This window comes from Loxodonta africana, chromosome 7 (assembly GCF_030014295.1).
Source record: "Loxodonta africana isolate mLoxAfr1 chromosome 7, mLoxAfr1.hap2, whole genome shotgun sequence".
NCBI classification, from domain to species: domain Eukaryota; kingdom Metazoa; phylum Chordata; class Mammalia; order Proboscidea; family Elephantidae; genus Loxodonta; species Loxodonta africana.
The window spans coordinates 17,708,907-17,780,995 of record NC_087348.1 but is presented as its reverse complement, the minus strand read 5'-3'; the positions used below and the strand labels follow the sequence as shown (position 1 = coordinate 17,780,995).

Here is a 72,089-nt window from a genome sequence, read left to right as displayed (position 1 = left end):
ACGGAGATATCCTATGCCTTTTAGTGTTTCTCAGTGTACTCCATCCCATATGAGGGCTCTACCAGTATTTGTGTGAACCATTCTTTTACTTAATTTCTATCTTTAAATATATATTTTAGCTTGGGTTGAAAAAGTCTCATTTTCTTAAACACATTCTTTCTCTCAATTATGGTCATCTCATAGCTGAATCACAGAGATCAAAGGCTGAAAGCCCAGAGATTGTGGGTGCATTTTGCGTGCATATCTGTTCTGTCGGTGAGCTCCAGGTTTTCAATTTTTTTATTTGAATCTCTTCTGTGAAGGCACAATATCTTATATCTTTCTTTTCAATTTGAAGTCTCAAGTAGGACATCTATCCTCTGCTAACCACTCTGTACCATCTCTCTCCTAATCCTTTCACAGCTTCACTTCAGAAGCCGGGCTTATTAAGGTCTTATGTTGCCAACTTTAACATGTAACCACTTTAAGCATACATTATGTTCAATAACGAATGACAGTATATGTGCATGGACACATATCTTTTCAATTAACTGCCACAATAATATTAATATTTCTTTAGTGTTATATTCCCATTTTACCATCAATGATTCAAGAAGTTATGTTATAATCTACAATTATATAGTGATTACGAGACAGATTCAAGATTTAAAACCAGTTCTGAACAAATAAAAATTTAAAAAACCCATTGCTGTCGAGTCAATCCCAACTCATAGTGACTGTGTAGGACAGTGTAGAACTGCCCCATAGGGTTTCCAAGAAGCACCTGGTGGACTCAAACTGCTGACCTTATGGTTAGTAGCCATAGCATTTAACCGCTATGCCACCAAGGTTTCAGAACAAGTAAAGGCCTATACTATTAGCCACCTCACTGTCCGCATTTGTAGGTTTGCTAGTAATAATAAGGGTAAGATTATAGAATAAAGGTTAAAACGAGTATGGGTCATGTTAATTCAGTTAGGACCCTTCTATTGCTTAAAAAAGCATCATTTCATTCTCTTCTGTTTTTTTTTTCTTTCTTTTTTTAAGCCTTCAATTAGTTGCCTTTACCTTCACTTAGAGGCCAACAATAGTGAATAAGATGAAATCACTCAGTCAGAGTATCATCTATTCTATTTTTGTTTTTTGCTCGTCTCTTTTGGAAAGCAACATGTTTCAAAAGTATCACTAAACTCCCTACTGATAGACGTTTTAACATTTAGAAGCCAGCCTTACCTCATTGTTTTAGAAAAGTGTTTAAACTATCTTATTCTGCAGTCAAATAATTCATTTTATATCTGACTTAACCACTCCTTTTGCATGAATTACAGTACTCACTAAAATTGTGCATGCAATAAAAAGCTTACCTTGATTCTTGCAAAAAGACAAAGGCAATTCTGAATTGGGAGTTTGAAATCAGAAATTCAGCCATGGATTAATGCATAAATACTATTACAGAATTTCTCTCTTAGGAACTGGTCAAAAGATTCCAAGGTCTCTAAGGTAAGGAGAGATGGAGAAAAGAACATTAACATGCAGCTGCAAGCCTGGGTTGAAGTCCTTCATTAACCATGAATTCTTTTTCTGCCCTTAGAGTGGTTACTTATCTTCTATTTATTTATTTAAAAAAAAAAAAAATCAAACCCGTTGCTGTGGAGTCGATTCCATCTCATAGCCACCCTGCAGGACAGAGTAGAACTGCCCCACAGGTTTTCCAAGGAGCACCTGGTAGATTTGAACTGGCGACTTTATTGTTAGCGGCCGTAGCTCTTAACCGCTACACCGCCAGTGTTTGCTTCCCGTGTAAATCACAGAATTGTGGCTGTGAAGAACAAATGAAGAAAAATCTATAAAACAATTCATGAAGGAGTTACTATTTTCAAGTCATCCAGTGTAATTTTTCTTTGAGGATATTTCCCTGGACGTGGTTAAAGACTTTATGCAAATGATAAGTTTGGGAGAAACTTGGCATGTGTGCTAATAATCTTTAGCATTAATTTGAAGAAATGATTGCCAAAGGGAATCTGCACAGTCTGGTCTCTCCAGTTGATGTCACAAGGGGTGATGTTGTGGCTTCAGAAGCTAATGCATGGAAACCAGGAGGGAGTTATAAAGGCCTAGAGCTCTCAGGGACTGCCCCCTATGAGGGCATCTATGGCTACTCATCTCATTTTCCCAGGGAAAAGGCAATTATACTGCCTGTGGTGGCCTAGCTGGGTATGTTTAGTGTGCACATAATTTTATGCATTACTTGTTGTCATTTCTTATTTTTTATTTTCTAATGAAAGTATAATTTACATACAGTAATAGTCACAATTTATAGTGTATAATTGTAAGACTTTGATCAAAAGTTTATGATCATGTAACCACTACGACAATCACAATATAGAACAGTTTCATCACCTACAAATTTCCTGAGCTTCTTTGTGGTCAACCTCTTTTCCTGACCACTTCCCCTGACAGCCACTAAACTACTAAATACTGTATGTATTGTCTCCATATAGTTTTGCCTTTGCAAGATTTTCACATAAATAGAATCCCAGTGTACGTAGATTTGACTCTTGTTTCTTTCACTTAGCATAATGCATTTGAGATCCATCCATATTGTTACCTGTACTAGTAGTGGAATCCATTTTATTTCATTACTGGACACCACAGACTGTTTATCGATTCCCCAGTTGAGTGACGTTTGTGTTGGTTCCAGTACAAATAAAATCCCATTAAACACTTGCCTAAAGTTTTTTGTGTGAAAATGGTTTTTCATTTCATTTGAACGTCAAGATAATATGAGGTTACATGTATATATGCTCTGCTATAGAAACACCAAAAAAAAAAAAAAATCAAAAAGTGTTACAATCAACTTTGTTAGAACTCTGGAAAATGGGCTTAAGGGAATCTCTGTCAAGCCTGTAGCTGAGCACAAGCTAAAGGAACAGATATCAGAGACAACATATGACAAAGAATGCAATTTTTAAAATCAGGTTAAAAAAATCACTAGACAAATAACTATTACTCACAAAATACAACAACAAACCCAAACCCTGTGTACAGGGAAGAGTTTGATTTCCAGAGTTACCATATTATAGCATTCAAAATGTTCAGTCTCAACAACAAAATAAAAGGCATGCAAAGAAAGAAGAAAATGTTGGCCATTCTCGGGAAAAAAATAAATGAACAGAAACAGAAGCTGAGGAAGCACAAATACTGGAATTACTGGACAACAGTATTAATTATGATTAGAAAGGAAGGTAAGAAAACTGTGAACAAAAAACTAAAGGACACCAGGGAAATGGTGTCTCAACAAATAAAGAATGTCTACAAAGAGACAATAATTACAAAATAAACCAGTAGAAATGCTCACCCAGAATATACAAAAACTAAAATAAAAATTCTCTAGAGGGATTCAACAGCAGATTTGAGCAGCCAGATGAAAGAATATTTGAAGTAATAATGGCTAAAAACTCCCAAATTTGATAAAAGACAAGAATCCACACATCCGTGAAGTTAAACTCCACTTAAATAACCAACAGAAAATCCACACCAAGACACAGTACATGCAAACTGTCAAAGGCCAAAAACAAAATATTTATTTATTTATTTATATTGTGCTTTAGGGGAAACTTTACAGAGCAAATTAGTTTCTCATTCAACAATACATGCACAAATTGTTTAGTGACATTGGTTGCAATCACCATGACGTATCAAACACTCTCCTCTTCCACACTCCAGTTCCTTGTTTCCATTTGTCCATTTTTCCTGTCACTTACTACCTTCTGATTGCTTTCAAGCAGGTATTGCCCTTTTGGCCTCATACACATGATTGAACTAAGAAGCACATTCCTCACATGTGTTATTGTTTGTTTATATATATGGCTGAACGATGAAGTTTGGGAGTGGCTTCAGTTCTGAGTTAAAAGGGTGTCTAGGGGCCATAGTCCCCGGAGTTCTTCCAGTCTTTGTCAGACCAGTAAGCCTGGTCTTTTGCGTGTGTGTGTGTGTGTGTGTGTGTGTGAATTTGAATTTTGTTCAACATTTTTCTCCAGCTCTGTCTGGGACCCTCTATTGTGATCCCTGTCAGAGCGGTTGGTGGTGGTAGCCAGGCACTATCTAGTTCCGGCCTCAGGCTGGTGGAGGCTGTGGTACTTGTGGCCCATTACTCCTTTGGACTAATATTTCCCTTGTGTCTTTTCTTTTCTTCATTCTCCTTTGCTCCAGATGGGATGGGACCAGTAGTTGTATCTTAGACGGCCACTTGCAAGCTTTTAAGACACCAGATGCTACTCACCAAAATTGAATATAGATTTTCTTTATGAACTTTGTTATGCCAATTGACCTAGATGATCTGTACGAGCATGGTCCCCAGCCCTCAACCCCAGTAACTCAGTCCCTCAGGGTGTTGGCTATATCTATGAAGCTTCTGTGACTTAGCCTTGGTCAGGTTATGCTGACTTCCTCTATATTGTGCACTGTCTTTCCCTTCACCAAAGTTAACAGTTATCTACTATCTAGTTAATGATTTCCTCTCCCCAACTCTCTCCCCCTGCCATCATAACCATCAAAGATGTTTCTATGTGTAAGCTTTTTCTTGAAATTTTATAATAGTGGTCTCAAAGAGAGAATCTTGAAAGCAGCAAGTCAGAAGTAATTGATTCTAAAATTCATACATAAATGCAATGAATCCAGAATAACTAAAACAATCTTGAAAAAGAGGAAGAAGATTGCTACAAAGTTACAATAATCAAGAGAGTGTAGTACTGCTATAAGAATAGACATATAGATCAATGGAATAGAATTAAGAGTTCAGAAATAACCCCTTACATTGATGGTCTACTGATTTTTCATGAATATGACAAGATATATAAATAGGAGAAAAATAGACTCTTCAACAAATAGTGTTCAGATAAGTGAATATCCTTACCAAAATGAACAATTTGAGACCCCTACTTCACATCATACTAAAAAATTTACTCAAAATTATAATACATGTAAATTTAAGGATTATCTTCCACAAAATTTTGCTTGTATGTGATATTAATTTCCACATTCCATTGGATCACCTTTCTTTGGAAAGGGCATGGATATGAATCTCTTCCAGTCAGGTGGCCAGGTAACTGTCTTCCAAATTTCTTGGTATAGACAAGTGAGTGCTTCCAGTGTTGCATCTGTGTGTTGAAATATTTCAGTTGGTATTCCATCAATTACTGGATCCTTGTTTTTCGCCAGTGCTATGAGTGAAGCTTGAACTCCTTCCTTCAGAACCATCAGTTTTTGATGGTATCCTACCTCCTGAAATGATTGAACGTCAACGAATCCTTTCAGGTACAGTGACTGTGTGTATTCTTTCCATCTTCTTTTGATGCTTCCTGTGTCGTTCAATATTTTCTTCATAGAATTCTTCAATATTGCAACTCAAGGCTTGGATTTTTCTTCAGTTCTTTCAGAGTGAGAAATGCTAAGCATGTTCTTCCCTTTTGATTTTCTATCTCCAGGTCTTTGCACATTTCATTATAATACTTTACTTTGTCTTCTCAAGCCACCCTTCGAAATCTGTTTAGCTCTTTTACTTCATCATTTCCTCATTTTGCTTTAGCTACTCTACATTCGAGAGCAAGTTTTGGAGTCTCTTCTAACATCATTTTTGTCTTTTCTTTCTTTCCTGTCTATTTATGACCTTTTTCTTTCTTCATGTATAATGTCCTTGATATCATCCCAGAACTCGTCTGGTTTTCTGTCTTTAGTGTTCTCTGCATCAAATCTACTCTTGAGATGATCTCTAAATTCAGGTGGGATATATTCAAGGCTATATTTTGGCCCTCCTGGACTAGTTCTAATTTTCTTCAGCTTCAACTTGAACTTGCATATAAGCAATTGATGGTCTGTTGCACAGTTGGTTCCTGGCCTTTTTCTGACTGAAGATATTGAGCTTTTCCATCGTCTCTTTCCACAGATGTAGTTGGCTTGATTCCGTAAGTCTTTTAAAAGGAAACAAAGGAGCGAACCTTGAAGACTTTGGGTTAGGCATTTTTTTTTTCTTTAATACAGCACCAAAAGCCCAGGCAATAAGAAAAAATAATAAGTTGGACCTCACCAAAAATAAAAACATTTACCCTTCAAACATGCAACTGAGGTGAATATGCAACTCAAGTATGGGAAAATGAATTTGCATATTAATAAGAACTCCTACAAATAAATAGTATGAAGAAAAATTATCTAATTAAAAATGGGGAAAGGTTTTTAATATAGATTTTTTTTCCAAAAAAGATAAATTAGTAGCCAATAAACACATGAAGACAGTAGTAGAAAATGAAATACAAAACCGCCGTGAATTATCGTTTAACACTAACTAGGATAGCTAAAAAGGAGCCTTAGTGCCACAGTGGTCCAGTGCTTAACCAAAGTTTGGTAGTTCAAGCCCACCAGCCTCTCTGCAGGAGAAAGATGTGGCAGTCTTCTTCTGTAAAGATTTCAGGCTTGGAAACCCTATGGAGCAGTTCTACTTTGTCCTATACAGTCACTATAAGTCAGTGTTGACTCGATGGCAATGGTTATTTATTTATTTAGGTTTGGGATGGCTGGAGTGAAAAACAGGCAATAACAAATACTGGAAAGAGTGTGGAAGGTTACTGCGGTAGGATTACCGCAGTAGACATAAACTGCTGGTAGGAATATAAAATGGTACAGTCACTTTGGTAAACAGTTTGGCAGGCTTTCAATGTATTAGATATAGGGTTACCATATGACCCAGGTATATAGGCACCTAACTGGGAAAAATAAAAATACATGTAAACACAAACATTTGTACATGCATGTTCATAGCCACATTGGCCAAAAGTCCATTAAGTCAGAAATGAATAAACATAATGAGGTATACCCACATTATCAGGCAACAAAAAGGAATATAGTACTGATACACACTACAACATGAACAAACCTCAAGGTCATTATGCTAAGTGGAAGAAATATGTCACATATATTCACATTATTACACAAGGCATGATTCTATTTATATGAAATGTCAAGATTAGGAAAATCTATAGAGATAAAATGTAGACCTGTGGTTGTCTAGGGCTGGGGGAGGGATAATTTGAATGGGCATTGACTAATTGGATATGTAGTATCTTTTTGATGTGATGTAAATGTTAAAAATAAAATAAAATAAACATAGGGTGATTATTACACAGATTTATAAATATACCAAAAACCAGTGCATCATATACGTTAAACTGGCAAATTTTATAACATATAAATTTCATCTCAATAAATCAGTTTTTTTTTTAAAGGGAACAAGCAAGAAAGTCTATGAATTTCAATTTCATTATGCTAAGTGAAAGAAGCTGAACTCAAAGGGTTAAATACTGCTGTATCATACCATTTATATGATATTCTAGAAAAGCAAAAGTATACAGAGAGTCAGCAGATCGGTGGTTGCCAGGAGCTATGGGGATGGGAGTGGTTGGCCATGAAGGAACATGGGAGGATTTGGGGGGATGGAACTGTTTTACTTTGATTTTTTAGGAAACCCTGGTGGCGAAGTGGTTAAGTGTGACAGATGCTAACCAGAAGGTCAGCAGTTCAAATCTACCAGACACTCCTTGGAAACTCTATGGGGCAGTTCTACTCTGTCCTGTAGGATCACTATGAGTCGGAATCAACTCAGCAACAGTGGGTTTGGTTTTGGTTTGACATGACTTTCTACTTTTATCCAAACTCCTAGAACTAAACACTATGAGGTATATTCGCTTTAAGTAAATCATACCTGAAAAAAATAAGAAGAAATGACAATAAGAAATGCAAATGTATCCACGTGCTCACTTATATTTTTGTGCTTTCTGTCCCCACAGGCAGTACAATTGTTTCTTTGCAAGGTAATTGGGATGAGGAGCTATGGATGTCCTCCTTGGGGCCTGGTCCCCTGAGAGCGCTGTGTCTCTAAAACTTCCTTCTCATTCATACTCGTGAGCTTCTGAAATCCCAACATGACTCATCCTGACATGGTAGAGAGATCAAACTGTATCCAGAGCCCCTTTGGTCATTAATTTTCTCATATGAATGTGAAGAGCTCCTAAAATACTTGCAGGCCTTCCTCCAAACTGAGGATTTGCTGTGAGCCTGTATCACAGAGAATGTTGCCAAGGCCTGCATTTAAAAAACCTTATAATGGCATTTGATTTATTCACTTGTTCTCCATGCATTTTCTCTACCACTTGCCAACGTAAACACACATGTGAAACAGGGGCACACACATACCCACAAATGGAATAGCATGCATGCACTCCATATGTGCACATACATAGTGGATTGGAAAGTTTTTCAAAGAACTTAAAGGAGTTATAGCCAATTTTATTTTTTTTTTGTGTGGTTTTGGTGAAAGTTTACAGCTCAAGTTAATTTCCCCAATCAAAAATTTAGGCACATATTATTTTGTGACGTTAGTTGCAACCCCCACAATGTGACAGCACACTTCCTTTCTACCCTGGGTTCCCTGTGTCCATTTGTTCAGTTCCTGTCCCTTCCTGCCTTTTCATCCTGCTTTTGGACAGAAGCTGCCCATTTGGTCCCATATACTTGATTGAACTAAGAAGCACATTCCTCACATGTATTATTTTTTGTTTTATAGTCCTTTCTTGATTTTAAACCATGAAGTATCACCTTGTTCTGTTCAAACAACTGTCTCTTGGTCTACATACAGGTTCCACATAAGTACAATTAAGTGTTCTGAAATTCCCATTCCTCACAATATTACCTATAATTTGTTATCATCCACACAGTCAATTGTCTTTGTGTAGTCAATAAAACAGGTAAAAATTTTTGTGGTATTCTCTGCTTTCAGTCAAGATTCATCTGACATCAGCTATGACATCCCTTGTTCTTGTGCCCTATTTTGAATCCATCTTGAATTTCTGACAGTTTCCTGCTGATATACTTCTGTAACTGTTTCTGAATTATCATCAGCAAAATTTTACTTGTGTGTGTTATTAATGATATTGTTCAAAAATTCCTGTATCCCATTTAATCACCTTTCTTAAGAATATGCACGTATGTGGATCTCTTCCAGTCAGTTGGCCAGAAAGCTGTGCTCCAAATTTCTTGGAATAGATAAGCGAGTGCTTCCAGTGTTGCATTTGTTTGCTGGAACATCTCAATCGGTATTCCATCAATTTTTGGAGCCTGGTTTTCATCAATGCCTTCAGTGCAGCTTGGATTTCTTCCTTCAGTACTCTTGGTTCTTGATCATATCCTACCCTCAAATGGTTGAACATTGATCATTTTTTTTTTGGTACAGTTACTCTATGTGTTCCTTCCATCTTCTTTTGATGTTTCCTCCGTCTTTCAGTCTTTTTGCTCGTAGAATCTGCGATGGTTAAAATTGTGTGTCAACTTGGCTTGTCCATGATTCTCAGTGGTTTGGTAGTCATACGATGTTGTGATCACCCTCATGATAGCATCTACTGTGAGTAGCCAATCAGTTGAAAGGGAGTTTCCTTGAGAGTGTGGCCTGCATCAAATATAAGTGGACATTCTGGCAAGTTCATGGCTTTTGCTCACTCTGGATCCTGCATCTGGCTCCTGTTTGTCTGAGCTCTCGTTCTTGGGTCTTGAGCCAGCAGCTTACCTGTGGTCTTGCTTGCCAATCTTGGAAGTCATCGATCTTTGCAGCCTGTGAGCAACAGCCCTGCTCTTTGATCCCTTGATCTTGGGTTCACCAGCCCCTGCATCACCACTGCATCACCAGGGCTCTCTAATCTGCTTTTAGTCTCTGTGCATTTGCTATTCCAGATATTTCATGTAAGTGAAATGATACAATATTGGTTTTTTTGAAGTCTGAGAAGAAGGTACCATGAGCAGATCTAAGTTCCCAACTCTTCCCACAAGAACACCAAGAAGTAGAACAAGAAATTTGTGCCTGGCCAGAAATACTGAATTGGTGGACAGAGGACAACAGCAGGAACCTGCAGATGGATCCAAGTCAACGAGTCCCAGAAGGTAGGAGAAGCACTCTTTCCACTGGTCCAGCACCTCCTCCTCCTGACTCTATAAACTTGCTCCTCAAGTGAACACATAGCTCATCTGCTCACAGAGAAAGGTCCTGAACTCCTGCAGAAAGTAACATATCTCCCCGGTAATTCATTCCATTATAGCCACTAAAAACCCGGTCAAACAGAAATATTAAGGAAATCCTTTGTAAATGACAGTCAACAGTAACTGAATCCTGCACACAGAAAAACAGATCTCCATTAAAGGTAATTGCATGGACATGTATATGGGCAATTTTTAAGTTAACCCTAGTTGTTACATAAAGAAAACAAAAATCTTCACAACTGGACTAATAAGCAACATCATGATAAACAGAGAAAAGATTGAAGTAGTCAAGAATTTCATTTTACTTGGATCCACAATCAACATCCATGGAAGCAGCAGTCAAGAAATCAAAAGACACATTGCATTGGGCAAATCTACTGTAAAAGACCTCTTTAAAGTGCTAAAAAACAAAGATGTCGCCATAGTGTTTTCAATCACCTCCTATGTATGTGAAAGATGGACAATGAACAAAGAAGACCAAAGAAGAAATGACGCCTTTGAATTATGGTGTTGGCAAAGAATATTGAATATACCGTGAACTGCCAAAAGAATGAACAAATCTGTCTTGGAAGAAGTACAACACAAATACTCCTAAGAAGCAAGGATGATGAGACTATATCTCACATACTTTAGACAATTTATCAAGAGGGACCGATCCCTGGAGAAGGACATCATGCTTGGTAAAGTAGAGGGCCAGCAGAAAAGAGGAAGGCTCTCAACGAGATGGATTTACACAGTGGCTGCAACAGTGGGTTCAAGCATAACAATGATTGCGAGGATGGCGCAGGACCAGACAATGTTTCATTCTGTTGTACATGGGGTCACTATGAGTTGGGACCAACTCAACAGAACCTAACAACAACAAGAGATGTTATATTCTTCATGCTTTATAATTATAAATGCATAAAAATAAGTATAGATTTATGTTATAGGGTACATGGTGCTCAAAAAATAAAAGAAAAAATGAGCACAATACAAATCCTTCTGCATATTCGTTTAATATACCAAGCTGGGTCCCAACAGGCAGCTTAATTGCTTTTTCCCTTGGTAAGTGGGATGAGAAGCAGTGATAGCCCTCATAAGTGGCCTGTTTCACGAAGAGTTATATATATGACTGTTTATTTTATATATGGATCCATCTGACACCAACAATGATATCCCTGGTTCCACATCCTCTTCTGACACTGGCAGTTCCTTGTCCATATAATGCTGCAGCCGTTTTTGAATGATCTTCACCAAAATTTTGCTTGCGTGTGGTATTAATGATATTGTTTATAATTTCCACATTCGGTTGGATCACCTTTCCTGGGAATAGGCATAAATATGGATCTCTTCCAGTCAGTTGGCCAGGAAGCTGTTTTCCATATTTTTTGGCATAGACGAGTGAGCACCTCCAGCGCTGCATCTGTTTGCTGAAACATCTCAATTGATATTCTGTCAATTCCTGGAGCCTTGTTTTTTGCCAATGCCTTCAGAGCAGCTCGGACTTCCTTCTTCGGTACCATCACTTCCTGATCATATGCCACCTCTTGAAATGGTTGAATACCGACTAATTCTTTTTGGTATAATGACTGTGTATTCCTTCCATCTTCTTTCAATGCCTCCAGCGTCATTTTATATTTTCCCCATGGAATCCTTCACTATTGGAACTTGAGGCTTGAATTTTTTCTTCAGTTCTTTCAGCTGGAGAAACGCCAAGCGTGTTCTTCCCTTTTGGTTTACCATCTCCAGCTCTTTGCACATGTCATTATAATACTTTACTTTGTCTTCTCGAGATGCCCTTTGAAATCTTCCGTTCAGTTCTTTTACTTCATCAATTCTTCCTTTTGCTTTAGCTGCTCGATGTTTTAGAGTAAAGTTTCAGAGCCTCCTCAGACATCCATCTTGGTCTTTGCTTTCTTTCTTGTCTTTTCAAAGACCTCTTGCTTTCTTCTTTTATGATGTCCTTGATGTCATTCCACAACTCATCTGGACTTTGGTCACTAGTGTTCAATGCATCAAATCTATTCTTCAGATGGTCTCCAAATTCAGGTGGGATGTACTCAAGGTCATATTTTGGCTGTGGTGGACTTGCTCTGATTTTCTTCAGTTTCAGCTTGAACTTGCATGTGAGCAAATGGTGGTCTGTTCCACCATCATCCCCTGGCCTTGTTCTGACTGATGATATTGAGCTTTTCCATCATCTATTTCCACAGATGTAGGGATATCATTGCTGATGTCAGATGGATCCTGGCTGAAAGCAGAGGATACCAGAAGGGTGTTTACCTGTGTTTTATTGACTATGCAAAGGCATTCAACTGTGTGGATCATAATAAATTATGGATAACATTACAAAGAATGGGAAGTCCAGAGCACTTAATTGTGCTCATGAGGAACCTTTACATAGATCAAGAGGCAGTTGTTCAGACAGAACAAGGGAATACTGATTAAAGTCAGAAAAGGTGTGTGTCAGGATGGTATTCTTTCACCATACCTATTCAATCTGTATGCTGAGCAAATAATACAAGAACCTGGGCTATATGAAGAACAACAGGGCATCAGGATTGGAAGAAGATTCTTTAGCAACCTGCATTATACAGATGACACAACCTTGCTTGCTGAAAGTGAAGAGGACTTGAAGCACTTACTAATGAAGATCAAAGACCACAGCCTTCAGTAAGGACTGCACCTCAACATAAAGAAGACAAAATCCTCACAACTGGACCAATGAGCAACATCATGATAAATGGAGAAAAGTTTGAAGTTGTCAAGGATTTCATTTTACTTGGATCCACAATCAACAGCCATGGAAGCAGCAGTCAAGAAATCAACAGAGGCATTGCATTGGACAAATCTGCTGCAAAGGACCTCTTCAAAGTGTTGAAGAGCAAAGATGTCACCCTGAAGACTAAGGTGTGCCTGACCCAAGCCATGGTATTTTCAATCACATCATATGCATGTGAAAATTGGACAATGAATAAGGAAGACCAAAGAAGAATTGACACCTTCGAATTGTGGTGTTGTCGAAGAATATTGAATATACCATGGACTGCCAAAAGAATGAACAAATCTGTCTTAGAAGAAGTATAACCAGAATTCTCCTTAGAAGCAAGAATGGCGAGACTGTGTCTTACACACTTTGGACATGTTGTCAGGAGGGATCAGTCCCTGGAGAAAGACTCATGCTTGGCAGAGTACAGGGTCAGTGGAAAAGAGGCAGACCCTGAATGAGGTGGATTGACACAGTGGCTGCAACAACAAGCTCAGGCATAACAACTATTGTAATGATGGCTCAGGACCAGGCAGTGTTTTGTTCTGTTGTGCATCGGGTCCCTATGAGTCAGAACCAACTTGTCGGCACCTAGAAACAACAATAACAACATTTTATATAACATATAAAAATGATTATACATCATGTACAACTGTGATTTATCCCAGGAATGCAATGTTGGTTTAACATCTGAAAATCAATTCCTGTAGTACATCATATCAATATTATAAAAGGAAAAAAACCACATGAAAATCTCAATAGACGCAGAAAAAGTATTTGACAAAGTTCAATACCACTTCATAATAAAAACACTCAGCAAAATAGAAATAGGAGAGAAACTCCTCATAGTGATAAACGACATCTATGAGAAACCCACAGCTATCAGCACACTTAATAGTAAAAGACTGAATGATCTTTTTCACTAGATAAGATGCAAGACAAGGACGTTGACTCTTGCAACTATGACTCAGCACTGTACAGGAGGCTCTATCCAGAGAAATTAGGCAAGAAAATGTAATAAAATACATCTAGATGGGAAAGGGAAAAGTAAAGATATCTCTGTTTACAGGTTATATTCACTTGCACATAGCAAAATCTATGAAATCCACTAAAAAACTATTAGAACTAGCACACAAATTCAGCAAGGTTACAGGATACAAGATAATATGCAAAAGTCAGTTGTATTGCTATGTACTTGTAATGAACAATATGAAAACAAATATAAGAGAACCATTTGATTTATAATTGGGAGCCATGAGAGATGCTAATGTCATGCCCCTTCCCAAGGAAATCATAGCCCTAGACTGAGACTTGAGTGAAAGGAAATCCTATCTTATTAGCTTCACAGGCCCAGAGTAGTGCTTCTATCACGCACAGACTTTTACTGTTTTGGCTGAGATAAAATATATTTTTGAGAATAAATATTTATTTATTGAATGTTTGCCCTTAGAGCAATTTCAAGAGACTTTTTTTTTTTTTTCCACTTTTCACCAGTTATGACTGTATGATTGGGGTGTGGGTCCATGGAACTTATGCCACCACTCAAGATGTTTCTCTATCTTGGCTACATTGGACTCTTTCTATTCTCTTATAATGTTAAAAATAACATGTAAATCATGCACAAAATTGTCTCCTGTAATGTAGATAGTACTACTGTTTCAACTTTATCAAAGTGTTTGCCAAAGTTTTCAGAGAACATTGAGAAATTGATATTTAAGTTCAAATGTTTCTCTCTGCACAGTCTATGCTCACAACCACCTCAGTGTATAGTCAAAAAGAAACCAAACCCAATGCCCTCGACTCAATTCCTACTCATAGTGACCCTATAGGACAGAGTAGAACCACCCCCATAGAGTTTCCAAGGAGCACCTGGCGATTCGAACTGCCGACGCTTTGGTTAGCAGTAGTAGCACTTAACCACTGCGCCACCAGGGTTTCCCTTCACTGTATAGGTGCTGGTAATACCATGGATATATAAAAAGAAAGTTCCAATTCATTCACAGTAGAAACATCATCAGAAGTTCCTACCAGGACAAGACAAAAAGATAGTAGCCATGTGGAATGGTGATGAATAAGAAGCAACCCAGACCCAGTGCTCTCAAGTTGATTCTGACTCCTAGCGACCCTACAGGAAAGAGTAGAGCTGCCCCATAGAGTTTCCAAGGAGCACCTGGCGGATGCGAACTGATGACCCTTTTATTAGCAGCCGTCACACTTAACCACTATGCAAACAGGGTTTCCAAATAAGAAATAAACAGGCTGAATTCCCTGGTGTATGGCATAACCACTCAGTCATGTCTTAATAGAGTAGAGGTCAATTACTCACATACCACAAAATAAATCATAGTAATTACTCTATCATGGCTTTTAAAATCAGAAGCTGCAAATAATTTCATTTGGATATGATGGAAACACCTTAAAAAATACATGAGGGCATCCTTTCCAAAATTAGTGGGAACAAAAGTTTCCAGTTTGAAGCTAATTGTGAATTCCAGTGTCCTTAGCATCTGGCAGGACAAGATTTGAGCTATCCTCATAACCAGTCTGTTCTGATTCTATGATCCAGACCAAACACCCGGATGATAGTTTTGGTATTTGAAATGAGTGGTTGTTTTTTGCTTGTTTGTTTGTTTTCTTTTGTTTATAGGTTTTTCTTACGTGGATGCTGAAATGGAAAAAGCCAAGAAAAATGTCTTGATCATTATGCTGGAGTAATACTGGCTTCTTTTAGATTCTGTTGACTCCTTTGAAAGTCAGAACCTCTAGCATACACTTTTCATTTTGCTTGGAACAACCTTTCCTATCCAGGTTCTTTATCATTTTTAAGACTGTCTGAAATTGTAACTTTCTTGGAAAAACATTGTGATCAATCAATATAAATTTCCTCTTTCTTTTTCATTGTTATAATTACATGCTTATTCTATACATATTTATTATATATGTATTATATTTACTATACATATATTACTTTGTTTTAAATATAATTATATATTCCTTACTGTATTTACTTGCTTAATTTCTGTCTTGTCCACCAGACTTAAGCACCATGAGCACATGAAGCATGTTGTTTTGCATGGGCCTCTATATTTGAGGCTCCGCGCTATGGCTAAAAGACGTTGATATCAATAAATAGTCCCATGAATGGTTATTTCTTCTCAATGGCGCAAACATTTAAGCATAATTAAGAGAAGCAATGATTCTTGGGGTCCATTTAGCCTGTTTAGTGACAGAGCCTATATCTCTATCCCCCAATGTTTGTACCAGATTGCTTTCCTAGAGATAATGCTGCGGCTTGATTTGTGCACTATCAAAGATAATTAGTACAAGGAATGTAAATACATCCCTGATCTCCCTCAATGCGCAGAGCTAGGTCTCCATAGACACTTTAATCACGCGTTCCCTACCTGTGTGAGAGAAAGAGTTTTTGTAGCCCTCATGGGAGATTTGTCCTCTGAGAACTCCATGACTGAATAACTACTTCCTGGTTCCTAGTCTTTAACCGTTCAAGTTCCCACATGAATCCAATCAGCCTCATATTAGAGGGAAAAGCCCAAGAGCCAGAGTCCCTTTGACCATTAATTCATTTATCTGATTGCTATTAGCTGTTTATTTCTGACAGTGAACTGCCCTCAATCTGAGATTTTACTAAAAGCCTGGAAAAATGAGTAGGGAAAGCACCCCCAAATAATAATGATGTTGATTGTGGTTATGATGATCACCTCTTATTTTCTCATCACAACATCAGTCCTTTAGACATGACTTTGTTGGGGGCCACCTTTCTATTATTTTCATATTATAGGTGATGATATTGAGGCCTGAAGACATTGACCTATCTGAAGACAGGGCAGCAGATCTAAGACTAGAACTCCTGTTAGCTGATTCCAAGGCCAGTAAACACTCTATTTTCCTTCTTTTTTTTTTCCCCCTGCCTCTGAAGAACTTCAAAACTTTTGACCAAACAGTAAAAAAAGAACTTGAAAATAAGGTGTTTTATTTTTTCATGGACAGAATTTCTTGCTTGAGACTCACTCACATATGAAGGTGCTAGATTTGTTTGTCGCGTTGCTGAAGGAGCAAGGTAAGCCTTTAGATGAAATACACAGTCTGTGTAAATTTGCAGGGTTAGAGGTAACCAAGAAAATACATCGAGATGGCCACCTGCTTCTCGGTTAATTAAGAGCTTGGACTTGAATGCTTTGAATATTTCTTGTGTTTGTTTCATACAACCAAAGGTTACATACCATAAACACTGAGAAGATCCTATTAGAACACGTACATTTATCATGTGATAGAGAGGAGAGAAACAAGAGGACCTTGAGTCCCTCCTTTGCTAGGTATATAAGTTTGTATGACTTTGAAAAAGTTATTTAAACTATTTCAATCTCGGTTTTCTACTTCAAGGAATGTGATAGTATGTTTATCTTGGTTAATTCCAGAGTTGTAGAGAGAATCAAATTAGTGTATCAGTTTGAAAATTTATTGCAATCTAAGTGCACACACTAATGTTTTAAAAAAGAAGAAGTAGAAAGGAACAAAAGAGGGGGGAATAAGCTTAGAAATCAATTATAAAATGCACTGAAATGGAGATGTGGAAAAAATCACAAAGGGATGAGGGAGAAACGAGATCTGAACGCCAGTTATGATTCTGCCACTAAAGATTTACCTGGTGTTGGACATCCATTTTTTAAATCATTAGATATACTATAGTGATGTACTATAGTGTTAATGAGATCATCCCAGCATTTCATAGGCTTGAGGGAGTGAAAAATAAACTTCCTCACTGGAGATGAAGAATAAAAACAGCACGTAATATTCATCAGTTTACATTTCTGCCTTGGTCCACAAGCATTTGAAGGTCAGGGAGTATATCTTTTATGCCATTGCAGGCCTGGAAATTAGCACACCACCTAGAACACCATAGGGACTTACTGCTTTTGAGAGAATGAATGAATTAATGAATGAGTAAACAGCGTCCAGAACTTTATTTAATCTATTGATTGATGTTAGTAAAGATTCATGTCGCTTTTAACTCTTCAAGGATTTTTGAGAAGTAGTGGGTTGGTTGTAAACGTTTACGGATCCAGTTTTTGTCATTTAGTGGATATTCAAAAAGGTAGATTAGTTGCTCAAAGTCAAGCAAACTAGCAAGTGTATTTGATTCCCACATATGCATTTTTCAGTTACGTGCATTAAAATCTGATGAATTTAATCAGTCAATCAATCGGTCAATTAAATAGTTTATTTGTGTCTAGCATTGGGCTAAACAGTTTAGGTTATAGGTAAAAAGCTTAAGGAAATATTTCCTAGTGATAAAGAGCTCAGACTTGGATTCAAAGTGAAGTGGGTCCAAATCCCATCTTTGTCAGTTTCTTCAATCATCAGCTTATAGCTCAATGGCGATAAGTTTAGTTTTCCCATCTGTGAATAGGAATAATATCTCCCATGATGTTGGAGAATTAATGGAGGCAAAGTAGCACAGACTTTAGTGTGGTGAAAATAGTAAGTCATTATTTATGTCATAACCCCCACCAAGGCATTATTGACAGTGTACATGAGAAGAGAAAAATTAAAATTTTTAGAGCAATGAAGCGATGAATGGGTGCTACTGATTATAATGGCAAAACAGTGTCTGAACAGGAGGGAACTGAGGAAGACTTCAAGAAAGCTTTGGAACATGGGATATTCTTTTAAAAACATGTGAGATTGGTATCGGTAGCAGAGAGGGTTTTGTCTAGGAGACTACATTTTAAAATTATTTTCTCAGTACCAACAATATAGCTGTCCAGTCCATAATATGTTTCCCACCTGTAGAGCAAAGAATAAGAGATCATCAAACATCCCTTAATGTCTTTTCATCAGACTGAATTGATCATATTCCAAAAAAAAAAAAAAAAAAGCCAAACTCACTGCCACCAATTCTGACTCATAGCAACCCTATAGGACAGAGTAGAACTACCCCATAGGATTTCCAAGGAGCAGCTGGTAGATTTGAACTGCTGACCTTTTGGTTATCAGTGGAGCTCCTAACCACTGTACCACCAGGGCTGTAATTGACCTTATTAGAGGATCTAAAATCTGTTTTTGTTTTTGTCTTTCCTCCAGAAACAGTCTGGATTGACACATAAGACTTCAATTATGGAGGAGAATGTTTGCAAAAAGTTTTGAAATAGTTCCCAGCACGTTGCTTTTTTCCAGAATTTGAAAAATCTGTGTCTGTGGTATCGATTTAAGTAAGTATTTTGTTGAGGAATCAAGATGTTCTCTAGTCACCCTGCTCTGAATCAGTGGCCTCCACACCACCAATAGCAGAAGTGAAGAGGGGACCTGGGAGTCTCCACGCTTCTGTCAAGACCCTCACATACCTAACCATTTTTCCCACCCTCATTCTCACATTGAGACCCATGCTGGGGTTGTTGCTGAGTGCCACTGAATTGATTCTGACTCACAGTGACCCATGTGACAGAGTAGAACTGCCCCACAGGGTTTTCTTGAATGTAATCTTTACAGAAGCAGAACGTTAGGTCTTTCCCCTGTGTAGCCACTGGGTGGGTTTGAGCTGCTAACCTTTCAGTAAGCTGTCAAGTGCTTAACCATTGCCACCAGGACTCCTTTAAGTCCCATAGGATTAATCCAATTATTCTTTTATGCCTATGTCAAGCACCATGCAGCTGAAGACTTACAGATTGTCCTTAAACCCCTAAAATATAATGCCCACGTATATCTGTATATCCTCTTTTCTCTAATTCTCTAATGCTTTCCAGGCTCATTCAGAATAAAAGCCAAAGAACTTAAAATAATGTATGAGGTCATCACAGCTTTGCAATGCTGTAGGTTCCTAAAGGAAACTTTCCTTCCCACAGAAGTGATATCGGTATTCTTGCTGTTCCTGGAATAATCCTGAGTGTTCCAGTCTACCACCTTACATTTCCTGTTCCTCTGGCTGGGATGCTCTTTCCCCAGATATACCCTGGGCCTGCTGCTTTGCTTTCTTCAGGTGTCTCCTCAAAAATTTCATTATCGATGAGGCTGTCCCTGACCGCCATAATTAAATTATGTTCATCAATCTCCATTCTTATCTATCCCTATCCAGCTTCAAAATATATATCCACAGCATTTATTATTGTCTGACATACTATATATTTTCCTAATTAATTTTATTTTATATCTGCCTCCCTTTGAAATTTCAGATCCCACAGAAATTGTTATTTTTCCCACTCACTTTGTATTATTAGGCATACTCCTGCTCACTGTAGTCAGGTAATAAAAAATATTGAATAAACTGCTTGACTAGATCTACTAACTCAAGATTTTAAATTTAAATTTCCACAATAGGAATTCATCTCTTAAAGACTTTTAAATCTGTAACTGATATTTCAAAGATTTGGAACAGATACAATTTTCAGACTCCGTTTTGGAAGGAGTATGGAATGGGAAAGTGAGTGGAGATGCCATAATAGACTTTTTTTTTTTTAAATATACACAGCAGAACATACACCAATTCAACAATTTCTGCATGTACAATTCAGTGACACTGTTTACATTCTTCAAGTTGTGCAACTATTCTCATCCTCCTTTTCTAGGTTGTTCTTCCCCGTTTACATAAACTCACTGCCCCCTAAGTTTTTGATCTAACCTTTTGACTTGCTTTTGTCTGTATGATTCCATATAGATAGTTCTTAAAAGAGCACGATGCTCAAGGCAAACATTCTTTACAAGTTACACTGAACTATTGTTTGATTTTAAGAAGACCTCAGGGTATATTTTTGGTTTGAAGTTTAAAGATTTTCTCAGGGCAATAGTTTCAGAATTTCGTCTAGCCTTGTGGCTCCAGAAAGTCTGTATTCTGTGAGAATTTGAAATTCTGTTCTACATTCCCCTTCTATTGATCAGGATTCTTCTATAATGTTCAGTAATGGCAGCTGGGCACCATCCAGTTCTTTTGGTTTTATGGCAAAGTGGGCGATTGTTCATGGAGGCAATTAGCCACACATTCCATTTCCTCCTTCTATTCCTGACTCTCCCTCTTCCTCTGTTTCTCCAGGTGAATAGAGACAAATTTTTGCACCTTGGATGTCCATTTATAAGCTTTTAAAACCCCAGGCACTACTCAACAAACTAGGAGGTAGAACAGAGGCACTAAACATGATATTAGGCCAATTAACTAGGACGCCCCATGAAACCATGACCCTAAACCTCCAAACTAAGGAAAACTTTTATATAGGCTTCAATAAAATAAATTCCCATAAATACCTCAATAGCATCAATGCGAATACATCAAAATTTGTCTTTGTTCTTGTCTATAATGTCTAGATCAAAGGTTTCTCAGGTCTGAGAATGGATGGATGGATAATAGGACAAAAGGAAAATGCTTTGGGTGTGGTGGCAGTATCCCAGATTTTATTCTCATGTGGAAGCCTTCCATGACCTCATCTACACATTGAATTCTCATAGAATACATAGATTTGTTAAATAATTATTACGTACCTCTTGAGTTAGTTATTACTCAAATTCACAGTGCAAATAATTGAAATCTTACTTGACAAAGCTGTACTAGACACTCATGTAGGTTGAAGAGAAACATTATGTGAAAAACTGAAGGAGATTATACATATAAGGAAACCCTGGTGACGCAGTGGTTAAGTGCTACTGCTGCTAACCAAACGGTGGGCAGTTCGAATCTGCCAGGTGCTCCTTGGAAACTTTATGGGACAGTTCTACTCTGTCCCATAGGGTTGCTATGAGTCAGAATCGACTCGACGGCACTAGGTTTGTTTATTTCTTTACACATATAAAGGATAGGAGAGTATAAAAGGTTTGAGAGGAAAGCAAATGTAATGAGAGATGATATAAAACTGTTGATTTTACACTTATCTGGAAGCCCTATCTTATGGTATCCATGTCTTCAATCCTCAGGCAGACCAATGGCCCTGTTGAAATAATAATATCTAAGAAATTACAAAGTATATATTTTTTTTTACCTCCTTTCAATTATGATGTTGGTAAAGAACACTGCATATACCATGGACTGCCAGAAGAATGAAAAAATCTGTCTTAGAAGTACAGCCAGAATGCTGCCTAGAAGCAAGGATGGAGAAACTTTAGACATGTTATCAGAAGCGACCAGTGCCTGGAGACGTACATCATGCTTGATAAAGTAGAGGGTCACCAAAAAAGAGGAAGACCTTGCATGAGATGGATTGACACAGTGGCTGCAACAATGGGCTCAAGCATAACAATTGTGAGGATGACACAGGACTGGGCAGCGTTCCACACTGTTGTAGATACTGTTGCTATGAGTCAGAAATGATCGACAACACCTAACAACAAAAACCTAGTCTGATAATAGACTGACAGGAAAATTTATGGCTAAATGATGTTACTCTCCACCCAAGTTCATCGAGTCTGTAAATGGTGGAGCTGGAATTTGCATCTAAAACTTCCTGATATGGACGTATGCTCTTAACTGTTATTTTATAAATATTTTTATTCCTTATTCATCTACTTTTATCATTTTGTATGGTAATTTACACATCCTGTGTACCTACCATACAGTGATATTTCCACTAAAGGCATGTTTTTACTTAACTGTCTTTCACTGTCACATAAAGCTGTTATTGACACAATGCAAATGACAGAAAATTTTGAGTTAAAGTAAAATAAATTGAATTTCACATCAGCTTGTTGTTGTTGTTAGGTGCCCTCGAGTCAGTTCCAACTCATAGTGACACTATGCACAACAGAACGAAACATTGTCCAGTCCTGTGCCATCCTTACAATCGTTGTTATGCTTGAGCTCATGGCTGCAGCCACTGTGTCAATCCACCTCAATGAGGGTCTTCCTCTTTTCTGCTGACCCTGTACTCTGCCAAGCATGATGTCCTTCTCCAGAGACTTATCCCTCCTGACAACATGTCCAAAGTATGTAAGACGCAATCTCGCCATCCTTGCTTCTAAGGAGAATTCTGGTTGTACTTCTTCTAAGACAGATTTGTTCATTCTTTTGGCAGTCCATGGTATATTCAATATTCTTCGCCAATACCACAATTCAAAGGCGTCAACCCTTCTTCGGTTTTCCTTATTCATTGTCCAGCTTTCACATGCATATGATGTGATTGAAAATACCATGGCTTGGGTCAGGCACACCTTAGTCTTCAGGGTGACATCTTTGCTCTTCAACACTTTGAAGAGGTCCTTTGCAGCAGATTTGCCCAATGCAATGCGCCTTTTGATTTCGTGACTGCTGCTTCCGTGGATGTTGATTGTGGATCCAAGTAAGATGAAATCCTTGACAACTTCAATCTTTTCTCCGTTTATCATGATGTTGCTCATTGGTCCAGTTGTGAGAATTTTTGTTTTCTTTACGTTGAGGTGTAATCCATACTGAAGACTGTGGTCTTTAATCTTCACTAGTAAGTGCTTCAAGTCCTCTTCACTTTTTGCAAGCAAGGTTGTATCATCTGCATAACACGGGTTGTTAATGAGTCTTCCTCCAACCTTGATGCCCCGTTCTTCATGTAGTCCAGCTTCTCGTATTATTTGTTCAGCATACAGATTAAATAGGTATGGTGAAAGAATACAACCCTGGCGCACACCTTTCCTGACTTGAAACCAATCAGCATCCCCTTGTTCTGTCCAAACAACTGCCTCTTGATCTATGTAAAGGTTCCTCACGAGCACAATTAACTGTTCTGGAATTCCTATTCTTCACAGTGTTATCCATAGTTTGTTAAGATCCACACAGTCAAATGCCTTTGCATAGTCAATAAAACACAGGCAAACATCCTTCTGGTATTCTCTGCTTTCAGCCAGGATCCATCTGACATCAGCGATGATATCCCTGGTTCCATGTCCTCTTCTGAAACTGGTCTGAATTTCTGGCAGTTCCCTGTCGATATACTGCTGCAGCCATTTTTGAATGATCTTCAGCAAAATTTTGCTTGTGTGTGATATTAATGATATTGTTCTATAATTTCCACATTCGCTTGGATCACCTTTCTTGAGAATAGGCATATATATGGATCTCTTCCAATCAGTTGTCCAGGAAGCTGTCTTCCATATTTCTTGGCATAGACAAGTGAGCACCTCCATCACTGCATCTGTTTGTTGAAACATCTCAATTGATATTCTATCAATTCCTGGAGCCTTGTTTTTCGCCAGTGCCTTCAGAGCAGCTTGGACTTCTTCCTTCAGTACCATCGGTTCCTGATCATATGCCACCTCTTGAAATGGTTGAATATCAACTAATTCTTTTTGGTATAATGACTCTGCATATCCCTTCCATCTTCTTTTGATGCTTCCTGCATCATTTAATATTTTCCTAATGGAATCCTTCACTACTGGAATTTGAGGCTTGAATTTTTTCTTCAGTTCTTTCAGCTTGAGAATCGCCAAGCGTGTTCTTCCCTTTTGGTTTTCCATCTCCAGCTTTTTGCACATGTCATTATAATACTTTATTTTGTCTTCCAGAGAGGCCCTTTGAAATCTACTGTTCAGTTCCTTTACTTCATCAATTCTTCCTTTTGCTTTAGCTGCTCGACGCTCAAGAGCAAGTTTCAGAGTCTCCTTTGACATCTACCTTGGTCTTTTCTTTCTTTCCTGTCTTTTCAGTGACCTCTTGCTTTCTTCGTGGATGATGTCCTTGCTGTCGTTCCACAACTCGTCTGGTCTCCAGTCACTAGTGTTCAATGGGTCAAATTTATTCTTGAGATGGCCTCTAAATTCAGGTGGGATATATTCCAGGTCATATTTTGGCTCTCGTGGACTTGCTCTGATTCTCTTCAGTTTCAGCTTGAACTTGCATATGAGCAATTGATGGCCTGATTTGCAGTCAACCCCTGGCCTTGTTCTGACTGCTGATATTGAGCTCTTCCATCGTCTCTTTCCACAGATGTAGTCAATTTGATTTCTGTGTGTTCCATCTGGCCAGATTCATGTGTATATTAAAAAAAATCTTTTTTTTTTATATACACATGAATCTGGCAGTCGTCGTTTATGTTGGTGAAAGAAGGTATTTGCAATGAGGAAGTCATTGGTCTTGCAAAATTCTGTCATTCGATCTCCGGAATTGTTTCTATCACCAAGGCCATATTTTCCAACTACTGATCCTTCATCTTTGTTTCCAACTTTTGCATTCTAATCACCAGTAATTATCAATGCATCTTGATTGCACGTTTGATCAATTTCAGACTGCAGCAGTTGACAAAAATCTTCTATTTCTTCATCTTTGGCCCTAGTTGTTGGTGCATAAATTTGAATAATAGTCATATTAACTGGTCTTCCTTGTAGGCTTATGGATATTATCCTATCACTGACAGCGTTGTACTTCAGGATAGATCTTGAAACTTTCTTTTTGACGATGAATGTAACACCATTCCTCTTGGAGTTGTCATTCCCAGCATAGTAAACTATATCATTGTCTGATCCAAAATGGCCAATACCAGTCCATTTTAGCTCACTAATGCCTAGGATATCAGTGTTTATTTCATTATTTTATCCATTTCATTTTTTGACGATTTCCAATTTTCCTGATTCATACTTCATACATTCCAGGTTCTGATTATTAATGGATGTTTGCAGCTGTTTCTTCTCATTTTGAGTCGTGCCACATCAGCAAATGAAGGTCCCGAAAGCTTTACTCCATCCACGTCATTAAGGTCGACTCTACTTTGAGGAGGCAGCTCTTCCCCAGTCATCTTTTGAGTGCCTTCCAACCTGGGGGGCTCATCTTCCAGCACTATATCAGACAATGTCCCGCTGCTATTCATAAGGTTTTCACTAGCTAATGCTTTTGAGAAGTAGACTGCCGGGTCCTTCTTCCTAGTCTGTCTTAGTCTGGAAGCTCAGCTGAAACCTGTCCTCCATGGATGACCCTGCTGGTATCTGAATACTGGTGGCATAGCTTGCAGCATCACAGCAACACACAAGCCCCCACAGGACAACAAACTGACAGACACGTGGGGGTCACATCAGCTACTTGAGTTAATTTAGATTAGTTAATATCAACAATGTTTTGTGTCAGTGTTAGAAAAGCTGAATTGGAAGTCTGGCCCATTCCAGTCAGTAAATAATCTTGTGATTTTGCAAAACTCACTTTCCTTCTCTATACTTTATTTTCAAAATCCTTTTAGCTGGAACACCTTATCATTCCATAAACAACTAAAAGTAGAAGTTTGTTTGTTAGTCATACCTTACATCTAGTGAATCCTAGAAATGATCATTGCAATGCTAAAATAAGGGATGAAGTAGACATACTAATTAATAGCAGGACAGTGGTTTATCCTCTTTCATTATGATCCTGTTTTCTCATTGCCACAGGGCAGCTACATAATTTCCAAATGATCCCAATGGAGAACAGAACAGAGTTGACTGAGTTCATTCTTGCGGGGCTTACCAATGACCCAGAACTGCAGATCCCGCTCTTCATAACCTTTTTTCTCATCTACCTCATCACTCTGCTTGGGAACCTGGGGATGATCCTGTTGATCCTGATGGACTCTCGTCTCCACACTCCCATGTACTTTTTCCTCAGTAACCTCTCTCTGGCCGACTTTGGTTACTCCTCAGCTGTTACTCCTAAGGTAATGGCAGAGTTTCTCACAGGAGACAAAATTATCTCCTACAATGCTTGTGCCACTCAGTTCTTCTTTTTTGCAGGCTTTATCACTGTGGAAAGTTTTCTTTTGGCCTCAATGGCTTATGATCGCTACGCAGCAGTGTGCAAACCCCTTCACTATACCACCACAATGACAACAGATGTGTGTGCTTTTCTGGCCATAGGCTCCTATGTCTGTGGTTTCCTGAACGCTTCCATCCACACTGGGAACACTTTCAGGCTCTCCTTCTGCAGGGCCAATGTGATTGATCACTTTTTCTGTGATGCTCCTCCTCTTCTGGCTCTCTCATGCTCTGACAGATACATCAGTGAGACAGTTATTTTTTTTGTAGTAGGTTTTAATGCCCTTTTTTCTCTCCTGGTCATCTTGATCTCTTATTTGTTTATATTTACTACTATCCTGAGAATGCACTCATCTGAAGGACGCCAGAAGACCTTTTCCACCTGTACTTCCCACCTCACTGCAGTCTCCATCTTCTATGGGACAGTCATCTTCATGTACTTACAACCCAGCTCCATTCATTCCATGGATACAGACAAAATGGCATCTGTGTTCTACGCCATAGTCATTCCCATGCTTAACCCTCTGGTCTATAGTCTTAGGAACAAAGAGGTCAAGAGTGCCTTTCAGAAGGCTGTTGGGAAGGCAAAGTCTTCTATAGGATTTATATTTTAATTATATAGAATCCAGGAAGGGACAGGAAGTAGAAAGTTGGACACAGGGAACCCAGGGTGGAAAGAGGGAAAGCACTGGTACATTGTGGGGATTACAACCAATGTCACAAAACAATATGTGCATAAATTTTTCAATGAGAAATTAACTTGAGCTGTAAACTTTCACTAAAGCACAATAAAATTTAATTAAAAAGAGACAAGTAAAGAAAGTCACTTTTCTAAAAATGTTCACTGTTATATTTAATTTATGAATTATGATGGTTCACTCTAAAAATAAATATTTTAAAGCCTTGAAAAAATTATATAGACTCCATCGCATGTCAGTTTAATGCAGATCAGATATATCTAAGGAAAATATTACCTTCCTAGCCCACAAATCTCCAAATTCTTGAGATGATTTCCCCAGCTTTAAAAAAAAAAAAAAAAAAAAAAATTTTTTTTTTTTTTTATTAAATCTACAAAGAGAATACTCAAAAAATATGAGACCTTAGGAATAATAGCTAAGGAAAAATCACCTGTGAGTGTGGAGTTTTTATTTTAAAAGTCCCTCTTTATTACATTTCATTACTTTATTTGTTGACATAATCATCTAAGTGCTGATGTGCACAGATAGGTAACCTTGCAGGGTCATATTATCACATGTCCACACACTCATCGCTCATGAGAAATCCATGACACCATCACACCTATGGATTGAGAAATTAGATAGCAAATAAATGGCATGGGCCTATTTTTATTCCAGGCTTTAGAACAGTTTTTGGAGTGCGATAATACATTCTTAAATATACACTTAATAGAAATATTTAAGAAGGCATTAAATAAACATTCAGAAACAGACTAGAATGAGACTATTCCTATTGATACTCTATTTTCCTTCCTCCCTGATTCTCTTTTCTCCTGAGAAGTAACTGTTGTCTTGAATTTTAAGCCATACTCTAGATTTTATTTACAATTTTACTACACGTGTATGTGCGTCTCAACAAAATATAGTATAGTTTGGTTTGTTTTTGAACTTCGTAAAGAAAAGAATGGTAAGCCATATATGATTCAGGAAGTTGATTTTTTTTCCACATGTATTTATGTGAAAAATATATTTACATCCAACCATGTTGATGCCTCTAGTTGTAGTTTATTTATTTTTACTGATATTTAGTATTTCACTGTGTGAATAAATTGTGAATTATTTATCCAATATATTGTTTTTCTCCCTGATTTTTGCTTCTACAAACAATACTCTGAATCTGGTTCCTGGTTTGCATGTGCGAGTTTTTGTTTTTTTTTTTTTAGGTATAAGCTTTGGAATAAAATTTCTGGGTCAGATGGTAGCTAGCATGTTCAACTTTAAAAAGAAATTGAATTGTTTTACAAAGTAGTTGTGAAAATACGCACTTCCACAAGCAGTGTGTGAATGTTATTGTTGCTCTAGATCTAAGGTATCACATGGTATTGACCAATGTAAATTTAATCCTTGGAAACTCTATGGGCAGTTCTACTCTGTCTTATAGGGTCACTATGAGTCGGAATCGACTCGATTTGGTACCGGGTTTTGGGTTAGCAAGTTTAAAATGCCTTCATTTTGCGTTTCTCCAGTTATTAAGACAACTAAGCATCTTTTCATATCTTTATCACTCTTTATCCTTTAGTTTCTTAAAAAAAAAAAAAAACAATTGCGTTCGAGTCAATTCCAACTTGTAGAGAGCCTATAGGACAGAGTAGAACTGCCCCATAGAGTTTTCAAAGAGTGCCTGGTGGATTTAAACTGCTGGCTTTTTGGATGGCAATTCATATTCTTTAGCCATTTTCTATTGGGTTTTTATTATTAATTTTTGTTTTTTAACTTGAACACTGTATAGTTCTGTAAACCATTCCATCAGTGACTGTGTGTGTTTCAGATATTCTCTCTTAGTGTGTGGCTTGTCTTCCAATTTTAGAAGGTTTATTGAGGACCAAAAATTATTAATATGAATATAATTGAATTCATCGATCTTTTTCTTATTGATTTGCACTTTTTGTGTACATTTAAGAAAACCTTCCCTATATAAAGACATAAAGATAGTTTTTTAATTTTCTTCTAAAAGTTTAAAGCTTTGTCTTTTACTTTTAAGCTTTTAATTCAACTTTGTCTTTTCTTTATTATATGAGGTAGCTGTCTAATATAATACTTTCCATGGATAAGCACTTTCCCCAACATCATTTTATGAATAGTCTTTTCTGTACTGATAATCAATGGTTTGTCGAAGTTAAAAGTGTTCACATGCCAAGATCAATTTCTGAAGAGACTATTTTTTTCTCATTTTTGAGTTATTTCTGTGTCAATATAACACTTTGTCAATTACAATTGTTTTATGGTAAAATTCGATATGAGTGAAAGAATGCATCCCTTCTTAGTCTTCAGCAAGTTCTTGGTTATCCTTCATTCTCTTTTCTTCCATATAAATTTTAGAATAATCATGTTAAGTTCTGTGAAAAATCATATTGGAACACTGATCGGAATTGCTTTGAGTTCAAAAATAAGATTGAGAACAATGGGTTCTTTATGATACTGACCCTCCATGTCCATGAAATTTGTGTTTTTCTCCATTTATTTAGTTCTTCTTTAATGTTTTATATATAATTAAATAAAGCACTTACAAATGTAAAATATTTAAATGTAATTTTAATTAAGGATATAAATTTATAATATATTTAACAACAAAAAAGTTAACAGTCACAGCATTTACAATTTTTCTGTTTTATGTCCTCGATATATATTTTTGGAAAATGTATTCCTAATTACTCAGTACTGCCTAGTGATGCTTATTTCTCATAGACAACAGGAGGATAGTGACCCAGTGAAAGGCTGACTCTCTGAGTTCAAGGCTTCACCAAGTTATCTGTCCTGAAGTTTTATTCACTTTTGTATGACAGAGTCCTCATTACTAATTCATTTTTCTTGCATACAACCCTGGTAAGACCTCTAGTACAAGAAAGGTATTAATAACTGGACATCTTTACTTTGGTTCTGATGGTAAAGTAAATGCTTTGCCACTTGCACCATTAAGTGCATTGTTTCCCTTAAGTTTTTGCTAGTTTGGTTTTCTTTTATGTATGCTTTATCAGTTTAAGAAAGTTCGTTCCAGTCCTTGTTTACTAAGGTTTTTTAAAAAATATGTCTGTGTGTTAAGGGTCATTCAATGCTTTTTCTGCACCTAGCAAAACCAAACCAAACCCTTTGCCATCAAGTTGATTCTGACTCATAGGGACCCTATAGAACAGAGTAGAACTGGCCCATAGGACAAAGTAGAAGTGCCCCTTAGGGTTTCCAAGGAGCAACTTGTGGATTTGAACTGCTGACCTTTTGGTTAGCAGCTGAACTCTTAACCACAATGCCACCAGGGCTCCTTTCTACATCTAACAATAATATTTTTCTTATTTATTGTATTAATGTATGTAATAACATCAATTTTTTTTTTAATGTTACTCAACTATGCATTCCCTGGTTGAACCAAACAAGGTCTTATTATACTAGGTTTTTGTATAATTATTGGATTCAGTTTGCTAATTTGTGAGGATATTTATGTCTGTTCATGAGTGAAATTGGTCTATAATTTGTTTTTTTCTTTATTGTCCTTGATTGATTTTGGTATCAAGCTAATGTTATTCTGATACGATAGTTACTATTTTCTGGGAATGTCTGTAAGAGTGGATTGTTTCTCTTGCTTGCTTATTTGGTGTAACTCCTCTGTAAAACCATATGGTTGAGTTTGTTTTCCTTGCTCTTTCTTTATTTTTTGAAATGATTTTAAATTATTGATAAACTTTAATTTTTTCTTCAGATTTTCTATTTTTTGTTGAGTTAGATTTGGTAAAGTGTATTTTTCTACAAAAAGAAAAAGACCATTGCTAATGCATACAAGAAGCTTCAATATTTTCTAAAAATTGACATCATAAATAGATCATCTTTCATGATAATATCGATAATAAAAGATTAGCATGATGTTGGAAATTTGATTAACTTCTCAGAGGAAAAATATATGAAACATATAATTTATTTGCTAGTGAACAAAATGAAAATATCATATTTGCAAATAGAGATAGTTTTTTCTTTTTTCATTTCCAAAATTGATAATTCTTATGTCTTTTTCTTCCCTCATTTCCTGGGCTGGCACCTCCAGTACAATGGTTAATAGAAGTACTGAGAACAGACACATTATCCCATTCCTATCACGGAGGAAAGCATTCAGTCTTTCACCATTAAGTATGATGTTAGCTTGGGGTTTTCATAAGTGACATTCATCAGGAGGCAGGCATTTCATTTCATTCTTTTTTGAGTGTTTTTATCATCAAAGGATGTTGGGCTTTGTAAAATGTTTTTAAAGCGTCTATTGAGAAGGTCATCTGTTTTTTGTCCCTTAGTGCTATTCATATGGTGTATTGCATTAACTGGCTTTTGGATGTTAAGCCAGCCTTACATTTTGGGATAAATTCCACTTTTCCTGATGTATAATCTGATTTATATGTTTCTGGACTCAGTTTGCTAATATTTTATTGATGACATTTGTAAGAGGTATTGGTTGGTATTTGTTTTGTTTTGTTTTTTCTTGTGATATTCTTGTTTGGTTTTGCTGTCAGAATAATACTGGCTTCATAATTGAGTTGGAATTTTTTTCTCCTCTTCCAATGTTTGGAATAATTTGTGAAAGATTGGTATTCCTCTATAAAGATTTGCTAGAACTCACCTGTGAAGCTATCTGAACCTGGGCTTTTCTTTGCAGAAGTTTTAAAATTACTGATTCAATCCCTTTATTTGTTGCAGGTCTGTTATTCAGACTTTCTAATTCTTCTTGAGTCAGGTTTAAAAGTTTTTGTCTCTCTAGCAATTTTTCCATTTCATCTAGGTTATCTAATATGTTGATATAAAAATGCCCATACTATTTCTTTACAATTTCTTTTATTTTTGTAAGGTCAGTAATAATGTCCCATTTTCTCTCTAATTTTAGAAATTTGAGTCTTCTGTATTTATTCTTTTGCACTGCTTCAACAAAAAATCACAAGGCACCCAAAGAAATTGAAAGTATTGTTCCATTCAACCACTTCAAAACTCCCATCAAAGATTCTACAAATGGCGCAGAATAACTGGATATCTCTATGTAAAAGAATGAAGTTGAATGCCTACTTCACACCATATACAAAATTAATTGAAAATAAATCAGGTATCTAAATGTAAGAAACTAAAACTATAAACCTCTTAGAAGAAAACAGGGGTAAACCTTCATGACCTCAGATTTGCAATAGTTTCTGAGATATTACACCAAAAGCACAAGCAGCAACAACAAAAATAGATAAACTGGACCTCTCCAAAATTTAAAACTTTTGTGCATCAAAGGACATTATCAAGAAAGTGAAAAGGAACCAACAAAATTGAAAAAAATGCTTGTAAGTGATATATATGATAAAGGTCTAGTATTAAAAATATGCTTTTACAACTCCAACAAAAAGGTAAAAGTTCAATTAAAAAATTATCAAAGAACTTAAATAGGCATTTCTTAAAGAAGGTATACAAATGGCTAACAAACACATGAAAAGATGTTCAACATAACCAGTCATTAGAGAAATGTAATTTGAAACTGATATGAGATATCACTTCACGACCATTAGAAAGACTATAATAAAAAATACGGAAAATAACAAATATTGGTGAGATGTGGAGAAACTGGAACCCTCATACCTTCCTACTGAGAATGTACAATGGTTTAGTCACTGTGGAACGCAGTTTGGAGATACCTCAAAAAGTTAAACATAAAATTACTATAAATAGGTATATTAGCTAGGTAGTTAGATAGCTGCTGTCAACTGACTTGTGTTGACTTTATGTATATAAGTATGAAACATTGCCTATTCCTGCATTATCCTCATGATCCCTGGAATGTTCAAGTCCAACCTTGCAGCTATTTTGCCAGTTCAACTCACTGGGGGTTTTACTCACCCTTGTTGGCCCTCTACTTCACCAAACATGATGTTCTCCATCAGCAATTGATCCTCCTGATGATGTGTCTAAAGCAAGTGAGTCAGACAATATTAAAAATTATAGTGATTCAGGTTAAAGTAAAAACCCCCTCACCAAGAGTTTCATAGACCATTCCTCATTTTCTGTTCACAGGCACAATTACATGAGGTATGTGGGAGAAATAATTTTATTATTTCAGTTTTATAAATAAAGAAAGTGATCATGGCAGAAGATAAAGAACCCCTCTAATTGCACATAAAAAAAAAAAAAACCACTGTCAATGAAGGACTTCAATCCAGGGGTACTTATAAGGGGAACTCAAAACCACTGTCAATGAAGGACTTCAATCCAGGGGTACTTATAAGGGGAACTCAGGATGATCAGTCAGTGGTAGAAGATGTGGTGACAGAAGGAAGAGGTTGAAGTCATACAAGGAAAGGGTTGTTAGCCAATGAATTCAAGTGACCTCTACAAACTGACAAAAAACAAGGATAGGAATTCTCCCCTTGATTTTACACTTCTGAATTCTAGAACTGTAAGGCAATGAAATGCTGTTGTTTGAAGATACAATGTTTAATTAAAAATTCATAACAAATATTTTGCAAAACTTTCCAAAATACTGACTCCAAAGACATCACAAGAAAATAGAATTATGAATTCTATCTTTATGAAGATAGATGCAAAATTCCTCAATGAAATGCTAGTAAATAAAATCCAGAAACATATAAAAGGATTACACAACATGTACACCTGGGATTTACCCCAGGAATGCAATGTTGGTTTAGCATCTGAAAACCAATTCATGTACTACATCGTATCATTAGTATAAAAGGCAAAAAGCACATGAAAATCTCGGTAGATGCAGAAAAAGCATTTGATTAAATTCAACACCACTTAAAACACTCATCAAAATAGGAATAGGAGAGTAATTCTTCATTCTGATAAAGGACATCTGTGAAAAACCCACAACTGTCAGCATACTTAACAGTAAAAGATTTCTAGATAAGAAGCAAGATAAGGATGTTAGCTCTCCCAACTTCTACTCAACATTGTAAAGGAGGCTCTATCCAGAGAAAATAGGCATGAAAATTAAATAAAATGCTTCCACATGGGAAAGGGACATTATCTTGCACATCAGAAAATCAGAAAATCTGATAAATCCAAGAAAAAAAAAAAAAACTATTAGAACTAACACCTGATATTAGCAAAGTTACAGCATACAAGACAAACACACCAAAATCAACTGTATTTCTATATACTTGTAATGAACAATGTGAAAAAAAAAAAAAACTCCACTTAGGATTGGGGGCCATGAGAAATGCTAAAGTTATGCCCCTTCCTAGGGAAATCATAACCTTTGAGGCCTGACCCAAGCCATGGTGTTTTCAATTGCCTCATATACATGCAAAAGCTGGACAATGAATAAGGAAGAAAAGAATAATTGATGCCTTCGAATTATCATGTTGGTGAAGAATATTGAATATACCATGAACTTCCAGGAGAACGAACAAATCTGTCCTGGAAGAAGTGCCGGCAGAATGCTCCTTAGAAGTGAGGATGGAGAGACTTCATCTCACATGCTTTGGACATGTTACCAGGAGGGACCAGTCCCTGGAGAGGACATCATGCTTGGTAAAGGGTTAGCAAAAAGAAGACCCTCAGTGACATGGATTGACACAGTGGCTGCAACTATGAGCTCAAGCATAACAACAATTGTGAAGACGACACAGAACTGGGCAGCATTTTGTTCTGTTGTACACAGGGTCATTGTGTTTTTGAAATCAAGAGGCTGTAAATAATTTCATTTGGATATGATAGATACATCTTAAATAGATGATGGCGTTTCTCACTATGATACTCCTTACACCAAATTAGTGGGAATGAAAGGTCCCCACTCTGAAGCTAATTGTGAATTCCAATGGCCATAGCATCAGGCAGAACAAGATTTGAACTATCATTATAACTGGCTATTCTAATTCTAAGATCCAAATCAATAACCCAGGTGATAGTTTTGGTATTTGTGATAAGTGTTTTTTGTTTGGTTTCTTTTGTTTACAGGTTTTGTTCTTGATGGATGCTAAAATGGAAACTGCCAAGGAGAAGGTCTTGCTAACTACGCTGAAGCTATACTGGTTTCTTTTAAATTTTTGTTGAATTCTTCTAAATGCAGGACTTTTCATTTTGCCCAGAACAACGTTTCCCACCCTGGCTCTTTGTCACTCTCAAGCCTAGCTGAAATGTTAATTTTCCTGAGAAAAGATTCTGACCAACTGAATGTAAATTTCTTCTTTCTTATTGTTCCATATATAATTATGTGCTTATTATATATGTAGTTATATATATGTACATATATATGTATGCATATGTATGTATATATATATATACCTATATATAAACCCAAAGAACCAAACCCCTTGCTGTCAAGTATTCCAACTCATAGTGATCCTGTAGGGTTTCCAAGGAGCCCCTGTTGGATTTGAACTACTGACCTTTTGGTTAGCAGCCATAGTTTTTAACCACTACACCACCACTGTTTCCATATATATACATATACACACATATGCATATATATATATCACTTTCTTGTATATATGAATATATACTCCTTAGTGTATTTTATTCTTTAGTGTCTGCCTTCTCCATTAGACTTAAGCACCATGAGTGCAATACCATGTTTGTTTTGCATGGGTTCTGTATACCCAGGAAGGAGCCCTGGTGGTACAGTGGTTAAAGGAGCTCGGCTGCTTACCAAAAGGTCGGCAATTCGAACCCACCAGCCACTCTGCTGGAGAAAGATGTGGCAGTCTGCTTCTGTAAAGATTTACAGCCTTGGAAACCCTATGGGGCAGTTCTACTCTGTCCTATAGGGTCGCTATGAGTTAGAGTCAACTCATTGGGAGTGGGTTTCATTTTTTTGGTTGGTATATCCAGGGCTCAACATTGTGGCTGAAACTTATTGAGATCAAAAAACAATTGATCGAATGAAGAAAACCAAAGACACAAGGGAAAGATTAGCCCAAAGGACTAACGGACCACAAATACCATAGCCTCCCCTAGATTGAGTCTAGCACAACTAGATGGTGCCAGTTACCACCATCGACTGCCCTGACAGGGATCACACTAGAGGGTCACCGACAGAGCTGGAGAAAAATGTAGAACAAAATTCTAACTCACAAAAAAAAAAAAAAAAAAAAAGACCAGACTTCTTACTGATCTGACAGAAACTGGAGAAACCCCAAGAGCATGGCACCCAGACACACTTTTTTTTTTTATGCTTTAAGTGAAAGTTTAGCATACAGGTCAGTTTCTCATACAAACACTTATACACACATTGTTATGTGACCCTATTTGCTCTCTCTTCAATGTGACCAGCACTCACCTTCTCTCCACCCTGTATTTTCCGTGCCCATTCAACCAGCTCCTGTCTCCCTGTGCCTTCTCATCTCACCTCCAGACAGGAGCTGACCACAATCTCATGTGTCAGCTCCTGTCTCCCTGTGCCTTCTCATCTTACCTCCAGACAGGAGCTGCCCACATAGTCTCATGTGTCTACTTGAGCTAAGAAGCACACTCCTCACCAGCATCATTTTATGTCTTACACTCCAGTTTAATCTTTGTCTGAAAAGTTGGCTTTGAAAATGGTTTAATATGGGGCTAACAGAGAGTCCAGGGACCATGACCTCTGGGATCCCTCCAGTCTCAGTCAGACCGTTAAGTCTGGTCTTTTTACTAGAGTTTGAGGTCTACATTCCATTTTTCTTCTGCTCCATCAGAGATTCTCTGTTGTGTTCCCTGTCAGGGAGGTCATTGGTGGTAGCCAGGCACCATCTAGTTCTTCCAGTCTCAGGCTGATGGAGTCTTTGGTTTATGTGGCCATTTCTTTCTCTTGGGCTCATATTTTCCTTGTGTCTTTGGTGTTCTTCATTCTCCTTTGCTATAGGTGGGTTGAGACCTATTGATACATCTTAGATGGCCACTGGCTAGCTTTTAAGGCCCCAGATGCCACTCACCAAAGTGGGAAGTAGAAAGTTTTCTTAATACACTTTGTTATGTCAATTGACCTAGATGTCCCCTGAAACCATGGTCCCTAGATCCCCATCTCTGCTATTCTGTCCCTCGAAATGTTTGGTTGTATTTAGAAAACATGTTAGCTTTTGGACTAGTCCAGTTGTGCTGACTTCCCTTGTATTGTATGTTGTCTTTCCCTTCACCTAAAATAATTCTTGTCTACTAATTAGTGAATACCCCTCTTCCTCCCTCCCTCCCCACCCTCATAACTGTCAAAGAATGTTTTCTTCTGTTTTTAAACGTTTTCTTGAGTTCTTATAATAGTGGTCTCACACAATATCTGTTCTTTTGCGACTAATTTCGCTCAGCATAATGCCTTCCAGATTGCTCCCCATTACGTTTCATGGATTCATCACTGTTCTTTACTGTTATGTAGTATTCCATTGCAGACACCCTTTTAACTCAGTACTGAAGTCATTCCTGAGGTTCACCCATCAGCCAAATATTAGACAGGACTGTAAAACAAAATGAGTCTAAATGGGCATACCATCCCATGGGCAAGAACTAGGACAGGACAGCTGGTAATAGGGAACCCAAGGTCAAGAAGGTGAGAGTGTTGACATGTTGTGGAGTTGGCAACCAATAACACAAAACAATATGTGTATTAATTGTTTAAGGAGAAACTAATTTGGTCTGTAAACCCTCATCTAAAATACAATAAAAAAAAAAAGCTGAAAGAATAGATATTTCTTCTCAATGGTGCTAACATTTAAGCTTAATTAAGGGAAGCAGTGATTCCTGGGGTCTCTTTGGTTTGTTTAGTGACAGAGCTGCATCTGTATCTCTCAAAGTTTATAAAAAATTGCTTCCCTGGAGGTAATGCAGTGGCTTGATTTGTGCGTTATCAAGGAGAATTAATTCAAGTAATGTAAATGCACCAGTGATTTCTCCCAGCAAGCAGAGCTGGGTCTCCTCAGACGCTTTAATTGCATGTTCCCTACTTGTGTGAGACAAAGAGTTTTTGTAGCCCTCACGGGAGATTTGTCTCCTGAGAGCACCATGGCTGAATAATTACCTCCTGGTTCCTAGTCTTTAACCTTTTGATTCCCCCCATTAATCCAACTGGTCTCATATTAGATGGGAAAGCCAAGAGCCAGAGCCCCTTTGACCATTAATTCATTTATCTGTTTGTTAATAGCTATTCATTTCTAACAGTGACCCACCTACAAACTGAGCTATTATTAAGAGCCTGAAACAGTGAGTAAAGAAAATACTCCCAAATAACAATGACTTTGATAGTGATCAAGATGTCCACCTCTTATTTTCTCATCAAAGCATCAGTCCTTTGGAGAGGATCTTTTGGGGGGCCACCTTTATATTAATTCTGTATTATAGATGGTGATATCGAAGCTCAAAGAGGTTAGGTGACTTATCTGAGAAGAGAGAGCAGCAGGTCCAGGACTAGAAGTCATGTTAGCTGATTCCAAGGCCAGGAAGCATTTTTTTTTTCTTCATTTTCTCCTTGCCTCCAGAGAACATTAAATCTTCTGGATAAATACTAAAGAAGAACTTCCAAATAGGGTATTTTCTTTCTTTCATGGGCTGAATTGCTGGTTTGGGATTCACTCATGTATGAAGATGGAAGATTTGCATGTTGTATTGCTCAGGCAACAGAGTACACCTTTAGATCAAATTTACAGTCAGTGAAAATTTGAGAGGATAGAGGTGACCAGGAAAATACATTTAGGCAGCCACCTGCCAAGAGTTTAAACTTGAACGTTTTAAACATTTCCTATATTTGTTTCAGACAATCAAAGTTTACATATCACAAACACTATGGAGATCCTCTTGGAATATGTGTATTTATCACATGACACAGAGAAAAGGCACAAGAGGGCCTTCAATCCCTCCTTTGACAGGCATGAGATTATAAGACATTGAAAAAGTTATTCAGACTCTTTCAATCTAAGTTTTCTACTTCAAAGGATGCAATAGTGTCATCTTGATTAATTCCAGCTTTGTTGAGAAAATCAAATAAGGTATCCATATGTGGGGCAGTTCTACTCTGTCCTATAGGGTCGCTATGAGTCGGAATCGACTCAACGGCACTGGGTTTATACGAAAATATATTGTGATCTGAATGCACATACTAGAATTTAAAAATAGAAATAGAGAGAAACAAAATAGGAAGGAATAAGGCTTAGAAACCAACTCTGAAATGCACTGAATTGCAGATGTGTAAAAATCACACAGAGCACACCTAATACGTCAATGAGGAGATCTGAACTCCAGTTATGATTCTGCTGATAAAGACTTACCTGGTGTTGGACATCCATTTTTGAAATTATTAGATGGACTGGCTGATTCACTATAATGTGAATGGGATCATCCCTCCATGCCATATGCCTGAGGGAATGAGAAATCAATACTTCCTCCCTGAGAATGGAGAATAAGAAGTGCACGTAATAGTCTTCAGTTTGTATCTCTGTCTCAGTCCACGAAGGATTTGGAGGTCAGGGAATGTGTCTTTTGTATCATTGACGGCCTGGAAATTAGCATACAACCTGGAACACTGTAGGCACCTAACTTAGTGTTTACGAAGAGAATGAATGAATGAATGAATGAACAGCTCCAGCACTTTATGTGAGTTATTGGTCGATATTACCAAAGATTCGTGTTCTTTTCAAACTGTTGAAGGATTTGGGGGAAGAGGTAGTGGGTGGGTTGTAAACATTTATAGATCCAGATTTTTCATTCAGTGGAGTTTCAAAAAGGTATGTTAGTTGCTCAAAGTTAAGCAAGCTAGTAAGTTTATTGATTCCCGTGCTTGTCCTTTTCAATTATGCACATTAAATTCTAATGCTGTATTTAATCAATCAATCAATCAGTCAATGATATAAGTAAATTCTTTTTGTCTCATTTGGGCTAGAGAGCTTAAGATATGTGTACAAATTTTAGGAAAATATTTCCCAGTGACAAAAAGATCAGATGTGGATTCAATGTGACATGGGTTCAAATCCCAACTTTGCTGCTTCCTTCAATCTTCAACTTTTAGCTAAATGGCAATAAAATTCCTCTTCCCCACCTGTAATTTAGGAATAATATATCCCATGGTGTGTGAAGATTAATAGAGGCAAAGTAGCACAGCCTTAATCATGGTGCCCAGAACATAGTAAAGGATCAATAAATCATATCTACTTTAGAAGTCCCTGGGTGATGCAAAAGTTTAATGGGTTCCACTGCTAACCAAAAGGTTGGCGGTTTGAGTCTATCCAGAGGCATCTTGGAAGAAAGGCCTATTTACTTACTTCTGAAAAATAAGTCGCTAAAAACACTATGGAGCACTGTCTTACTCTGACACACATGGAGTCACCTTGAGTTGGAATCAACCCAAAAGCAACTGGTTTTGGTTTTTTATTATGACTTGTCATTATTTAAATAGTTACCTCCACCTAGACATTATCTATAATCTATATGGGAAGAGAAAAATTAAGATAACAAATTATTTGAGTAGCAAATTGATAAATGGTGTTCTACTGATTACAATGACAAAGCTGTGTCTAAACACCAAAGAATAGTGGAAGACTTCAAGGAATCATTGTCTTGCTCATTGTAGCCACTTAAAAATTATTGAATAAAATGCATGACTAGATGTTATGTCTCAAGATTCTAAATAATTCCTATAGTAGGAATTCATCTCTTAAAGACTTGTTAGTCTATAAGTGATATTACTAAAATTTTAGAACAAATGTATAAAATAGATAAAATTTTCAGGCTCCATTTTGGAAAGACTCCGAATTTCCAAATGTAAGTGTAGATTCCATAATAGGCTTTTATGCAGACTTCAATAAAGTCCCTAAATAAGTCAGAAAATAAATGTTAAAGTATAGAAATTTATAATTTTTTTTTTTTTTTGGTCTATGATGTATGGATCCAAGCTTTCTCAGGTTTGAGAAGGAAAGGATGGTAGGACAAAAAAATGCATCAGTCACATCACAGGACCCCAGATTTTATTCTCACATGGAAGCCCTCCTTGACTTAGCCCATACAATGAATTCTCATAGAATAGATACATCTAGTGACCCTAAGTCAATAAATTATGCCCAATGCTATTTTTCCCATTATACAGGTGGGGAACTGAAGCCCATATGAGTTGGTTAATACTCAGGATCACTGAAGAAATAATTTGGAAACTTACTTGGCAGAGCTGGACCAGGCACTCACACAGGTAGAGAAATATTATGTGAAAAACTGAAGGAGAGTGTGTAAAGGATAGAAGAGTGAAGAAACTTGGGAAGAAAGCAAATGGAATGAGGGACATAATAAGAACTTTGATTTCACACTTATCTGAAAGCCCTATCTTACATCATTCATCTCTGCAATCCCCTGACTAATTGCTCTGTCCAAATCATACATAAGAACTTACACAATACCAATTTTCTTTATCTGCCTACTTTGATAATAGATTGATATGAAAAATGGTGGCTGAGTGATTTTAAGCACCACTGAATTTCATCATTTCTTTAGATGGTTTAGCTGGAATTTGCATCTAAAAGTCCCTGATCTGTACTTCTGTTTTTAATCATTATTTTATAGATGTTTTCGTTCCTTATTCATTGATTTATAGTCCTTTGACATTGTGAGATAAATTATATACTCTCAGTATCTATTATACAGTGATGGTACCCTGGTGGCATGTTGGTTAAGTATTTGGCTGCTCCTTGGAAACCCTATGGGGAAGTTCTAACCTGTCCTATAGGGTTGCTATGAGCCAGAACCAACTCGATGACAACAGGCTTGGTTTGATTTTGTGTTTACTATATAGTGATACCATTTAGACTAGAAACATGTTATGTGACAGTCTTTCACTATCATATAACACTGTACTTAAAACAGTGGAGATGACAAAAAAAAATATGAGTGGAAATAAAATGAACTGAATTTCAAATCACTTTAAGTTAATCTAATTTAAAGAAATGAAATGAAAATTCTGCTGAAGATCATTCAAAAACGGCTGCAGCGGTATATCGACAGGGAACTGCCAGAAATTCAGGCCAGTTTCAGAAGAGGATGTGGAACCAGGGATATCATTGCTGAAGTCAGATGGATCCTGGCTGAAAGCAGAGAATACTAGAAGGATGTTTACCTGTGTTTTATTGACTATGCAAAGGCATTTGACTGTGTGGTTCATAACAAACTATGGCTAACACTGTGAAGAATGGGAACTCCAGAACACTTAATTGTGCTCATGAGGAACCTTTACATAGATCAAGAGGCAGTTGTTTGGACAGAACAAGGGGATCCTGATTGGTTTGAAGTCAGGAAAGGTGTGCATCAGGGTTGTATTCTTTCACCATACCTATTTAATCTGTATGCTGGACAAATAATCCAAGAAGCTGGACTATATGAAGAAGAACGGGGCATCAGGATTGGAGGAAGACTCATTAACAACCTGGGTTATGCAGATGACACAACCTTGCTTGCTGAAAGTGAAAAGGACTTGAAGCCCTTGCTAATGAAGATCAAATACCACAGCCTTCAGTATGGATAGCACCTCAACATAAAGAAAACAAACATCCTCACAACTGGACCAACAAGCAACATCCTGATAAAGGGAGAAAAGATTGAAGTTGTCAAGGATTTCATTTTACTTGGATCCACAATCAATGGCCATGGAAGCAGCATTCAAGAAATCAAAAGACGCATTGCATTGGGCAAATCTGCTGCAAAGGACCTCTTCAAAGTGTTGAAGAGCAAAGATGTCACCCTGAAGACTAAGGTGCACCTGACCCAAGCCATGGTATTTTCAATCACATCATATGCATGTGAAAGCTGGACAATGAATAAGGAAGACTGAAGAAGAGTTGATGCCTTTGAATTGTGGTGTTGGCAAAGAATATTGAATATACCATGGACTGCCAAAAGAACGAACAAATCTGTCTTAGAAGTACAACCAGAATTCTCCTTAGAAGCAAGGATGGCGAGACTGTGTCTTACATACTTTGGACAGGTTGTCAAGAGGGATCAGTCTCTGGAGAAGGGCATCATGCTTTGCAGAGTACAGGGTCAGCGGAAAAGAAGAAGACCCTCAACGAGGTGGACTGACAGTGGCTGCAACCATAAGCTCAGGCATAACAACGATTGTAGGGATGGAGCAGGATGGGACAGTGTTTCATTCTGTTGTGCATAGGGTTGCTATGAGTCTGAACCGACTCGATGGCACCTAACAACAACAACAACTTAATGAATATCTTCAATATTTTGTGTCCATATTAGAAAATCTGACTTGGTAGTCTGACCCACTTTGGTCATTAGTCCTGTGACCTTGCGTAAGTCACTTTCTGTCTCTGCACTTTTGATTGATCTTTTATGGAGTTGGTGGATTGGGTTATATTATTTCCAAAATCCTTTTCACTGTAAAACCTATTGTGATATCAATAAACAGTAGTCAAATTTTATTTTCATAGCCATGCTTTAAATTCAGAACCCTGAAAACTATCCTTGCAATGTTGAAATAAGACATATCAGTATCATGCTGCTGGCTCTCAGTGCAGTCTTCTTTTCCATTCTGACCCTATTTTGTCATTGCTACAGGGCAGCCACAGGAATCTCAAATGATTCCAAAGGAGAACAGTACAGAGTTGACTGAGTTCATTCTTGTGGGGTTAACCAATGACCCAGAACTGCAGATCCCGCTCTTCATAACCTTTTTTCTCATCTACCTCATCACTCTGGTTGAGAACCTGGGGATGATCCTGTTGATCCTGATGGACTCTCGTCTCCACACTCCCATGTACTTTTTCCTCAGTAACCTCTCTCTGGCCGACTTTGGTTACTCCTCAGCTGTTACTCCTAAGGTAATGGCAGAATTTCTCACAGGAGACAAAATTGTCTCCTACAATGCTTGTGCCACTCAGTTCTTCTTTTTTGTAGCCTTTATCACTGTGGAAAGTTTTCTCTTGGCTGCAATGGCTTATGATCGCTACGCAGCAGTGTGTAAACCCCTTCATTACACCATCACAGTGACGACAAATGTATGCGTTCTTCTGGCCATAGGCTCCTATGTCTGTGGTTTCCTGAATGCTTCCATCCACACTGGGAACATTTTCAGGCTCTCCTTCTGCAGGTCCAACGTGATTGATCACTTTTTCTGTGATGCTCCTCCTCTTCTGGCTCTCTCATGCTCTGACAGATACATCAGTGAGATAGTTATTTTTTTGGTTGTAGGTTTCAATGACCTCTTTTCTCTCCTGGTCATCTTGATCTCTTATTTGTTTGTATTTACCACTATCCTGAGAATGCGTTCACCGGAAGGACGCCAGAAGGCCTTTTCCACCTGTACTTCCCACCTCACTGCAGTCTCCATCTTCTATGGGACAGGCACCTTCATGTACTTACAACCCAGCTCCAGTCACTCCCTGGGCACAGACAAAATGGCATCTGTGTTCTATGCCATAGTTATCCCTATGCTTAATCCACTGGTCTACAGCCTTAGGAACAAAGAGGTCAAGACTGCCTTTCGGAAGGCTGTTGGGAAGGTATAGACTTCTATAAGATTCATATTTTAATTACATAGAATCCAACATAAGGTGGTTTCATCCATCTTAGATGTATCCATGGGAAATATTTACCTTCCTAGCTCAAATTTTCTAATTTTTTTAAACGATTTCTCAGACCTCTATTACTTCTACTAAGCAAATGTTCTAAAAACTATGAGATCTTAGAAATAATAGCTAGGAGTCCCTGGGTGGTTAACGTGTTCTTCTGCTAACCAAAAGTTGAAAGTTTGTGGCCATTTGAGGCACCTTGGAAGAAAGGCCTGGTGATCTGCTTCCACAAAATCAGCCACTGAAAGCCCTACGCATCACACTTCTACTTAGATACACATGGGGTTGCCATGATTCAGAATCAACTTAATGACGACTGATATAAGAATAATAGCTTAGGAAGTATCACCCATGAGCACTGAATTATTTTAAAAGTCCTTTTGCATTATGTTTTATTACTTTAATTTTTGTATAATCATTCAAAGTCCAATGTACAGAGGTAAGTACACTCATAGGTACATAGTATCACATGCCCACACACTCATTGTTCATAGAACCCCATGACACCCACACACCCATAGATAGAGAAACTCATTAAAGAGGTAAATGGATGGGTCTATTTTTATACTAGAATTTAAAACATTTATCTTGGTGTGTGATAATGCATTTGTAAATATAAATATTTTTCACATGTTTAATAAAACAGTCTTTCTATATATGACTTTTAATATTGTACTTGGCTTATTTTATTTCTGTGTAAAAACTAATAGGTTTTACTTTTTTTTTTTTAATTAACCTTTGTAAGATTGATTTCAAAGATCCTGAGTTTAGACTTATGATTGCTTTCTTGTTTGCCCTCATTTTTAGTGAAAACATATGCCTTTACATGGACATTTGTTCTCCTAGCTAAATTTATATCTTAATGACTTATTATCCAGAAATAATATTGTTTGTACAATTTAATAGAGTAAGCAAACCAGAATATAGGAAGAAGAAAAGGCACGTTTTAAGTCACTGAAATAAAAAATAACATCTAATTTTTTAATTTTAAGCACTAAGAATAGCAAAAGTATCAATAACTTATTTAAATATAAATACTATGATTTTGTTAATTCGTATGAATCTGCTAATATTTTGGTGTCACCGTGTTAAATTTTTTGAATCTATATGTTCCACTTGTTGACCCTTCCAAAATTATCACAGTGCATCTTATTTTAATTTTTTGAAATTCAGGATGTTTCATGAGACGTATTTTTTGCCTTGTTTGTAGGTGTAAGTTGATTTTCAGACTTTGTAGAAGCTGTTCTCATCTGTTACTTTTTTTTTATTTTTAAAATTATTTTGTTTTTGCTGTTGAAAATATGCACAGCAGAACATACACCAATCCAATAATTTCTACATGTACAATTCAGTATGATTACATTCTTCAAGTTGTACAATCATTCTCACCATTCTTTTCTGAACTGTTCCGCCCCCATTGACAAACTCACTGGCCCTTAAGTTTCCTATCTAACCTTTCAAGTTGCTGTTGTCAATTTGATCCCATCTAGATAGTTCTTTAAAAGAGCACAATGCTCAAGGGAGGCATTCTTTACTAGTTAAGCTAAACTCATGTTTGGTTTTAAGAAGACTTCAGAGGAGGATATTTTTGATTTAAAGTTTAAGGCTTAAATATGATCTCAGGTCAATAGCTGTAGGGGTTCACCCAGCTTCAATGGCTCCAGAAAGTCTGGATTTCGTGATAATCTGAAAATCTGTTCTGCATTCTCCCTCTTTTGATAAAAGTACTTGTATAGAATCTTTGATCAAAATGTTCAGTAATGGTAGCCAGGCACCATCCAGATCTTTTGGTTTCATGACAAAGAAGGCAGCCCTTCATAGAGTCAATTAGCCATGCATTTGATTCCCTCCTCCTACTCCTGATTCTCCTTCTTCTTCTGTTGCTCAGTCCTCCATGGCATCGACTTAAAGCATCTCATATTTTCACCAAAGAATGACATTATTGCCTTTAATTAACAATAAAATTGATATTTCCTCTCTCAAAGAAATGATTGGGGAAGAAGTATAAAATATAGATTAAGTGCATAAACTTTGGGGTCTGACTCCCTGAATTTGAATCTTGGCTGCATTATGTACTAGTTGTCTGAGTCGGACAAGTTATTTAATCTATATATGCCTCAGTTTCTTTATTTTAAAAATTGAGTTGTTGCAAGGATTATGTGAAATAACACATTTAATGTACTTGGAAAAGTGCCAAGCACATAGTAAGCACTCTCTTCATAAATGTTAACTTTTATTATAGTAATTATAGTATGCATACTTATTTCACACTCACTAAAAGTAATCATACATCAAGAATAAAACTTCTCAATAATATAAAACTATACTCATTGCTCATGCAAATAAATCGAGTGATTCTAAGAGTCTTATGAAAAATAAAAACTGCACAAAAACATATAGTAAATTTAGCTTTTAATTAATCTGCAAGATATATAACAACTGTTTACTTGAGTAAAATCCTTTGGGTTAATTCAAAAATATTAGCCATTTCATAAAAAGCTGGTAAGTACTCTTCAACACTGTCAGCTTCATCAAAAACAGGGGAAGACTGTGAAATTCAAGTACCAGAAGAGATTAAGGAGACATGACAACTAAATGCAAGAAGAGAAAAGAATATTAGTAGAAAACTAATGAAATTCAAACAATGGCTGAAGTTAAGGCAATAATAATGTACCAGTGTTGGTTTCTCAGTTTTGATAAATGAACCATGGTAATATAAGGTTTGAAACAGCATGAGATGCATTTCTCATGGCCATTGTAACATATTACCACAAAATTGGTGGCCTGAAACAGCTAATATTTATTATCTCACAGGTCTGGAGGTCAGAAGTCTGAACTGAGCTTCATTGGGCCAAAATCAATGTTTTGGTATGGCAGTGCTCCCTCTGGTGCTCTAGGGGAAAATCTGTCCATTGCCTCTTCCAGATTCCAGTGATGGCCAGCATGTCTTGGCTTATGGATGCATCCCTCCAATGTCTGCCTCTGTAGTCATATTGCCTTCTCTTCTTTCTCTGGTCAAATCTCCCTCTCATTCCCTGTTATAAGGATATATGTGATTGTATTTAGGGCCACCCAGAAAAACCAGAATATTCTCCAAATCTCAAAATCCTTAATTTAATTGTATCTTCTAAGTCCTTTTTTTTTGTCACATTAGACAACATTCACAGGGCCCAGGAGTTAGGACGTGGATAGATTTTTGGGGGTCCATTATTCAACCTACCACAGTGTTATGTGAGAACACTCTACACTACCTTCGAAAGCTTTCTGTGAGTTTAAAGCAATTCTGAAGAGAAATAGCCATTTCAAATAATAATTAAAGAATGGTTCTGACAGGAGGAACATCACCATCAAAGACACACGTGAACCTATGTGTTACGCCATAACCAAAAAACCCCACTACCGTTGAGTCAATTCTGAATCATAGCAACCCCATAGGATTTCCAAGGCTGTAAATCTCTACAGAAGCACACTGCCACATCTTTCTCCTGCAGAGCCGCTGGTGGTTTCCAACTGCCGACCTTTTGTTAACAGTTGATAGCTTTAACCACTGCAAGCATCGACATGACCCTGTTAGTACATTTAAGTACAATCTCACATATGCTGATATGTTGAAGCCTTGAACCATCTAGAGACACAAAAGAAGACATGGGTGCATATTTCCATGGGTAGCTTTAGTATAGAATTGAGCTCCCAGAAGATAAAATTAAATACATAAGAATTATTGTCTTAGCCATCTAGTGCTGCCCTAACAGAAATACCACAAGTGGATGACTTTAACAAAGAGAAATTTGTTTCCTCACAGAAAAATACACTAAAGGTCCAAATTCAAGGCATCAGCTCCCAGAGAAGCCTTTCTCTTTCTGTCGGCTCTGGAGGAAGGTCCTTGTCATCAATCTTCCCATGGTTGAGGATCTTCTCAGGTGCAGGGACCCCAGGTCCAAAGGATGCTCTCTGTTCCTGGTGCTGTTTTCTCAGTTGTATGAGGTCCTCAACTCTCTGCTTCCCGTTCACGTCTTGAGAGATAAAAGGCAGTGCAGGCCATGCCCCAGGGAAATTCCTTTTACCTTGGATCAGGGAGGTGACCTGATTAAGGGTGGTGTTACAATCCCACCCTAATCCTCTCAACATAAAATTACAATCACAAAATGGAGGACAGCCACACAATACTGGGAATCATAGTCTAACCAAGTTGACACATATTTTTGGGGGGACACAATTCAATCCACAATTATATATTGCAATAGCATATTGAATGTATGTTATGTTTACTACTGACAGATGTTTGTCATGTTTATATTCTACATGGACATTTAGAATCTGTGAAGTTAATTGTATAATCAGCGTGTAAGAAGTAATTTTCCAAGTTAAATCAGATATTAAAATTCTAATCACCACATATTTAATGTCTTTTATGACTTACTAACTAGTATTTATTTGCCATTTAATAAGATATCATCTCTAAGTATAAATTATGAAATCAAGAGATGATCCACTTGATAATATGATTCCCAGAAAATCGTTGTGTCCACAATTAGTGAGTGTAAGCACTGAGTAAGGAGCCCTGGTGGTGCAACTCTTAAGTGCTCAGCTGCTGGCCGAAAGATTGGGAGTACAAACCCATTTCAGTGGCTCCTTGGGAGAAAAGACTTGGTGATCCGCTCCTGTAGCCTAGAAAACACTAGGGGGAGCTCTACTCTGTCCCATGCAGTCGTAATTGACTTGGCAGCATCTAACAACAAGCACTGAATGACAATGCAGATAAAAATATTTCAACAAAGCAGAAAATTAGCCACGATTCTTGAAATGATCTAAAAATCTATCTAGAAGGTTTATTTTATGGGAAATACACTGTAACTATCAATGGTTCAAGGTTCAGCATATCAATACACTTGGACTTAAAGCTTAATTGATTTATTCATTTATTCATTCATTTAACAAATATTTGTTGAGAATATATTATAAACCAAATACTTCTATTTAATAAAGATCATGTTGAGGAAAAAAAAAACATAAAGCCCCTGTTCTCATAGAGTTTACATTGTAGCTGGGGGAGGTAGACAATAAAAGAAAGTGAACTAATAAATACACAATAGAGGAGTGTTGATAAGGGCATGAAGAAGAATACAGGGTGAGAGGACAGTGTACATGGGAAGGGGGAGGGTATTTTATAAAAATGGTCAAGGAACTTCTCTATGATAGGAAAACATTTAGGCAGAGACCAGAAGGAAGAAAAGGAACACTCCAGTCTGAGGGTACAGCAAGTACAAAGGGCCCTGAGGCAGGGTCATGCTTGGAGTTGTCAGGGAATAACAAGGAAATGGGTGTGAATGAAATGGAGTGAAAGACTGAGGAAGTTACAAGAGATAATGTAACTCAACTAAAGTATGAATGAATAGGCAGCATTAACCATTTCAAAGTGTTTGCTGACAGAAAGATGTACAACATGATTAATGTTCTCGGTGTATCTTCAAATAGTGTGAAATGTTGGTGGTGGTGTTCTTAGGTGACATCCTCATTCAGGTATGACATTTCCGGGCATAATGTTTTCTTTTTTCTAGGCTTTTGAAGAGGTAAGGGTACGGATAAGATCTGAAATGAAAGAAACTGGGACATTTCGATCCCACACCATTAAAATCCCAGTCCTAGAGACAATTTTGCCTTGTCAATAGCCTACTTGAATACACCCTTGACCTCCTTGTTCCTCAGGCTATAGACCACAGGGTTCAGCATGGGGATGACTGTGGCATAGAACACGGATGACATTTTATCTGTGTCCATGGAGTTGTTTTTTTTTTTTTTTTTTTTATGGAGTGACTGGAGCTGGGCTGTGGGTACATGAAGGTGACTGCCCCATAGAACATGGAAACAGCAGATGTGGGAAGCACAGGTGGACAAAGCTTTTTGGTGTCCCTGAGCTGAGTGTATCTTCAAGATGGTGATAAATATGAACAGGTATGAAATCAAGATAACCAGAAGAGCAAAAAGGACATTGAAAGTTGACACAAAAACAAGAACCAGCTCCCTAATGTGTTTATCAGAGCAAGAGAGAGCCATGACTGCTGGAACATCACAGAAAAAGTGCTGGATCATATTGGACCTGCATAAAGAAAGACTGAATATGTCCCCAACATGGAAGCAGGCATTCAGGAAACCACAGACATAGGAGCCTATGGCCAGACGTGTGCATACACTGGCACACTGGTCGTCATGGTTGTGGCATAATGCAGTGGCTTACACACTGCTATGTGACGGTCATAGGCCATTGAGGCCAAGAGGTAATTTTCCACTGTGGCAAAGGCTACAAAAAACAACATTTGAGCAGCACATGCATTGTAGGAGATGATATTGTCTCCTACAAGGAACCCAGCCATGACCTTAGGAGTGACAGCTGAGGAGTAACCAAAGTCCACCAGCGAGAGATTACTGAGGAAAAAGTACATGGGAGTGTGGAGACGAGAGTTCAGCAGAATCAGCGTCATCATTCCCAGGTTCCCAAACACACTGATGAGGTAAATGAGGGTGAACAAGATAAAGAGAGGGACTTGAAGTCCTGGAATGTTGGTGAGACCCACTAGGATGAACTCAGTCACCTCTGTACTGTTCTCCATGGAAACCATGACATGCCCTGCAGTAGTGAGAAATAAGGGAACAGTAGGTAAATGGAAAAAGTATTTCACTGAAATTAAAATATAAGTACTCCATTATTTCATTATGATAGTAATTCATTCTTCATCATTCTCTGAACTGACATGGATTTGCCAAAATAAGTGGATGCATAAATTATCTATGTAGTTATAGACTGTGAAACAAGAGATTCCTCAAAAATCATATGGCCAACTTCCCACTTTTGTTAATGAATAAACTGAGGTGCAGAAAGAAGTTGTAACTTGTCCCAAGTCACATATTTTCAATAAATACATTGCCCAAATCAGATCACCTAAGTCTATGAACAGCTTACATTTATAGAATGCTCACATTTCAGGTACTATTCTAGGCTATTTCTTTTTAAAATTTATTTATATAATGTTTAATGTGTTTATATATGTTTAATCCCCTGAACAAGCTGATAAAAGGTTGATTATTTTGAGCAAGTTTACTTGAGTGTCAAATGAGCCAAGCAGAATGGTTACTATGACCCATGCCCTTAACTGAAATGTAATTAAATTTAATTTACCACAGTTCACATTTACTCATTGTGTCCATTACCAAGCCTAATGTGTGGAGTTGCACAGTGAAGTAACTGAGATACATCTATACACCCTCAAAACATCTGTCAGTTTGTTGTACTGTGGGGGCTTGCATGTTGCTGTGATGCTGGAAGTGATACCACAGGTATTCAAATACCTGCAGGGTCACCCACGGAGGACAGGTTTCAGCTAATTTTCTAGTCTAAGGCAGACTAGGAAGAAGGACCTGACAGTTTATTTCTGAAAAGAAATGTCCAGTGAAAACCTTATGAATAGCAGCAGAACATTTTCTAATATAATGCAGGAAGATGAACCCCTCAGGTTGGAAGGCACTCAAAAGACATCATGCCTGATAAAGCAGAGGGTTAGCGAAAAAGAGGGAGGCCCTCTGTGAGACAGACTGACACAGTGGCTGCAACAATGGACTCACGCATAACAACAATTCTGGGGATGGGGTAGGACCGGGCAGTGTTTTGTCCTGTTGTACATGGGGCTGCTGTGAGTAAGAACTGACTCGACGGCACCTAACAACAACACAACAAATTATACACGCACACACACACACACACACACATATATATATATATATATGAGAAGCAGTGGGATAACTACAGCAGTAGGGGCATGTAAAACCTCTGAAGAGTTTTGGCATTGGGTGTAAGAGCTTGGGCTCTGTGAAGAGATGCATATAGCAGCCCCACAATTTTGTGTCTGGGAGGCATCTGTTCTAAAGTAACTTCTTTGTTCCTCGCTTCCTCCATCTGTAAAAGGAGGATGGTAATTTTCAAAAGTGATTACTGTGAGTGTTAAATGAAATCACGCATAAAAAACATTGAGCACAGTATGGGTACTCAGCACAGTCCTGATGAGCACTTGCTATACCATTATTATTGGAATGGAGGGGTGGTCTCCATCTCGGTTCAGGAGCAGTGGGAGGAAATGTGCGGGCCTTCAAGTTGTGGGTGAGTTTCCACTTATTCAACATTGTGGGGGAGGTCCTAGCCAGAGCAATTAGGCTAGAAAAAGAAATAAATGGCATCCAAATCGGTACGGAAGAAGTAAAAGTATCTCTATTTGCAGATGATATGATCTTATACACAGAAAACCTTAAAGAATCCACAAGGAAACCACTGGAACTAATAGAAGATTTCAACAAAGTATCAGGATACAAGATAAACATTCAAAAATCAGTTGGATTCCTCTACACCAACAAAGAGAACTTCAAAGAGGAAATCACCAGATCAATACCATTTACAATAGCTCCCAAGAAGATAAAATACTTAGGAATAAATCTAACCAGAGACGTAAAAGACCTTTACAAAGAAAACTATAAGACAATACTGCAAGAAGCCAAAAGAGGCCTAAATAAGTGGAAAAACATACCTTGATCATGGATAGGAAGACTCAACATGGTAAAAATGTCTCTTCTACCAAAAGCAATCTAGAGATACAATGCAATCCCAATTCAAATTCCAATGGCATTTTTTAACGAGATGGAGAAACAAATCACCAACTTCATATGAAAAGGGAAGAGGTCTGGATAAGTAAAGCATTACAGAAAAAGAAGAGCAAAGTGGGAGGCCTCACATTACCTGATTTTAGAACCTATTATACCACCACAGTAATCAAAACAGCCTGGTACCAGTACAACAACAGATGCATAGAAAAATAGAACAGAATTGAGAATCCAGATGTAAATTCATCCATGAGCAGCTGATATTTGACAAAGGCCCAGAGTCCATTAAACGTGGAAAAGACAGCCTGTTTAACAAATGGTGCAGGCATAACTGGATAACCGTCTGCAAAAAAATGAAACAAGACCCATACCTCACACCATACTCAAAAACTAAATCAAAATAGATAGAAGACCTACATATAAAATCTAAAACGATAAAGATCATGGAAGAAAAAATAGGGACAATTATAGAAGCCATACTACATGGCACAAACAGAAGACAAAACGTTACTAACAATGCATAAACACCAGAAAAGAAACTAGATAACTGGGAGCTCTTAAAAATCAAACACTTATACTTGTGATACACTTCACCAAAAGTGTAAAAAGATAGCCCACAGGCTGGAAAAAATTTTTTGGCTACCAAAAATCTGATCAGTATCTAATCTCTAAAATCTACAAGACACTGGAAAACCTCAACAACAAAAAGACAAATAACCAGTTAAAAAATGGGCAAAGGATATGAACAGACACTTCAAAAAAAATTCAAGCAACTAACAAATACATGAGGATATGCTCAAGATCATTAGCCATTATTAGAAAAAAGAAATGCAAATCAGAACTACAAAAGATACCATCTCACCCCAACAAAGTTAGTGTTAATCCAAAAAACACAAAATAATAAATGTTGGAGAGGTTATGGTTAGACTGGAACACTTATGCACAGCTGGTGGGAATATAAAATGGTAAAACCACTTCGGAAATCGATTTGGCGCTTCCTTAAAAAGCTAGAAATAGAAGTACCATAGGGTCCAGCAACCCCAATCCTTGGAATATATCCTAGAGAAATAAAAGCCTTTACACGAACAGATACAGGCACACCCATGTTCATTGCAGCACTGTTCACAATAGCAAAAGGATGGAAACAATGGATGAATGGATGAACAAACTATGGTATATTCACAAAACGGAATACTAGGCAACCATGAAGAACAACGATGAATTTGCAAAACATCTCATAACATGGATGAATCTGGAAAACATTATGCTTAGTGAAATTAGTCGCAAAAGGAAATATTGTATGAGACCACTATTATAAAAACTGAAGAAATTGTTTAAACACAAAAGAAAACATTCTTTGATGGTTATGAGGGTGGGGAGGGAGAGAGAGAATTCTCTAACTAGATAGTAGACAACACACAGTACAAGGGAAGTCAGCACAACTGAACTAAACCAAAAGCTAAGAAGTTTGCTGAATACAACCAAGCACTTTGAGGGACAGAGTAGTGGGGTGGGGGTCTGGGGACGATAGTTTCAGGGGACATCTAGGTCAATTGGCATAATAAAGTTTATAAAGAAAATGTTCCGCATCCCACTTCGCTGAGTGGAGTCTGGGGTCTTAAAAGTTAGCGAGCAGCCATCTAAGATTCATCAATTTGTTCCAACCAATGAAGACCACCAAAGACACAAGAAAAATATGAGCCCAGGAGGCAGAAAGGGCCACATAAACCAGAGATTCCACCAGCCTGAGACCAGAACAAGACAGCTCCCAGCTACCACCAATGATCACCCTGAGAGGGAACACAACAGAGTCCCTGATGGAGCAGGAAAAAAGTGGGGCACAGAACTCAAATTCTAGTTAAAAGATCAGACTTAATGGTCTGACAGAGACCAGAGGGACCCCAGAAGAGATGTCCCCTGGACTCTCTGTTAGCCCCAAACTAAAACTATTCCCAAAGCCAACTCTTCAGGCAAAGATTAGGCTGGACTATAAGACATAAGTGATACTCATGAAGATTGTGCTGCTTATCTCAAGTAGATACATGAGACTAAACGAGCACTTCATGTCAAGAGGTGAAATAAAAGGCAGAAAGGGACAAGAGCTGGTTTGAATGGACACGGGAAATCCGGGGTGGAAAGGAGGAGTATGCTTTCACGTTATGGAGAAAGAAACTAGGGTCATATAACAATCTGTGTATAAATTTTTGTATGAGAAACTAACTTGAACTGTAAACTTTCACTTAAAGCACAACAACAACAAAAAAAAAAACTGTGGGTGAGTGTCAAGTCTGGTAACCTCAGTCCTCAATTTGCCTTTCCTCACACATGAGGTCCACTTGGACCATTCTTGTACCCTCCCGTGTTCCTCATTCTGTGCCAGCCATTCCATGTGAGAACGTGAGGATCATCAGTCTTATGCTTAAACTTTCTTTCAGATCCGTATTTAAATGCATTTTCTTATCTAAAACTACTTCTTACTCTTATCATTAGCTGGATGACAGATATCCAGGATTGAAAATTCATGGGCCAGGTGTTTGACTCTAGTCTGCAGATCTGTTTTTGTGGTAAGCTCCACACTGTTTTGTTTTGTTTGAATTTGAAGCCTTTGGCAGAACATCCATTTTCTGGCAGCCACTACTCTCTATCATCTTCCTCCTTCCTTCTAGTCACTTCACAACTTCACTTTACATTTATAGACCCTAAAGGCATTTGTGTTTGCCAACTCCTGACCATATAATATTAGAACCTATAACTTTTATAAAGAGCCCTGGAGGCACGTGGTTCATCACTGGGCTGTTAACCAAAAGATCAGTGGTTTGAACCCACCAACCTCTCCTTGGGAGAATGACGTGACAGCCTGCTGCCCAGCAACTCCGTAGGAGAAAAACATGGAGATCTGCTTCCATAAAGATTACAGCCTAAGAAACCCTACAGGGCAGTTCTACTCTGTTACATGGACTTGCTAGGAGTTGAAAATCATCTCAATGGCACACAGCAACACAACTTTTAGAGCATATGCTATGTTCTAGGACCACTAATAAGGAACCCTGGCAGTACAATGGTTAAGCACTCCACTGCTAACCTAAGGCTTGGCTGTTCAAACCCATCAGTGTCTCCACTGGACAAAAGGCCTGGCAATCTGCTCCCATAAAGATTATACATGGGAAACCCCATGGGGAAGTTCTACTCTGTCAAATAGAATCACTGTGAGTCAGAATCGACTCAACATCACACATCAACAGGACTACTAATACGAGCATTACAGATACAGCTATATCTCGGTTAATCTTCACTAAAATGTTATATTATCGATATTTTACAGATAAGAAATCAAAATTTGAAAGGCTATGTTATTTCTTAAATCCAATATAAATATAGATTCAAGATTCAAACCCAGGTCTGATGGATTTCACAACACATGCCCTGAACTCCTACACTATCAGCTCTTCTAGGTGTGCTAGAAGTAATCATAGAAGGAACAGATCTTCAAGTAGTTTTAATGATGATGTTACAGGGTAAAGAATATTAAAATGATATGTGGATCTAACTAATCTCATGACTATCCTTCTAGAGTCTAAAGAAATGTCAATTCAAACTGATCACACAATGACAGGTCAACAGGTAGTAAACAAAATGAAATCACTACCTACTTAATCAGAGCAATAGCTATCTCATGTTTTTCACCCAACCTCTTTAGGGAAGTAGCATGGGGTTTCATAGGTACCACTGAAATTTCTAATGAGGGAAGTGTTTTGTCATTGGAAATCTAGCCCAACAGAATGCATCGATAAAGTGATCATGACATCCCATCCTTAGCTCAACTAATAGTAGATGTAGCTTTCCTACTGTCCTGCATGTATTAATTATCCTTCTCACTAAAAAAAAAAAATGTATATGGAATATAGAAGCTTACCTTGCTGCTTGACAATCCTGACTATTGAGTCTTAGATTTGAAACTCTCTCAGAGAAAAATATAAAAATCCTATTGCAGAAGCTTTCTTGGATACTGGTCAAAAAGTGTCCCTGGAATTATTACTTACCCTATGGCTAGGTCAGTTTCTTTATTTGTGAAATAGACATAATATTATTACCATTCACACATACTTCACAGAATTGTGGCTGTGAATAGGAAATGAGGGAGGGTCCATAAAACAACTCAGTAAGGGGTGATCATTTTAACCACATTCAATATGATTTTTTTTATCTTAAGGAATTTTCCCTGGCTGTGGTTGCAGGCTCACAGAAAATCAATTTGTGGAACAGCTGGCATTTGTACTAACAACTCTTCGCATTGAGATGAGTTAAATAAAAGACCAAAGGGGCTTTGCACACAGTCTGGTCCCTCTACAAAGCAGGGCGTGTTGGGATTTCAGAAGCTAATGAATGGGAACACACATGGAGTTTTAGCGTCAAGGAGATCTCAGGGGAACAGATTCCCCATAAAGGCAATCACAGATTCTTCTACCACTTACCTTGGTAACAGATATTTAAGTTGCCTAGAGAAACCCAGCTTTATTCATTATTCAAGCACAAGATGTATTTACATTATTTGTTGTCATTCCTTCATTTTTTAAATGTTCTAATGAAAGCATAATCTATACATAGTAAAATTCACACATTTTAGTGTACCATTCTGAGAGTTTGGGCAAATGTATGTGATCACGTAAGTACCACCACAATCAAAATAGAGTACACTTCATCGGCCCCCAACACTTTCCTGTGCTTATTCATAATTAAACCCCATAGGCATGCCTGGATCCAGGCAACTACTAATTTGCTTCCTACTCTTAAAACTTTTCCTTTGTGAGAATGTCACATAATTGGAACCATATAGAACGTAGACATTTGAATCTGGCTTTTTTCACGCCACATAATGCATTTATGAGATTCATCCATTTTGAGCCATTAATCAATATTCTGTTCCTTTTCATTGTTGAATAGCATTCTATTGTACAGATCTAACACACATTGTTTATAATTCTAGTTTTTAGTGGTTACAAATAAATGTTCTATAAATACTCACATAGCAAAGATATCATTTTAAGAACTAATTATGGCAATGGATGTGAACAAGTAAGAGGTCAAGATGACCAAAAGGGCAAAAAAGATACTGAAAGATGCTAAGAAGAAAAGCACAATCTCACTCATGTAGATATCAGAGCAGGAGAGAGCCAGGATTAGGCAGATGTCACAGAAAAATTGATGGACCACATGGGAACGGCAAAAAGAGAGACTGAAGGTGAACCCAGTGTGGATGGCAGATTCATTGAAGCCCCAGGCATAGCAGCCTGTTGCCATTTGAGCACACACACTCATGGTCATGGTGGTGGTATAATGTAAGGGCTTATACACTGCTGCGTGACAATCACAAGCCATGACAGCAAGTAGGAAACAGTCTACACTAACAAAAGCCACAAAGAAAAACATCTGAGCAACACATCCCCTGTAAGAGATGACCTGGTCCCCTGTGAGGAGCCCAGCCATCACCTTGGGAGTAACGGCTGAAGAGTAAACACTGTCCACCACAGAGAGGTTACTGAGGAAGAAATACATGGGAGTGTGCAGACTAGAGTCCAAAAGAATCAACACAATCGTTCCAAGATTTCCAATGAGAATGATAAGGTAAATGAAGGTGAACGTTATGAAGAGAAGGATTTGTAACTCTAAGGTATCAGTCCCAAGAGTCTAAACTCATTCATCTCAGTGCTGTTCTCCATGGATGCCGCTTTAAAATTGTGTTTCACCTGTCAAAACAAAGAAAATAAAATGGCTGAATTAATGCGAGAAAAATAACTTGGAGCATACTCGTGTCACCCAAATAACATGAGTACAGCACATCCATGATCCCATTACCAATAACCCTTGTACACACAGAATTCCTGTTAACCCTGAGACTGGCATCTTTTGACCTTCATTTTCTATTCTTCAGGAGAACTAACTATAACCAGGGATGGGTTACCCGATAAGAAAGGTAAGCATGTGCTTAGGGCATCAACAAAACATGGGTACCAGTTGTTCAAGAAAAAGACCCACAGATGCCAAGCAGACAGGACCCAAGGAAAAGCAAGTGCAGCAGGGGAAGGGAATTGACAGGACACTATACAAAATTGATACCAGATTCAGAGCATGACAATGTGTCGGCCAGAAATAAAATTCACACAGGATCATTAGGGTGCGCACACACAAGATTGTTTACACTATGAGGCCCTTACCACTACAACACCTTCGCTGACATTTGTCACCTACGGTCTCCTTCTGTGCAACCGAAACTTCTTATCTTGGCGAGTCTCTTGGGAGGATACTGTTTCTTTCTAATAAACAAAAGTTGGGGTGGGCTGTTGAGTCTAACTCTTGCTACATTCACCCAATATGCAACTGGATCCAACACTAGCGGTTCCTGAGGAAGGACAGTTTATGTTAATAGATAACAAGTCTTTGATCCATTTTGATCCATCTTGTACTCCCACATCTGCTGATTAGCCAGTCCAGCCAGGAGGGCCAACAATGCTCTTTGCCATGATACGAACACAAGGGTATGCTCTTGCTCACCTCCTGGTAAACAATCAGTGAAAACTCCAGTCCAGGATAGCATGCAAAAGCAAGGGAACTCAAATATGTTGACCATTGCAATGAATTCAATCAGGTTACTTTTTAACTGTACAGCATTTACATTTTTTTTTTTACATACACGTTATGACCTGAGTTTTGTAAACAATAATATCGATAACTTTAAAATATATTTGGCATACATGCAGATGCAATCTAGCTTACATTTAGCGTAATACTAACACAGATAATAATTTAATATAATACGAACATAGCAAACATCAAAAATACTGGAATTATTAATATTTATTAACATGAAAAGTTTTAATTTATGGATCAAGTGAATTTTGTTTTTTATTGTCAGTTGTGCAGTACACAATGCTTGATATTACTCTATGTTAATAAATGAAGTAATATGCATATATCATTTTTTACATTCAATCACTAACATTATGTTGTTGTTTTTAGGTGCCATCGAATTGGTTCTGATTCATTGCCACCCTATGTACAATAAAATGAAACACTACCCAGCCTTGTGCTATTCTAACAATCATTACTATGCTTGAGCCCATTGTTGCAGCCATCGTGTCAATCCATGTCGTTGAGGGACTTCCACTTTTTCTCTGGCCCTCCATTTTACCGAGCATGATGTCCTTCTCCAGGGACTGATCCCTCCTGATAACACATCCAAAGTATGTGACACAAAGTCTCACCATCCTTGCTTCCAAGGAGCATTCTGGTTGTGCTTCTTCCAAGACAGATTTGTTTGTTGCTCTGCCAATCCATGGTATATTCAATATACTTCACCAACACCACAATTCAAAGGCATCAATTCTTCTTTGGTCTTCCTTATTCATTGTCCAGCTTTCACATGCATGTAATGTGATAGAAAACACCATGGTTTGGGTCAGGTATACCTTAGTCTTCAAAGTGATGTCTTTACTTTTTAATACTTTAAAGAGGTCTTTAGTAGCAGATTTTCCCAATACAATGCATCTTTTGATTTCTCGACTGCTGCCTCCATGGGTGTTGACTGTGGATCCAAGAAAAATGAAATCCTTGACAACTTTAATCCTTTCTCCATGTATCATGATGTTTTTTATTGGTTCAGTTGTGAAGATTTTGGTTTTCCTTATGTTGTGGTGTAATCCATACTGAAGGCTGTGGTCTTTGAACTTCATTAGTAAGTGCTTCAAGCCCTCTTCACTTTAAGCAAGCAAGGTTGTGTCGTCTGCATACTGCAGGTTGTTAATGAGTCTTGCTCCAATTCTGATGCCACATTCTTCTTCATATAGTCCAGCTTCTCGGATTATTTGCTCATCATACAGGCTGAATAAGCATGGTGAAAGGATACAACTCTGGTGCACAATTTTCCTCACTTTAAACCAAGCAGTATGCCCTTGTTCTGTTCGAAGGACTCCATCTTGATCTATGTACAGTTCCTCATAAGCACAATTAAGTGTTCTGGATTTCCCATTCTCCACCATGTTATCCATAATTTGTTATGACCTACAAAGTCAAATGCTTCTGCGTAGTCAATGAAACACAGGAAAACATCTTTCCGGTATTCTCTGCTTTCAGCCAGGATCCATCTGACATTAGCAATGATATACCTGGTTCCATGTCCTCTTCTGAATCCAGCTTGAATTTCCGGCAGTTCTCTGTCAATATTATGCTGCACCTGCTTTTGAATGATCTTCAGCAAAATTTTACTTGCATGTGATATTGATGACATTGTTCAATAATTTTTGCCTGTGGTTGGATCACCTTTCTTGGGAACAGGCATAAATATGGGTCTCTTCCAGTCATTTGGCGAGGTAGCTGTCCTCCAAATTTCTTGGCATAGATGAGTGAGCACTTCCAGGGGTGCACCCATTTATTGAAACATCTCAATTGGTATTCTGTCAGTTTCTAGAGACTTGTATTTTGCCAATGCCTTCAGTGTAGCTTGGACCTCTTCCTTCAGTACCATGGATTCCTGATCATATACTACCTCCGGATGGCTGAACTTCGACCAATTCTTTTTGGTACAGTGACTGTGATTGCCTTCCATCTGCTCATGATGCTTCCTGCTTCATTCAATATTTTGCCCATAGAATCGATGAAAATTGCAACTCAAGGCTTCAATTTTTCTTTGGTTCTTTCAGCTTGGGAAATGCCAAGCATGTTCCTCCCTTTTGGTTTTCTACCTCCAGGTCTTTGCACATGTCATTATAATTCTTTACTCTGTCTTCTCAAGCTGCACTTTGAGGTCTTCTGTTCAACTCTTTCACTTCATCATTTTTTCCCTTCATTTTAGTTACTTGACGTTCAAAAGCAAGTTTCAGAGTATCTTCTGACATCCATATTGGTCTTTTTTTTATTTCCTGTCTTTTTAATGACCTCTTGTTTTCTTCATATATGACGTCCTTGATGTCATTCCACAATTCATCTGGTCTTCTATCATTAGTGTTTAATGCATCAAATCTGCTCTTGAGATGGCCTCTAAATTCAGGTGAGATACACTCAATGTCATTGTTTGGCTCTCTTGGACTTGTTCTAATTTTCTTCAGCTTTAGTTTGAACTTGCATTTGAGCAGTTGATGGTCTGTTCCACAGTCAGCCCCTGGCCTTGTTCTGACTGATGATATGGAGCTTCTCCATTGTCTCTTTCCACAGATGTAGTTGTTTTGATTCCTGTGTATTCCATCTGGCAAGGTCCAAGTGTATAGTTGCCGTTTGTGTTCTTGGAAAAAGGTATATGCAATGAAGAAGTCATTGGTCTTGTGAAATTCTGTCATGCCATTTCTGGCATCATTTCAATCACCAAGGCCATATTTTCCAACTAGTGATTCTTCTTCTTAGTTTCCAACTTTCACATTCCAATTACCAGTAATTATCAATGCGTGCTGATTGTGTATTTGATCAGGTACTATCATTATTTCCATTTTAATTCTGAGGAAAATGAGGCTTAATAAGATTAACTAATGTTCCCAAGTTCTAGGAAAGTTTGGGCAGAACCAGAATCTAAGTTCTTGGACACTATATAGCCTTTCACTAAGACTTACAGTAGCAAATCACCAAAAATAGGAAGAGTTGGAAGAACAGACAGAATAATGACATTCTTGCCCATGACACAGTCTCTACGTTCCGTTATTTTTTCCATGAGTCCTAGAGTTATTCAAGTTTGTAAATTAGTGGGAAAATTGAATATGTTACAGATGAAATATTTTTTGTTGTGTTTTAGATGAAAATTTACAGAGCAAATTCGTTTCTCATTCAACAAATTATACACAAATTGTTTTGTGACATTGGTTGCAATTCCTGTGATGTGTCCACATTCTACCCTTCCCCATCCTGGGTTCCCCACTTCCATCTGTCTATTTTTCCTGCCCCTTTCTGCCTTCTTATCATTGTTTTCAGGTAGGTGTTGCCCGTTACAGATGAAACATTGTTCCCCAATCTGCTTTGTCAGCTTAAGAAGCTCACATTTTTTAGTTTCCTCTGTCTTATTTCTCAGATTATTAACACATACCTACAGTCCTACAAGTATGTGGTAGGCCTTTGGAATTCACAAATAAAGTGGCTTCTAAGGTCTCTCAGGGATAAATAATTTCTCTTGGAGATAATTCACACTCTTTCAGAAATAAATGGAGCCTCTCAGAAAAAAAAGCAAAACTTCTTAATTATTTTTTATAGATAGTGTTTGATGAGAGTTCACTAAATGCCAAACTCTGTTTTAAGTACTTAATGAATATTAACTTATATGCTCCTTGTAACAACCGAATGAGGTTGACACTACCATTATCTCCAGCTTATAAATGAGGAAACTGAAACACAGAAGGATTACACAACTTGTAACTTTTGCCGTGTGAGTTTTTGGAAGTGTTGCTTTTGCATGCCAATACAACTTACATAATGCCCCAGCCTAGTTCCCTTTGTCCCTCTCATGATTCTGTCTGATTGAGGCCAAGAAAGTTAATGCTGACAAGTTCTTGACTCTTCTGAAAATGTTCTGTACTGTCAAGAAGGAATAACCCCATGCAATGTAAATACACCAGTGTCCTCATTTAACAAACTGAACTGCGTCTCCAAAGGCACTGTGGAGACCATGGTTGACCTTATGGGTACCTAGTCCCCTGAGAACTTTATGTCTATAAACTCTCTCTGGTTAGTGGTCATTGGCCTCTAATATTCCAAAAATAATTCTATTTGGTATCATTTTACAGGAGCTAGCCTGTGATTCAAAGTCCCTTTGTTATTCACTTGCTGATCTCATTGCAAAAGGCTATTTTCTCAAGTAGCTTTACTTCCCACTGATATATTATTCTGATACTGCAACAATGACCAGGGATAAAACTCCAAGCTAAAAATGATGTTCATGATAAGTTGATGATCCCTTCTTAGATCTGTTCAGCACTCTACAGAGTGCATTCAGAGACTTTCTTCTATTTGATCTCACAGCAGAAGCCCTGTGTGACAGGTTGGAGAATATTTTATAATCTTCACCTAATAGTTACCTTTCTTTTATATCTCTCTGCCTGTAGAGACTTTCAACCTCTGAAGTTAAGGAAAAATATTAAAAAAGAACTTTTGCAACAGAATCTTTTCTTTCTTTTTTGGGTACCATTTTCAATGTAAGGATCAAAAGTGAAGGTGTGCCACCTTCTCTGATGAGCAAGGTAAGTCTCTAGCTCCGTCTGTGGTTTGTCTAGATTGTGGTAATAAACGATGTGCTATGTAAAGTCACACGGCAACCATTTTTCTCATGGGTTACTCAGAGTTCTGTATCCCAGGTTTTAATACTCTCATGCTTTCATATTGCTCAGCTGAAGTGCAAATGTGAAAACTACCTCTGCTAATTAGGAAAACAGTGATTCCACTGAAATAATAGAAAATGGATTCAACACTAGGAAACCTTGGCTGGACTCTAGTAATTCTGCTCATTTGCTTATGAATTGAAAATATTGATTCATTCACTCAACCAGTATTTATCAAGAGCCCGCTATGTGATAGAAATTTTTCTAGCTACTCCTAGACCTCCTTCACCCAATGAGGCAAAGTATCTTCCCTCTTGCAATTCGTACTCCAGTAAGAGAAGGTAGACAATAGGCAGATAAATAAAATTGTTCCTTGGATTCCTTAACTTCCTATTGTCCCCCTTTATAATGATTTCTGCTTTGCTTACCTCACAAAGTTGTTTAGAAGAGTAAGTGAAATAGTTACATGAATGTTCCTTAGGAACGTGAAAACACCACTCCAATAAAAAGACGGAAGAAGTAGGGAAAAGAGAAAATAAATCTCAGTTATGATATTAATGATATGTTCTGAAATGCTGGAGTATAAGAATCACCACAGTAGGAGCACTCAAAGGGGAGCCCAGAATTATGACTTGTAGGTCTATTTCTACTCTTAAAGAATCTTTTGTTATGGGGCAACTTGCTTTACAATGGATGGATTTCAGCCTTTGATTACAGTGTATTTTCGTTCTCAAAATTCTCCAGGGAATGGAAAAAAAAAAAAAAAAAGCTCTGTCTTCTAGCGAATGAGACAATGGAAGCATATATTTCATTATAATTATCTGTTTTCTGATCCACCTCTCTCCTCTGCTGCCCATTCATATTGTAAGCTTAATGAGGGTTAAAGCCGTATGTACCTCACCATTTAAATCCCTGTGCTTCAGAGAACACTAAGTAAACTGTGAGCACTCAATAAATGTTTGTTGCAGCAATGAGTGAACAAGGGAATGAATGAATAAGTGAACATCACCTTGTTTATAGAGCATATTATGAAATACATGATCCAGTGTTACTAAAGCATGTTTCACCTGTAACTTTTGGACTTTTTGAACAGTAATAAATGAATAAACATGACTTGCATTGTGACACAGCACTCGTGCACAGAGACACATGCATACAGCAGAAACAATACTTTCATGGGGCCTTATTTACTCTTTTGCTTGCAGTGCACCTCTACTTTCTCTTCTCTTCTATCTTAAATGAGCTAATGTATGCAGAACACTCAGAAGAGCATCTGTACCTGTGTTAGGAATTATTACTAGTAAGAGTGGTGGTATTCAATTTAATTTTATTTCACTTATTTTTTTTCTTATTTAGCCCTGATTCACTATTTAATTTTACCCCATTAATGGATCATGACCTGCCATTCGTAAAATACTGTTCTAGAGCAACCTGTAGAAAATTAATTCTACAAAACCCAGCTGACCCTAAACAAATTCATGGAGGGCTTATTTATTGGAGATTTGCTGAATACAACACATTTAAAAATTCAACAAAAAGGCGTTTCATGGAATATTTTTCTTGATTATATTCCAATAAATATATTTCACTGAGTATATTCTCAGAGGAATTGACATGAACTATATTGAATGCAATGTGTAATATGCTACATAAGATTACGTTAATGAAGAACATATTCTTAGGGAAATATCAATGAAATTAATGTGAATTCTTTTCCACTTAGACCAGTTCTTTACCCAGAGTCTCATTACAGATGGTGCTTAATTGCTCGTTAAGAATTCCTTTCAAAGAGCTGCTTTTACATAGTAATGACAACCAGTTCTTCACTCATTAATTCATTCAACAAAATTTTTTGACTGTGTGATATGTGCCATGCACCGTGGTAGGCACATGGATACAAAGAAAAATCAATTAACGCTTTTTGAAGCTATAGCCTAGTAGGCAGTGGACATATAAACATATAAGCACAATGAAGTTTCCTCAGTAATGTAAAACATCTACTATCCCCATTCTACAGATGAAAAAAACGAATTTAGGGAGTTTAAGGATTGTGTTCAAACTACTAAGTGACAAAGCTAAAATTCATATCTAGTTGCCTAGCCCAAAACTTCAGGCACTTTTTACTGCCCCAAATTGACTTATAATCATGGAATTATTTAAGCTTGCAGTCTCTTTAATTATTAACTATTATGTGCTTAGCTATATATTTGGTACATTGAGTCATGCAGAAACAAAATTTAAGGCAACATAACATATTATTTAGGCAGTAAGCCTTGGATTAAAACCAATGTGGGTTTGTATTAATATGACCTTGGACAACAGTGCCTGGCATGAAGCACAGCAGGTCACCGTCATGTGTTGTTATTACTGTCGTTAGAGTTGAAAAGAAACAATCTCTAGCACATGAAGACAAAACTTTAGCATCCCTCAATATCTACTCTTTAGCCTCCACCCTGAGAAGCCCTGGAGGCACAGCTGCTAACCGAAAGGTTGGCGATTTGAACTCAGCAGCCGCTCTGTGGGATAAAGATGGAGAAAGCAGTCTGCTTCCATAAAGATTACAGCCTTGGGAACCCAGTGGGGCAGTTCTACTCTGTCCTATACCCAACAACCCAGTGCCATAGAGTCAATAGAGTTGCTATTAATTGGAATCAACTCAAGGGCAATGGGTTTTGCTTTTGATTTAGCCTCCACCCATCTCTCATTTGCCATATCTGCATCTTGCCTCAAGTTTCCTTAACTTTCCCAGTGACCCATGCTGAGCTTCTGCCTTCACCAGGTATGACTTAATGGTGTCCTTGGTCTGGAGTGGTTGCACTGGAGGTGGGGACAGTGGATGGATTTGGGATGTATTTTGAAGGCAGAGATAACAGTGTGTGCTCATGGATGATTATATGTGGATTGTGACGGAAAAGAGCCAGAACTGAGTAATTCTGTTATTAAGGAATTGTTTGCTGCAGGCTTTATCAGGTTTGAGCAGATGTTGGGCCTGGATTCAACAAACTGAGGAAGGTATATCATAATGAGACTATACAGATGAGTGAAATAAATGGTAAAATTGTCAATGAATTCTTCTTCAGAAGTCATGACATGGAAGACAACATCTCAAAATTTGGATTTGTGTTATCCTTAAAGCTCGGCTTCAAATCTTCTGCTGTTAATAATTGTAAAAATAGCATGTTAGTTTAAACAAATCTGAATTTGTGTTACGGGGTCACCAACATAAGCTTCTTTAGTGATGTGATTCCAATAATTTTGCTAGGCTTCTTTTGTTTTTTCAGTAATGTCACGTAAGAACACTGTATGCTAGTCCCTGGGTGGAGCAGTCATTTAAGTGCTAAACTGCTAGCTGAAAGATTGGGAATTCTAACCCACCCAGAGACACCTCAGAAAAAAGGCCCAGCAATGTGCTTCTGAAAAGTCTCAGCCTTGAAAACCCTAAAAACCCAAATGCAGTTCTATTCGTCACACATCAGATCACCATGAGTCAGAATTGACCAAAGATAACTGGTTAATCCTAACCAAATCACCCGACATATAGTAGACTACTGTTACCCCATTTCCTAAACAGATTTGTCCATAATAATACAACAAATAATAATCACAGCATTTAATAATAGTAGTACCTCTGATTTATTGGATGTTTATTATGCATTAGGCACTATTCTTAGTGTGTGAAACATATCCATTCATGAAAGTCTTTAAATAGCTTTATGAACTACTATTATTACCCCTATTTGAAACTAAAGCATAGAAAGGTTAAGTGACTTGCCCAAGACTAACCAGCTAGTCTGCAAAAACTGGTACTGGAATGCATGCGGGTCATCCCAGAGACCACCAGGATATGCCGCCTATAAACACTTGTATTATTTTCAAAGCACTTCCCGTAATTGCTAAAGGTGTCTCGTGATATACTAAAAGCAAGAAACACAGCACCCACTTTGTTTTTTCAGATGAAGAGATTAAAGCTCAGGGACATTTATGTTGTATCTCCAACGGGATAATGCAAGCATGAGCATTTTCCTCCAATATGTGTGCTTCCCTCAAGAGAAGGAAGAAAGGCACAGGCTAGGTTGTGCTGCACTTGTTTGAATGGTCACAATTAAGAGCTTTTTAGGCTTTTTTGACTTATTCTTCTGAATATCTGGAAAGGGACAGGCAGTAATGGATATAGTCATGGCTGGATTAAGCCATGTGAGGGCCTTAACCACTGGTAATCTATGCAGCCCCCTCCTCTGCTTACTCATGAATTCAAATAGGATATGTGAGTTACATATATATACATGTATATTATGTGTGTGTGTGTCTTAGCTATCCGTGACATAACTTCTTTTTAAATATAACTATACTATTAGGCCCCCACGCATCTGTCAGTTTGTTATGCTGTAGGGGCTTGCATGTTGTTTTGATGCTGGAAGTTATGCCACTGGTATTCAAATACCAGCAGGGTCACCTATGGCAGACAGGTTTCAGCTGAGCTTCCAGACTAAGACAAAGTAGGAAGAAGGACCCAGCAGTCTACTTCTGAAAAGAATTAGCTGGTAAAAACCTTATGAATAACAACAGAACATTGTCTGATATAGTGCCATAAGATGAGCCCCTCAGGTTGGAAAGCACTCAAAAGATGACTGTGGAAGAGCAGCCTCCTCAAAGTAGAGTTGACCTTAATTGCATGCATGGAGTCAAGCTTTTGGGACCTTCATTTGCTGATACGGCATGACTAAAAATGCGAAGAAACAGCTGCAAACATCCATTAATAATTGAAATGGGGAATGTATGATGTATGAATCTAGGAAAATTGGAAATCATCAAAAATGAAATGGAACCCATAAACATCGATATCCTGGGCATTAGTGAGCAGAGATGGACTGATATTGGTCATTTTGAATCAGACAATCATATAGTCTACTATGGCAGGAATAACAACTTGAAGAGGAATGGTGTTGCATTCATCATCAAAAAGAACATTTTAAGATCTATCCTGAAGTACAACACTGCCCGTGACAGGATAATATCCATACACCTACAAGGAAGACCAGTTAATATGACTATTATTCAAATTTATGTACCAACCAATAAGGCCAAAGATGAAGAAATTGAACGTTTTTACCACTTCTGCAGTCTGAAATTGATCGAACATGCAACCAGGATGCATTGATAACTATTGGTGATTGGAAAGTGAAAGTTGGAAACAAAAAAAAGGATTGGTAGTTGGAAAATATGGCCTTGGTGACAGGAATGAAGCTGGAGATTGCATGATAGAATTTTGCAAAACCAATGACTTCTTCATTGCAAATACCTTTTTTCAACAACATAAATGGCAACTGTACACGTGGACCTCACCAGATGGAATATGCAGAAATCAAATTGACTACATCTGTGGAACGAGACCATGGAAAAGCTCCATATCATCAGTTAGAACAAGGCCAGGGGCCGACTGTGGGACAGACCATCAATTGCTCATGTGCAAGTTCAACTTGAAGCTGAAGGAAATTATAACAAGTCCCTAAGAGCCAAATTATGACCTTGAGCATATCCCACCTCAATTTAGAGACCGTCTCAAGAATAGGTTTGACGCATTGAACCCTAATGACTGAAGACTAGGAGTGTTGTGGAATGACATCAAGGACATCATATGTGCAGAAAGAAAGAGGTCACTAAAAAGACAGGAGAAAAAAAAGACCAACATGGATGTCAGAAGATACTCTGAAACTTGTTCTTGAACATCGAGTAAGTAAACTGAAGGGAAGAAATGATGAAATAAAAGAGCTGAACAGAAGATTTCAAAGGGCAGCTCGAGAAGACAAAGTAAAGTATTAAAATGACATGCACAAAGACCTGGAAGTAGAAAACCAAATGGGAAGAACACATTCAGCATTTCTCAATGAAAAAGCTGAAGAAAATTTCAAGTCTCATGTTGCAATTTTGAAGGATTCTATGGGCAAAATATTGAAAGAAGCAGGAAGCATCATGAGCAGATGGAAGGTATACACAGAGTCACTGCACCACAAAGAATTGGTCAACATTCAACCATTTCAGGAGGTAGTATACGATCAGGAACTGATGGTACTGAAGGAAGAAGCCCAAGCTGCACTGAAGGCATTAGCAAAAAACAAAGCTCCAGGAACTGAAGGAATACCAATTGATATGTTTCAACAAACAGGTGCAGCCCTGGAAGTGCTTACTCCTCTGTGCCAAGAAAATTGGAGGACAGCTACCTGGCCAACCAACTGGAAGATATCCATATTTATGCCTATTCCAAACAAAGGTCATCCAACCAAATGTGGAAATTATCATAAAACATCATTAATATCACACTCAAATAAAATTTTGCTGAAGATCATTCAAAAGCAGCTGCAGTAGGATATGAACAGGAAAATGCCAGACATTCAAGCCAGATTCAGAAGAGGACGTGGAACCAGGGATATCATTGCTAACGTCATATGGATCCTGGCTGAAAGCAGAGAATACCAGAAAGATGTTTACCTGTGTTTCATTGACTATGCAAAGACATTTGACTACGTAAAAAAAAAAAAAGGCATTTGACTATGTAGATGATAAGGAATTATGGATAGCATGGTGGAGAATGGGAATTCCAGAACATTTAATTGTGCTTATGAGGAGCCTGTACATAGATCAAGAGGCAGTCGTTCTAACAGAACAAGGGGATACCACATGGTTTAAAGTGAGGAAAGGTGTGCGTCAGGGTTGTATCATTTCACCACATTTATTCGGTCTGTATGCTGAGAAAGTAATCCAAGAAGCCAGACTATATTCAGAAGAACATGGCATCAGGATTGGAGGAAGGCTCACTAACAACCTGCAATATGCAGACGACACAAACTTGCTTGCTGAAAGTGAAGAGGACTTGAAATACTTACTGATGAAGATCAAAGAGCACAGCCTTCAGTATAGATTACACCTCAATATGAAGAAAACAAAAATCCTCACAACTGAGCCAATAAGCAACATCATGATAAACAGAGAAAAGATTAAAGTTGCCAAGGATTTCATTTTTCTTGGATTCACAATCAATAACCATGGAAGCAGCAGTCAAGAAATCAAAAGACGCATTGCATTGGGAAAATCTTCTGCAAAAGATCTCTTTCAAGTATTAAAAAGCAAAGATGTCACTCTGAAGACTAAGGTACACCTCACCTGAGCCATGGTATTTTTAATCGCCTCGTATACATGTGAAAGCTGCGCAATGAATAAGGGAGACCAAAGAATTGACGCCTTCAAATTGTGGTGCTGGCAAAGAATATTGAATATACCATGGACTGGCAAAAGAACAAACAAATCTGTTTTGGAAATACAACCAGAATGCTCCTTGGAAGCAAGGATAGAGAGACAGTCTCACATACTTTGGATGTGTTATCAGAAGAGATCAGTCCCTGGAGAAGGGCATCATGCTTGGTAAAGTGGAGGGCTAGCGAAAAAGAGGAAGACCTTCAACAAGGTGGACTGA

General features: G+C 37.7%; 2 protein-coding genes and 2 pseudogenes across 2 annotated transcripts; 2 read left to right on the top strand and 2 right to left on the bottom strand.

The window, feature by feature from the left end:
* The first annotated feature begins 26,097 nt into the window (after nucleotides 1–26,097).
* LOC100661013 (olfactory receptor 5B12-like) lies at nucleotides 26,098–27,446 on the top strand. Its single transcript, XM_003421347.3, has one exon. It carries the CDS (start codon nucleotides 26,140–26,142, stop codon nucleotides 27,091–27,093), a length of 954 nt encoding a protein of 317 aa, XP_003421395.2. The 5' UTR covers nucleotides 26,098–26,139; the 3' UTR covers nucleotides 27,094–27,446.
* Nucleotides 27,447–42,959: 15,513 nt separating this feature from the next.
* LOC100661297 (olfactory receptor 5B12) lies at nucleotides 42,960–44,669 on the top strand. Its single transcript, XM_023540565.2, has one exon. It carries the CDS (start codon nucleotides 43,701–43,703, stop codon nucleotides 44,628–44,630), a length of 930 nt encoding a protein of 309 aa, XP_023396333.2. The 5' UTR covers nucleotides 42,960–43,700; the 3' UTR covers nucleotides 44,631–44,669.
* Nucleotides 44,670–49,743: 5,074 nt separating this feature from the next.
* On the bottom strand, nucleotides 49,744–51,301 carry LOC100666592 (olfactory receptor 5B2-like; annotated as a pseudogene).
* A 7,075-nt stretch (nucleotides 51,302–58,376) lies between these two features.
* LOC100666877 (olfactory receptor 5B12-like) lies at nucleotides 58,377–59,785 on the bottom strand (annotated as a pseudogene).
* Between the last annotated feature and the right edge of the window lie 12,304 nt (nucleotides 59,786–72,089).

Coding starts and splice junctions, on each gene's coding strand:
- LOC100661013 (XM_003421347.3), top strand. CDS start 26,140: ATGATCCCAATGGAGAACAGAACAGAGTTGACTGAGTTCATTCTTGCG.
- LOC100661297 (XM_023540565.2), top strand. CDS start 43,701: ATGATTCCAAAGGAGAACAGTACAGAGTTGACTGAGTTCATTCTTGTG.